The sequence below is a fragment of the Pygocentrus nattereri genome, chromosome 1 (assembly GCF_015220715.1).
Source record: "Pygocentrus nattereri isolate fPygNat1 chromosome 1, fPygNat1.pri, whole genome shotgun sequence".
In the NCBI taxonomy this organism is placed as follows: Eukaryota; Metazoa; Chordata; class Actinopteri; order Characiformes; family Serrasalmidae; genus Pygocentrus; species Pygocentrus nattereri.
In genome coordinates, this window is record NC_051211.1 from 41631124 (window position 1) to 41703212 (window position 72089).

A 72089-nucleotide genomic window follows, 5' to 3' on the forward strand; every position below is an offset into this window, starting at 1 on the left:
CTTACATTAAAAGTATAGTAGGTTTTTTCCTTTTCTTGTAAAGTTACCATTTTGGAGATGCAAGGCTTTCTTAATAAAAATATACCAAATGAAAAATGATATGAAAATGAGCTGCTTATATAGATAAACAGTTTTTCCTTCTTCTGTTAAGTTGCCACATTGGAGTGCAAGACTTTATGAAAAGAATATGTAGATGCCCTTGGCTGGCTTCATGCAGTCATACTGTACATGTCTCTGTTTCTGTTTCTCGCTCTCCCCCTGAGCAGACCCATACTGCCTTTACCGTGAATGTGCAGGCCAGTGATGGACTGTATAATATGACATATCTTTGTGATTTTACTGAAATGTCAACAGGGCTGCACAGACAGCACATGGGTCAGCCTTTTGATCTCTGCTTCCTCTTTTCAGAACCTGTTAGCCATCCATTTCTTTACCTCATCTCACATGGACTGCTATGGCTTTTCTGCCTTCTGCCCAGCTTTCTGCCAAAGCCAGAACTGTTTTTTTTCTATGTAAGTATGTTATTAGTTGCTTATCAAGTAGGCCCTGAGCGGACAACATTCCTTTTGTTCAGAGAGATACATATTTATAAACTCAAAACAAGTCAGCATGGACATTTGCTACTGATTATACGTGCATATTTCAGTCATTCCACAGTTGCCTCCAGATGTGTGGGAAAGCACAAGGAAATCGCTCTACTGCTTCTTTTCTCTCCTCCTTTCTCAGCCCTTCACAAGGAGAATGGCACTTGTTTCCATTTCCATCAGCAATTACAGCAATTTGTGCATGACATGAGGCCATTTAAGATGAGTTTACAGTATTTAGCCATGCCATATTCACTCAAACCTGATAACGTCACTTGACATGTCAAGCCTGAGCCTTTGTCTTGTAGCAGTGCGGTGTAGAAAAGATTGAACCCATTGATCAGAGACCATGCTAAAAACGTGTAAAAATAACCTCAACACCATTAATCATACAGGTCACCAGGGCTGTCCAGCTTTCACGCTTCGCTTAGGGGGGTGCGGGCCTTGCTCTCGGCTTCAAAGTCAGACTTATTAAGTTCTTCTCATTCAGCCGAGACTTTGGCCAGCTTTCTTTGAAGGCTTGATCAGTTACTGATGTGCATTGTGGCTGTACCACGGTTCAAAGTGACACCTTTATTTCGCCGGCCATTAAAGTTGAGATGAGGAACGAATCGGTAAGTTTCCCATTTTTATTCCAATCACAGAGCCGAAGAATAAGCTCATTAGCGCTAATTACAGGTTTCCTATTCCGCTGCTTTTTCTTCTGGCCCGTTTGGTGTGAAATTTTAATTCCATAACAAAAACCAAATGGTAAGAACACAGAGAGAGCGAGACTCTGTGCTCCACAAGGGGCCCCCTGCTCCTCTTTGTGAGCTCCAGGTTTAAAGCCTCCACCCCTGCCTGCCTGCTTTGGAGCAATTTGTTCTCCTCTTTGAATAGCCATACCATAACAGCCATAATTAAGAGCTCGAATTTTGACTGTGAAAACCAATCCAGGGGTTGGAGAAAAAAGCCATGGAAAAAAGCCACCTGGCACAAAAAAGAGGTGGCCACATCAGTAGATGTACTAGGTGTGAATTAGACTGGATTAGATCTATTCATGGTGTAACTGTGTGACATTATTGGAGTGACCTAATGAAATGCTAGCTTTTACACTTAGCATGAATCAGAAATCATGATATGTCTTCCATGACTTGATGTACTTACAAGTGAAATATAGAACTGTGGGTCTCTGAGCTAGCTGCACTCAGTAATCCAGTCATTATCAGATTTCTGCAGTTATCTAATTATTCAAAAGGTCATGTAAACAGCATGCTCGATTCCTTAGTTTGGAGTAAGGTCTAGAAATCTGATTAAGAAATGTGCTAAAGAGAGTTGGATTTTAGGTTAGTAATCAGATTGTCTGCGCATGTTTGAAAACAGACAGCGGTACCGGAAATAAGCAAGCAGCGATGCAGTGACATGGCATCAAAACACTTTTGAAGTGATGCTGAAAACAAATACATGCTTGATGAAATTAAGGATTTAAATATTATTCATCTTCTAGTTGATATATGTTCATAGTTTTGGGTAAAGTACAACCCCAATTCCAATGGAGTTGGGACATTGTGTAAAACATAAATAAAAACAGAATACAATGATTTGCAAATCCTTTTCAACATATATTCAATTGAATACACTACAAAGACAAGATGTTTAATGTTCAAACTGATAAACTTTATTGTTTTTTGCAAATATTCACTCATTTTGGATTTGATGCCTGCAACACATTCCAAAGAAGTTGGGACAGGGGCAACAAAAGACTGGGAAAGTTGAGGAATGCTCAAAAAACACCTGTTTGGAACATTCCACAGGTGAACAGGTTAATTGGAAACAGGTGAGTGTCATGACTGAATATAAAGGGAGCATCCCTGAAAGGTTCACTCATTCACAAGCAAGGATCACGACTTTGTGAACAACTGCGTGACCAAATAGTCCAAAAGTTTAAGAACAACATTCCTCACTGTGCAATTGCAAGGAATTTAGGGATTTCATTATCTACAGTCCATAATATCATCAAAAGATTCAGAGAATCTGGAGAAATCTCTGCAAGTAAGCGGCAAGGCAGAAAGCCAACATTGAATGCCCGTGACCTTCGATCCCTCAGGTGGCACTGCATTAAAAACCGACATCATTCTGTAACGGATATTACCACATGGGCTCAGGAACACTTCAGAAAACCATTGTCAGTGAACACAGTTCGTTGCTCCATCTACAAGTGCAAGTTAACACTCTGCCATGCAAAGCGAAAGCCATATATCAACAACACCCAGAAACGCCGCCGGCTTCTCTGGGCCTGAGCTCATCTCAGATGGACTGACGCAAAGTGGAAAATTGTCCTGTGGTCTGACGAGTCCACATTTCAAATTGTTTTTGGAAATCATGGACGTCGTGTCCTCCAGGCCAAAGAGGAAAAGGACTGTCTGGATTGTTGTCAGCACAAAGTTCAAAAGCCAGCATCTCTGTGTCACGATTGGCCCCTCCCAGTCCATGTGTTCATGTTTTGGTTTAGCCCATGTGCGTTTTTGTTTTAGTTTAGTCCAGCCCCTTGTTTTGTAACTCCTCTCCTGATTGTCTCCACCTGTTTTCCACCTGTCCCTTGTTAGCCCTGTTGTATTTAAGTCCCGTGTTTGCACATTGTTTTTGCTGGTTTTTGTATCGGTTGTTGTTCGATGTGTATCTGTCTTTGTTGGATGTCTTGGTCTTTGTAGTTGTATGTACTGATGTTTGAATCCCTGTCTTTGTTTAAGTTGGATTCTGGTTTATATCATGTCTACCCCATGTTCTCTATGTATTGGCTCGTTATGACCCTGATTCTGGATTTGCCCTCAATAAACGTTGCTTACCTCCGCACATGCATCCGCTACCTCGCTACGCATCACACTCTGATGGCATAGGCGTGTGTTAGTGCCCATGGCATGGGTAACTTGCACATCTGTGAAGGCACCATTAATGCTGAAAGGTACCTACAGGTTTTGGAGCAACATATGCTGCCATCCAAGCAACGTCGTTTTCAGGAACGTCCCTGCTTATTTCAGCAAGACAATGTCAAGCCACATTCTGCACGTGTTACAACAGTGTGGCTTCGTAGTAAAAGAGTGCGGGTACTAGACTGGCCTGCCTGCAGTCCAGACCTGTCTCCCATTGAAATGCACCAGTGTGGTGCATTATGAAGTGCAAAATATGACAACGGAGACCCCGGACTGTTGAGCAACTGAAGTTGTACATCAAGCAAGAATGGGAAAGAATTCCACCTACAAAGCTTCAACAATTAGTGTCCTCAGTTCCCAAACGCCTTTTGAGTGTTGTTAAAAGGAAAGGTGATGTAACACAGTGGTAAACATGCCCCTGTCCCAACATCTTTGGAACATGTTGCAGGCATCAAATTCAAAATGAGTGAATATTTGCAAAAAACAATAAAGTTTATCCGTTTGAACATTAAATATCTTGTCTTTGTAGTGTATTCAATTGAATATAGGTTGAAAAGGATTTGCAAATCATCGTATTCTGTTTTTATTTATGTTTTACGCAACGTCCCAACTTCATTGGAATTGTGGTTGTAGCTTGATTTAAAAAAAAGCCACAGCATGAAGTTTCAGTTTTACATTATGTTTGTCACATCTTCTTCTGTGTGTTTATTGGCTGATCACAAAGCAAAAATCCGATTACTGCCTGACTCATGTAGACCCAAAGTTTCCCCATTATCTGATTACTCAAGTGCATAGAAACACATTACTGACAAAATCTGATTTTCTTCAGTTATAGGATTGTTGAGTGTATGTAAACACACTCAGTGATAGATTGAGGGGAGGGAGGGTGATGTGAAACATTATATTGGTTAAAATTATTTTTACAGTTTAAAATTTTGATTTGATCAAAAATCAGAAGACATTCTTAAAGTGTGTAAAAGTAGTTCCATTTCATCGAGTAAAGATAATAAGGACAAGAATTTTGTCCTTTCCATGCTTAAAACATAATTCTAGAGTAATTTTGCTCAATGTTTTGATATTTTCATGAGACAGTGTGTCAACTGTTAAATTCCAGGGACACAAAGCTCACGGATATGCCATTTACTTGACATGTAAATGCTAATGAAGTTTAAAAGTTTAAACACTAGCATTTAAGAGGCTACATCATATTTTGGAAACATGAAAGGAACACAGAGAATGTCACATACTCTCAGTTATCCTAAACACAGTGTGAGTATCTTTTGGAGATATATCTCATGAATAATTCAATTTCAATGCACAAAGGCCTTAAAAATAAAAATGGCAAAAGGGTTCCTTGGAGTGGTACCATAGAAGATCCGCTATTACATCCCAAAAAGGACTTTTGAAAGACTGGAACCACTTTTGTATATTGAAAAGAACCTTTTTAAAGAATAAAGAACCCAAACATAACATACAAACTCTACTCCAATTGAAGGTTTGTCCTAGAAATGTACTTCCAAGCTGAGATCCATTAACCCTTATGTGTAAGCGTGGTCAGTGTAGACTGAATGAATGAAGTGCGCATTTTTTAAGTGACAGGTGATGTCATCGGCCATGTAGAACATTCCATGCTTGCTGTGATAATTCAAATATTTACGAAATCATGCTAGGTGGCTTTTTGTCAGCAGTGCTGGAGTAGTGACATTCAGTTTTCCCGCATGCACGCACTGTGCACCCCAGTGTTTGGAGGGACGCCACAGCGGAGGATTACCCAGGATGCTCTGGCAACTCCTTCAGCAATCGGGCATGCTGCCAAACAAACACAAGCCAATTGAGACGTTCTCCCCGTGTCTTCTGAGATGCGACAACGACAGATGCACTCGTGACACGTTGCTGACACAACACTGACGCGACTGCCTGACACCGACGCTGCGGCTGCGGCTCCTTTATTCAGGCTCAGAGGCACACGATTTAACACACGATAAATGTTTGTCAGCAGTGTCACTGTGGAATTCACAGCAAATCATCCGAGCACCTTCCCGTGGAAGCGTCACCTAGTGAAATATTCAAATGGGAGCCTTTCATTTACTCGTGTCAAACTGTGCCACTCAAGCAGCTGGGGGGAATCTGATGCCCTTTTGCCTGTGCAGCTGTCTGCTCGCGTGCCACAGACAGAGGTGCTTTTGTGGCAATTTTAAACAGATAACGTTGGAAGCACGGGGTCAGGTTAGAGCCCCTGCTGATGCCGACTTTTACCTCTGGTGCGGGGTCCCAAGAAATATTGGTATCTAAGTAATTACCATCCAAGGGGCATCGAGGCAGAGAGTTATTACCAATCAGTGTGGTAATAGATTCAACACTTCTAAAACGGAGAATGGCGCATTGCTGCAAGATGGATTATGTGGGGTTTGTGAGTTCAACATTGACACAGATTCATCGTAAATCATTATGCCACAGACCTGGAGTGATTTCTGCATTAGGAGCAGAAAATGGAGTTCACTCAGTCAATGAGGAGGGCATATTTCACATCAATCACCCACTTCCATGCTCATGGACCTCACATCCTCACTAAAACTTGCGCTCCAAAATAGTTCACTGCCACAGCCTATGGCCAACTCTGTATGTGAATGCAGAGTTAAAAGTTGTGGGCAGAAAAAGTGAATTTAATACTGAAACAATAGCAAGATTAAAGTGAATGTAGTACTGAAACAGTTGTACTGTATGTGTGTAACATCATAATTAGGGTTGGGATGTAGTGGAATGCATGTATTCGAAATAGGTATTCAGAATACACAACTTAAGTCATGTTTTATACATTTTTAGAACTCTTTTAAAATACCTACCCACTAAATAAAACATATCTTCAAAAGAAACACCATCAATGGTCGTTTAACTGTTTTAAAATCAGTACAAAGCATGCAGCAAACATGTTAACTTCACAAACTCAAAAGAAGACCTCAATTAATGGCTATAACAAACACTGAAGTTCCTGCTAAAGCCTGAGTAGACTGATAAACCTATATGGTGAGTCAGTTATGAATCTCAGTGTTAATAAAATCCTTTGAGGGATGACCAAACTAATAATCTCCTCAGTACTGGTCATAAGTGTAGCATCAGTGTTGTAATGGACACCTGCTTGGGGATTGTGAGGGTAATAGTGGACTGAAGCAGGCCATAGCATGGAAAATGAAACAGGCCATAAACAGGGAAAATTTAATGATAAGCAAATATTCCATAAAACATATTAAGAGAAGAATTACATGAAGAAAACTACCAACCAGCAACTGTGTGAATGAACTCCAAAACACAGCAGAGTTTTTCCCATGTGTCTTTCCAACATGTATTCTAAATGTATTGTAAATACACTTATATATTGTAATGGAAAAATTGTTACAAGACAATACTGAAATATGGCAGCATGACCCACCTGTTTTCTGAAAATGTACAGGGTGGGCCATTTATATGGATACACCCAAATAAAATGGGAATGGTTGGTGATATTAAATTCCGGTTTGTGGCACATTAGTTTATGGGAGGGGGAAAACTTTTCAAGATGGTTGGTGACCATGGTGGCCATTTTGAAGTCAGCCATTTTGGATCGAATTTTAGTTTTTTCAATGGGAAGAGGGTCGTGTGACACATCAAACCTATTGAGAACTTCACAAGAAAAACAATGGTGTGCTTGGTTTTAAAGTAACTTTATTTTTTCATGAGTTATTTACAGGTTTCTGACCACTTATAAAATGTGTTCAAAGTGCTGCCCATTGTGTTGGATTGTCAATCAACCCTCTTCTCCCACTCTTCACACACTGATAGCAACACCACAGAAGAAATGCTAGCACAGGCTTCCAGTATCCATAGTTTCAGGTGCTGCACATCTCGTATCTTCACAGCATAGACAATTGCCTTCAGATGACCCCAAAGATAAAAGTCTAAGGGGGTCAGATCTGGAGACCTTGGGGGCCATTCAACTGGCCCACGATGACCAATCCACTTTGGAAGCTGGCACGTTCCCTGAGTTTTTCCAGCAAGATGGTGCACCACCACATTATGGGTGTCAGGTCTGAGCATTCCTAGATGAACAGTTTCCTGGAAAGTGGATTGGTCGTCGTGGGCCAGTTACGTTAACGTAATGTTAAAGTTACGTTAAAACCAAGCACACCATTGTTTTTCTTGTGAAATTCTCAATAGGTTTGATGTGTCAAATGACCCTCTTCCCATTGAAAAAACTAAAGTTGGATCCAAAATGGCTGACTTCAAAATGGCTGCCATGGTCACCACAAATCTTGAAAAGTTTTCCCCCTCCCATATACTAATGTGCCACAAACAGGAAGTTAATATCACCAACCATTCCCATTTTATTTGGGTGTATCCATATAAATGGCCCACCCTGAATTTTTATTGATGTGACAATTTTGACCTTAGTACTGGCTGAGTACTACATACACTGGGTTAGGGTTAGGGTTACAGTCACACTGAGATTAATAACTGATCCTCACACATGTATCAGTCTAGTTAGGCTTTAGTAGAGCTCAGTAACACTGAGATTAATAACTGATCATCATAATGGTTTATCAGTCTACTAAGGCTTTAGTAGAGCTCAGTAACACTCAGATTAATAATTCATCATCACATTGGTGTATCAGTCTACTCAGATGTTAGCAGACCTCATTAACACTAAGATTAATAACTGATCATCACTCTGGTTTATCAGTCTACTCAGATGTTAGCAGACCTCATTAACACTGAGATTAATAACTGATCATCACTCTGGTTTATCAGTCTACTCAGATGTTAGCAGACCTCATTAACACTGAGATTAATAACTGATCATCACACTGGTTTATCAGTTGACTCAGGCTTTAGCAGAGCTCAGTAACAGTGAGATTAATAACTGATCGTCTCACTGGTGTATCAGTCGACTCAGGCTTTAGCAGAGCTCAGTAACACTGAGATTAATAACTGATCATCTCACTGGTGTATCAGTCTACTCAGACTTTAGCAGAGCTCAGTAACACTGAGATTAATAACTGATCATCACTCTGGTGTATCAGTCTACTCAGACTTTAGCAGAGCTCAGTAATACTGAGATCAATAATTGATCATCACAGTGGTTTTATAGTCTACTCAGGCATTAATAGAGATCAGTAACACTGAGGTCAATAACTGATCATCACACTGGTTTATCAGTCTACTCAGGTTTTAGCAGAGCTCAGTGACACTGAGATTAATACCTGATCATCAGACTGATTTATCAGTCTACTCAGGTTTTAGCAGAGCTCAGTGACACTGAGATTAATAACTGATCATCAGACTGATTTATCAGTCTACTCAGGCTTTAGCAGAGCTCAGTGACACTGAGGTTAATAACACACTATCTGAGAACTGTGTGGATGTGGCTAATAATCATCTTGATTGCTCTCAGTCTTACATTCCTAGCCTGCTTTGCCTTTCATACAGAACTAAAACCATTATTCAGCTTTCATGCTACAGTAAGTGGATGAAAAATGTTACAGACCAAAATATGTGCAGAAGGAAATATAAGCAAACAAATGGAGCAAGCACTTGGATGACAATGTGCAAAGAAGCAAAGTGCAAAGGAACAGACAAACAGACATGTGGATGAACAAACGGATGGATAAAACAACGTGCAAATGAAGGAACGGATGAATGATGTTCACGTTTAAATAAACAAATGAAGGAGTGACAGGCAGCTACAGAGGTGGTCCAGCTTGCTAGCGTTTTGCTGGATTAGCGTTAGTTTGCTAACTTTCTCTAACTCTGAAATTGTTTTGTGTGGGCGGAGCAAAAGATGTCAGCCTTGTGATTGGTCAGGGGAATGCTTACAGATGCCTCATCCAAGATTAGGACTGCCCAGTTTACATCAAGTGGTGATAAATATGGTGAATTATACCGGTCAGTTATTGGTCACTGGAACATTATTCAGAGGGCATACTGAGTACATGTTTACTGTTTGCCTGCAAGAACAAGATTAACCTAATTAGAAAAAAAAACAAAAAAAAAAGACACAGATTTGGGTTCTCTTTAACTGCTTAATTATGCAGAAATGTTTGTGGAATTCCCCTTTAAGAGGATGCAGCAGTGGATGGGAAAAATACCAGCATGTTTCAGACTAAATATAAACAGGATGTCACTGAAAGTGGGTGGCTTTGGTTTGATTGAGTGACCTTTTACCTGAATTCACAGCATTTAGCTGACAAACTGTAACAGTCCTGAACACTGAATGTAAAGGTTGAACTCACCCACCAGGTAGATAAATCACATATAGTTTTTTCTCATTCACTTTTACATATCAAAAATAATTCTTTTTACACTGGGTGGCACGGTGGCGTGGTGGTAGCGCTGTCGCCTCACAGTGGCCTCACAGCGGCCTGGGTTCGAGTCCCCGGCCAGGTGACTGGGGTCCTCTCTGTGTGGAGTTTGTGTGGGTTTCCTCAGGGTTCTCTGGTTTCCTCCCACAGTCCAAAGACATGCAGTCAGGTCAGTAGGGCTTGCTACATTGCCCCTAGTGCGATATGTCTGTCTGTCTGTCTGTCTGCCCTGCGATGGACTGGCGACCTGTCCGGGGTGTATCCTGCCTTCCACCCGATGACCTGTGCTGGGACACACTGAGGGAGAAGAGGCTTAGAAAATGGACGGATGTTGTCACTATTCCGACACAGTAACTCAACATTTTTGACAAAATAAGTCATCATTTTAAGATACTAAGTCATAATTTTGCCCTACTGCTGACAGACACAGAAAAGCAGTAAGAACACGAGTCAGTAGTTTTTCTCCTCTGGTCTCCTCTGGCTCTCTATGGTGGGAATGGGCTTCTGTCATAATTCCACACTAGACAGTTCTTTAACACACATAAACATAAACATTTTAAACAAAAGCGCATAAATTTCGACCCAAAAATGATGAAAAGGCGAGCTGGCCCGTCCTGCACGTGTGCGAGGGTGCTACAGGAATCCGGATGTGATGAAAAATGTTTCAGTTCAACTTTCTCTCGCGCAGCTGCAGCGGACGGTGCTGTGACACAGCAACACTGACTGGACTTACTTTTCTTTTTAAACCAGTTCTCCCCCCGACATTTTCCAGGAAAGCTGTGTGAAACTTTGTGTATCTGTTGTTTGGCGCTGTGTGTGAAACTCGTAACAGGACGCGGTTGTGTTGGGGAGGAAGGATGGAGGGAAATCACACTTGAAGTCTTCTGGAGAAGCTGACATGTTTGATAGGTAACGACTCTGTCCGTCCGTCTGCGGGCTACTTTTCAATGCTGTCTGTGGCGTTTTAGCCGAAAGACGCAAACGTGACTTGTCACCATGTCACTGAGTTAGAAGTAGGTCTTTGTGAGTGAGTTGGTTGCATTTTAGGGAGGAGGGGAGAAGAAAACTTTCCACTAAGTTTTAACGACATTTTGTAGGCTGACGTCACTTTTCTCCTCAGAGGAGAAGTAGTAAAGTTAGCGCACTGAAACTGCTCCGTGCTCTCGGTGCAATGCTGGATCCGCAGACCCTTCACAGTTTGCGCTTTTCTGACAGGGTCGACGGCTGAGTGAAAAGGGGGGGAGGCTGTGTTTTCCCCTCTTCTCGGGTGTGTACAGTATCTCGACAAGAAGGCTGGCTCATGTCCGCGGAGACAGACTTGCCTCCGGAGGGGCCTGTAGGGCCGGAGAAGGAGCTGCAGCAGGAGACGAGTCTGCTTCTGGCTAACTCCCAAGGTGAGAGAGGTTTATTGGCTTTCCAAAAGCTTTAGTTTACACTTTGACGAAGTTTACATCAGGCCTGAGATGTCATGCTTCATTTCACTGCACATTAACTGCAAACCGTATAAGCAGGCCTGCTTTGCATGTAGGTTATGGTGTAAGCTTATTAGTATCTTATATTACATATTAATACAGTTTTGATGAATATGTACTTTCCTGAGTATTTTGGGAGTGTGACGTCTAGGATAAGTGCCCTACCTTTTGCTCAGTTACATCTTAGTAACTAACATTGAGTTGATCATGCTTTTTTCCTGCCTATGTCTGTGTTGTACTGGTGACAGCATCTGTACTGCTTTGCAACTGGTGTCATTAGTTTTAGACCAGAAGCAAAGCAGTAAAGACACTATCACCTGTATGAGATCTACTTAAACAGACAAAAAGCTGATCATGTTTTTTTATTTTAAAAGTATGTGACAGCATGTGTAAACGCCTGAGATCGCATCTGTACTGCTTTGCAATTGGTGTAATCAGTGTGTTTTAGAGTAAAAGAGCATAGAAATAGAAAAATATCGCTACGGAGAGCATATCAATATCATTGGGTATAGGTACTGAGCCAGTATTAGCAGAAAGGGAAGTAAGGAATAAATCCAATCCAAACCTGCCACAAGTTAGCAGGTAGCTGTGCATTTTGTCTGGTGGGGTAGGGTAGAGCATTTGAGCAGTCTGAGCACGATAGGCTACTTTTAGATACTCATCTGAAGTGAAGTGCGTCCATTAAAATAGTTCATTTTAAGGCTTAATAGTTTTTAAAAGAAATAATTATCTTGGTTTTGGCCTAACAAACTTCAGTTTCCACGCTGATGAATGTTGGATGTACTAGAGTTTCTCTGCAGTTCTGTAAGTTAAACTGTACTTTTGAATATTGTTTGCCTTGCTACTCTTAAACTTTGTTTTTTTTTGGAAAGAAGCTTTCACTTGAGTCATTGTTGCACAGAAGTAAAAAACCATCACCTGATTATAGGTTTAGGCAACACAACCCACCTCTGATTGATTATAGCTCCATTCATGGTATATAATTTGCTTTTAAAGCATGTATGTAAATTAGAGAGAGACATCTCTGGAAATTGTCAGTAACCAACTGAATATCAGCCTGCAAACTGATTTCATCAAAGCATGTTTGGGTGGTTGCCATTAGGGGTGATGACGTTTTCATTATTTCCCAGTAAGGATTGAGGGAGGCTTTGGTGACTATTAGCAGGAACCACTGCCAATTATAGTTTTTAATTAAGTTTCTAGTTGCTTGTGAGATTATCATATATAAAATAAGCTTGGCCTTTTTTTTAAAGCGCTGAACCGTTAACCATCCTATTTATACCAAGCATCATTACAGTACTGTCAAAAAATAGCAAAGTAGGACAAAGTAAGCAATCACAGGCATGGCTGGCAAATGGATTTTCGCAGGACCTTCAAAGCCCTGCAGTTAAGACTGGATTTCCCTCTCTGGGGACTGTATGTGCAGAGAATAGACCAATTTATTTCAAACTGTAATCACTAAATACTGTGATGCATCACAAGCCGCCTGTACTGTAAGTGTGCATCGATTCAGGGAGTCACAGTCTGAATAAAGGCTTTCCATAAATCAGCTCTGGGCTCTTATAAAGCCATATCCATCTCGGAAGCTAAAGCAACTGTAGCATGTCAGTCTTTTCACTTTGTCTTGTGTAATGAGCAATGCTCTGGGAAACACAAAACTAAAACAAATGCTGCCAGGAAAGAAGACATGTGCTGGTGCTGACTCATAGATACTTCATTCGCCTCACTGTGGATGTACGCAGCTGACCCAAAAACATGGCATGAGGAGAAACAAGACTGTATTCACAACATTGTACAATCGAAAGCCTATCATGGCATTTAAGTATGAGGAAGCATAAACACAGCAAATTCTGCCATGATGTGGTGAATGCTGTGCAAGTGTGTAATTTACAGGACTTACAACATCAATGACTAAGAGGTGTCCTTAATTACCTGTTAACTACAAGTGCAGGTTGAATGCTCATTAATGCTTGAAACGGATTTATGAACATCCTATTATGATTTTAATGATAAACCAAGCATGTATAAACTTTATGTATTCAGTTTGTGCTGAATAGGCTGCTTTTAAAACAATAGCAATAGGCTGCTTTAAAAGCAATAGGCTGATTTTAAAACAACAGGGTCATCATTGTAGGAATTTCAGATGTTTATCAAAGTTTAACATGTGTATACAGTGTATATTGTTTCAATGCTGACTTTGTGTCCTAACACTCTTGAAACTTGGTGTTTAAAAGTTGTGTTGTCCTTCTGTATGGCTTTCAGGCAGGTTTTGCCTACATACTTTTTCCAATTTAGATGAATGCTGTCTTATGGTTGTAAAAATGTTGGCAGGTATTTCGCAGCCGGGAGGAGATTTGAGAAAATGAGATCCAGAATTTTGGCCTGAGCTTCACCTGATCAGCCCACGCTGTTGTGCAGTAACTCGCCAAAGGAATCTGTTTTATCTGGCAAATTAAAGTTGCTCTTTCTGTTCTTAATGCTGAAGCAAGCCAGTCTTTAACCTGACCTCTTTGTTTTTGATTGCTTGGCTACCTTAAGTAAATGAGAACATTCTGTATGGTTAAATGATTGTGTTTGGCAAACGCATTTGGTGGTTTAGTTGAATTTGATCCATTTTAAAAAATTTTTTCACAGGCCCGTGTCAGAATGATGCCGATGAACCGCCCGACACCACAGAGACGAACAGACCTCCATCTTCCAGAGAACCCTCCACTGATGAACAGGAGGACATTTTGAGGGAAAACCACACTGATGGCGACCTTGTAAAAAGTTAGTGTTGTTTTGCAAATAAAATGTGCTTTTTTTTGCCTCTTCCAAGTGGAAATCTTTGGAAATCTATGGAAATCATCAGTTGTGAAAGTTTCCACTGACATCACACTGTGTTGCTCATAACATGATTAAAAATTGAAGTGACAAACCTAAAATCTTGAAATGAGTAACTACCTACTTTCCCTCATATGTCCTTCTTGTGCAAACTTCCCCGTGTTTCACTCTTCATCATTTCAAGACCTTGTAGTTGTTGAGACTGTGTTGTGAGTTTTGCTTCTACTCACTTAACACACACAAGGACACAACCTTATAATGCATTCATGCCTTGAACTACTTTGATGGAAAGTTGCAGCCGTTAGCAAATTTATAGTTGTGGTAAACTGTGGTTGAAGATCCAGGCTGTCAAAATGTGTGGAGAGATAAAGATTTTATCAGTCAAATACATTGCATATAAGAAGCAGATTCTGTATGATTCTGTCCGTTGTTAGAGATACTGTGCCCATAAACTACAAAGCATGCAAATTTTCTTGATCAGATCTTGCAGGGGTTTATCAGCATGGATATGCAAGTTTGTCAGCATCTTTGACGATGCTTATGCTTCTGGGAACTGGCACTAACGTTTTTTTTTGGTCAGGAAAACATATTGAATTAGTTTTAATCTTTACACTGTTTGCTGGTAATTGATTTTCAAACTTTTTAAACATCTATTTACTGATATTCTTTCCCTCAGGGTATATCTCTCTCAAGCGCAGAGTTTGATTATGCAAATTGTGGATATAAGCTCTGCACTCTGTATTCTTCTTTTGCGAGATAATTTTAAAGGCTACAAATAGTGTTGTCTGTTTTCTTTGATGAAGGCCTTAAGGAACCGAACTTGACTTTAACCTGTCTCTTCATTCTCCTGTTAAGTTGGATAATAGTTGACATTTCTCCACATGGTTACCCTGCCAAAGCCTCAGTTCAGAGAGCTGTGTGAGTAAGGATATCCCATTGTGGTTTGGCCTCAGCTGGCCTGTATATGCGAATCACAGTTGAAAACCTGCCGAATTGGAAAGCCTCTTACCTGGTAAAACGCTGCCTGCTTTGGGGGCTTGAACAGAGTGTAAACTGAATGACAGATTGCAGTGGGTCACCAAAGTTTTTGTGGTTGTAGCCGAGCCGTGTTAAGTTCATGTTAGGCTGGTTGTGGTGTTTTACAGATTTGCAATGTTTTTTGCTCATGTTTCATGCAAGTCAGTAAGCACAGATGGAAAAGATTTCTCATTCTTAAGTTGTAGTAGGAAATAATTAGGAAAACAAAGATTTGAGAGAAAAGTTGAGATTGGAAATTTCTCACCACTTGTTTTTGGAGGGGAAAATTATTGACACACCCTCTTCCCACAGTTCCTTTGTGTGGAGTGCAGCTTAGTGCAAGACGCCCATTCCATGCAGGATGCATTGCCAGACATTATCTCTCTCCGTCCGTCTCTCTTGTTTGTCTCTCACACACAGACTCGGCACTGACAAAATCTGACATCACCCTTATACACAGATGTGCTATGTATTTCACTGATAAAAAAACATAGCTGTCCACAGGCCACTGCTAAATCCCTGTAGCACTACTGATAGATCTTGCTATATACGGTCTTCACTTTTGTACAGAGAAAATCCCCTGACCTCCTTCTAAGTGAAACTTGAGAAGAGTTTTCCTTTATATAATTCCTCTGTTTTCTCAGAGGCATTTGGGCTGTCTAGTACCGCTAATAGCAACTGATTGCTTCCATCCATGTCGATGTTGCTGGATTGCTTGCATCTGACACAACAGCTCTTTGTTTCTAAGTTGTTAAACTTTCCAGCTTACTCCACTCCTTTTGCTCGTTTTCTCATATCTGTCTTCTTATTACGTTCACATGGTTGGTTGTTTATTCGTGGAACCAAAACAGAGTGATTCCTGTAGAGAATAACACATTTTAGAGACGTTCTCTTAAACAAATTCCTTTTTTATATCAACAGCAGGTGCTTTACTGCAGTGACCTGCCGCTGGATTTGTCTTGCATGTCAAGATGGGTTTCTGGGTTTCTGCTTTAATCTGTGCTGTGATTGATCACATTCCATTGCAGATTGCACTGCCAGTGCATAAGACTGGGAAAGGTGGTAGTCCTTTGGGAATGTCACTGGACTACTTTTGAGACTCTTCATATAATGATGATAGCAGCCAAATGTCTGCATTGAAGATGTGCTCCAGCATATGTGTCAGGTTGTAAAACGTAAAAGGGGCTGTCAGCAAATTGATGATGATGGAAAGGGCTTTAGCTTTGTCTGACAGCGTGCCTGAGGTATGGAGAGTGAGAGAGCTGGAATGGCAGGCACTGCAGTGATTGGTGTGGGAAGTTCACCAATCAGACTGTACGATGTGATAATTAGAATTCTCATGTCTCGCAGTAGAACAGGAAATCAATAGGAAATCACTTGACTGACCACTTTATAGTAGTTTATCTTATTTCCATTTTAATTTCCTACTGGATGGGATTCTCTCCCATTCTCTGCATGGGGTGGATGACTCACTTGTTCAGGATGTGTCTTCTTTTGGGTGATGGAGATCACCACACCTTATTTATCTCATTTTGGATTTTTGTTTCAGACTGATGGCTCATAAATGTGGGTAGACCTTTTTCTCTACTCTCTAAATACTCTGAGTTATAGAGTGTTTCCTTATTGAATAGTATGCAAACACTTTCAGAAAACTAGCAAAACAGTGATTTAATACATGAAATATCACCAGTTTTTTCACTGATAATTCACTGCTGTACTAGATGCTTACTTCTTGCATTCTGTCAAGTATGATAATATCCACTTCCAGCATCATACAATGCTTACTACATGTCAGAAAATAAAGTACTGTGCTTTTTAATGGATCATATTCTCCCTACAAACCTGGTTCATAATTTTTAACAATTATTTTAAATACATTTTCTTGAGACCACATTCATTTCTCACCTTTCTCTGTCAGCAGTGGTGTTTTGTGTTGTATTGTCTGTCCTGTGATTGTGTTTCCATGAATTTTGTATGTGATAATTAGTGATTGTTAATGCAGCCATGTCTGAAAAAGGTTAGCAGCCTTGTAAGGCATCAGGGATACGATTGTGACTTTTACTTTTTGAGACCTGTGGTCGCTCAGTAAGAAAGTCCTAGGGTCAGTTAAAGAGACATAGTCTTCTGAAAGGTATTTTTACTGTCCAGGTGTTTGTGTTGGGTGGAATCCCAGCGAGATGTCATAATTTGTTGAGCTGTTAGCCTAGCAGGTGAACTGCAGCAGGTTGCATATGATGTGTCCCAAGCAATTCTGAAATGGCTATGTTTTTGTTTGATATCTCTAGTTTCTATGACCATTTAGGGGAGTGTGTTCAATGGTAGTTTAGACATAGTCATTCTGGATTTTTTGGTAAGGGCACAGTGATGTTTTTCTTGGCCAGTTTCGTTTGGAAAAATTTTAAGGTAGGAATAGAATCTATTAAACTTTTCATGGTAAGTTAGAGTGGACAGGTCTAATGCAGATCAGACCCTGTTATTTACAAAATTGTTCCGAAAGCTGACCCACATTTTCCTTATTAATTTCAGGATTTTTTTTTTTTTTTGCATTTTTGATTTCTTTATTACAGCAAGCAAAGGATTTTGTAATTGTAGCCCTTTTAATGTCCAAACATGTAATCAAAACTGAGCAAATTTATTGTGGAAAAAATTTATTAAAATACAGAAAGACTATAAAAGCAAAGTAAGAGGGAAGCAGTTTTTCCTGTGTATTTTGATCACTTTAATCTTAAAGAATGGCTTCATTCTTGTTACACAAGATTCTAATTTTATGTCTGATCATGTGTCTCCAAAGCAAGAGCCCATTAGAACAGAGGGCTAATTTTCAAGTGATTACTTCTCAGTGGGTCATGGAATCAGAAACGGTATAAATAGGGTGAAATGCTAGCTCAGGGGTTGATTAAAATGGCCATTGTGGTTCTACCTCTGTGGTAATTATTTTCTCATTGTCTTGGATTCATATGGAAAATTTTCAAGCATTTTAATTAGCTTTTTTACTAGCGCTAGGGCCTTTTCAAGGAATTTCCGTATTGTTCAGTTATCTCACACCTGTGTCCATGAACATTTTGGAACATTGGGCTTTTCTCAAAAATTGCCCAATAATATGTAACCCCATTGCCTGTGGTGATCAGACTGAATTTGATTTTATTCCTTTTAATCAAGTCAAGCACATTGTAAAGAAACATGTACATTGGAGTCTATGGAGAGCCAGTACTCTGGCAATCTTAATGCCACTCTTTAGCTTTACAGCATCAGACCTAGCCCAGCTTTACTAGCATCCCAAATCCTCTCCACACAACATAGTGGGATGGTGCCTTTCACTGAGGGGAAAAAAAGAAAAAACACTTCAAATGAGAGTAGAGCAGGGGGGATTACTGGCCTTCTAACAGGGTTTTGGCTTCAACATTAAGGTTAAACCCCTTTTCTATTACCAGGATCTCTGGTGATGTGGCCCCCTCTGGCCCTGTGTGTTTGCAGGTTCACTGCCTCTCCGCTAGGTCATTCAGTCAGCCCTCTGATCACTGGGGGGTGACCAGGGAGCCGAAGACTGACTCCATTCAGCTCCAGCGCAGACGGCGCTCCCCGCCATGGCTAAAAATCGATACGGCCGTCTCCCGTTAAAAAGCCACTCAGAGGCAGACGAGCACCTCTGTCCTTTAGCCTGATTTTCAGGCTTAAGGTCTTGATTGGCACACCAAAGCCAGAGCTCACTGACCCACAGCTGTCACATTAGTGCTGTTAATGTTAGAGATTGATACTGAGCAAATAAAGGAACCATGTCTATAGATATTTTTTATGAACTCTTCAGGCCCTAGTGGATTGGAGAGCAGTACTTCTTCCACAGTTCTCCTGCTTTTTTTTTTTTTTTTTTTTTTTTTTTTTGCTTCTGACACAAGACACATTATGCTCGGTTTTGATTGTGAGGCCTGCAGGAGATGCATGGCACAGTTGGATTTTTCAGCCCAGTTTGTTTTTTTGCGAGATCTCAATTCTGTATGAAATTTTTGGCGGAATCTGTGAGTCATCTGTGTAACTGAAACTGAAAATACATCCCTCCTCCCGCTCCTCCCTGCCTCACGTCTGTGTTGCTGGGTTTTGTTTTGAGTCGTTCAGGAGGCAGGGTGGAGCACACTCGGCGCATGCAGCCTGGCAGCTGCCCCAGGCCTGGTCTGAGTCACGTCATAATTGATCTTTTGAGAAAATGTGGTAGCTGTGTAAAAAGTCTAAATCTGTACAAGATGTGCATTTTATAACTGCAATCATGAAGAAGTTTTGCATTTACTGCATTCCTCTGTTCCCCCAGGCATAGAAATGCATTGGAAGAAAGGGGACTGAAATTGGACTTGTGAAGAATTAAGGTGAAGGAAAAACCCTAAGTACCAAGCTGATAATCTCAACTTTTTCTCCCGGTGTGTTCTTGGGGCCTCTTCAATTAGCATTGTGATGATGATGGCACAACAAAAAAGAGACTTCAGAGCCTGGATTCTGGCTCTTGAAAACCGAAAGTGATTTCTCTCATACGAATGTCATTTGCTGCAAATTCTCTCTCATTGAATGAGGTAATGATTTCTATAGCAGTTAGACATGTTAATCACAGTAAATACAGTTTGGAAATCAAAGAATGATTGATGATTGCCTCCACTTCCCCTGAAGCGGCAAAAGATTTCTTCCGCAAGAATCTTTGCTCTTGTCTTTCAAGTTGCTTTCTCCACTGTAAAATGTAATTAAGCAGAACAAGGTCCGAAGGGGTTATTTTTTTCCACTCAATCAGCAGCCAAATTACCAAATTTGAAATTAGTAAATCCCAGGCGCCTGGCTCTCCTTGTCATTGTTAAAGGAGGAGAGAGAGGCAGACAAGCGCTGAATGAGTGTGAATGAGGCTGACTTGGAATATCAAACATTTTCTAAAGTGTCAGGCCTCTACAGCAGGTTTCATTTGGAGGACCACATTTAAATGATTTTCACAGAAAATTAAAAGTATTATGTGGCACAAAACAGCTGAGTAATACTGACAGCCTCATCTGGTAGAAGTGGGAGTGGAATAAGATGTGAAGGAGTGTTTCTCAGAAATGAGATATTGTGTGTGGTGCTGAAAAGAGGTGCTGTATTGGACTCATCACAACTTTGTTGTATGATATGTCCATTCATCTGACTTCAGTGACAGTGAAGGAAATGCACTTGAATCAAAGAAACACAGGAAGATATTAAACGATGTGATATACGTACAGCTTAAGGAGTAAATTCTTAGTTCTCATAGCTGCTTGGAACAGTAAGCAATGTGTACAATCCTTTTATGTCATTGCTGTCATAGCAAACCTTGCATCTCTCAGATGGTAACTGTGTAAGGTTTTTTTAATTGGAAGATGTAGCGTTACTCAGGACAACAACAAAAAAAATCATGCTAAAATATGGTGTCTGTGCTGCTGCGAGTCACCCTGTAAAGCTTGGAGTAATTAACTGAAAAATAGAGGTGTTGGTCAGATTATTTGAGTTTTTGGACCACGCCATATGGCTTTATGTGTCAATGTCACATACACAGGATCAGAAAGAAAGTCTGGTTTGATATTTAGGTCTCATATGCAAGATTACACTGATGAAGAAATGATGACAATAGTAGATAATTCACTCATGTCATGATCTTTGCCAAGGTTTGACCGAGTTCTCTTTGAATACACTTTCATTGAATTCATCTCCTCGGGGTGGGGAGCCCACGTTACAAAATGTTCTTCCGCATGTCGCGTGCACATTTCCACGCTACACATACCCACCAGAGAGGTCGCCAAATCACCAAAACTTACATAGTGTAGCTTTTAAGTTTAATTGTAAATGTGTTCACCTATTATAAAGTTCACAAATGTAGGACAAAGGGGCATCTGACATCGGTGTAAACTAACTAAAAATAGGCTTAGGAGGTCTTCACATGACAGTGAGGATATGTGACCATTTTATTGTGTGTTTTTGAGAATGTCAGTGTGTCATGGCAGAAATAGATAGCTTTCTTTCTCCTCTAAACCCACTGCTCAATAAAGGAAGTCCTTGCCACAGAGTTGGAAGGTCGACCCATAAATGAGCTTTGATGTGCCGAAGGAAATTTTCAATCAGACTCGCATGTAATAATATTCATTCTACATTTTCTGCACCATAATTCCCCCTAGTTTTGTTACTATAAATATAAGAGGAGATATATAGTTTCTAATGAAAATGCATATCCCTTTGGATTGAAAGGTGTGAGCATGCCATAGTTGTTTATTTGGAGGAGAAATGCCACCCCAGGCTGTTTTTGTAGAAGACGGAAAGCTCTGCTGGTAGGTCACTGCACATTTACAAATTAGCATTTCAATCAGGGAGCCAGGCCCACAGGAGCATTAATGAAGTATTTATATTATGGCAATATTATGAAACACGTCACCAAAGGAGGACATTGAAATCCCATTCTTCAATCTAGAACTTCCCTCAGACTTTTCAGGCAAAGAAATAAATTGTTTTGAAGTGCCTGTATAGTAAAGCTAAATTAAGAGTATGTATTTGCACGTTAATGCATCAATTTGAAGGTCACTTCTTTGAAGATTGCTGTGGCACCACGCAACAGTAGAAATAGTCACACAAGTAAGACCTTTTTGTCTTATTTTTTGTGATGGATGTTGCAATAACCTCCAATAAATACAAAAGCATGGTGTGATTCAGTAGTAATTATTTCCATCTTGTAGCTCATTCAAACAAATGTGAATTCTGCATTTCATTTGCTATGATGTTTAACAACTTTGAAGAAAGAATGCATTTGAGGAAAAATGATTGTATACAGTATGTATAGTGAATTTTGTCACTATATTCTATGAGATAAGCTCCAGGCCTGTTATTTTGGTAGAGAAGGTCAGCATGTCCAGCATATGCTGCTAGTTACCATTACCAGGTACCAGTTAATCATGCTTGTCTTGGAAAATTGGCTGCTTTTGGCCTGACTCATCTACAGGCATTTCACAAGCTTCATGTTAAATTTTACCGCTTATGTCATTGTGACAATGTTATTGATAATAATGGTAATATCTGAACCTTGTATGTTATATATATATTTTATATCAAAATTGCGATTTCTATATAAAAACAGTATTTTTGCCACTTTTGTGTCAATTCTTGACATCTAAACAAGGAGAAAAAGTTCAGTTGTACACCCTTGCATGTAAGTGATGAAATGAAAATCTGAAATTTGTTTTCATTGAAACCTGCACATAAAGTTTTAGATTTTTAAAAATTCTGACAAACAAAAGTTATGACAAGTACAATGAAGTATAAATTTCCAAGATTCTGCACAAAGTCATTATTCAAATTTAAACGGATTTTTGCCATTTTTATCCAAAAAGGTCATATTTTTAGTCTCATCTTCCATTAAAGCTCCTGCTGCACAAATTCAGTGTGCTTATCAAAGGCTTTTGCAGGAACTTGTGGAATCCATGCCAGCTCGAGTGCACACTGCCAATAAATTCTGAAAGTCATGTAAGCACTTTATATAACATATAGTATATGTTACTATAATAGTAGAATCTTTCATTTGTAATTAAAAAAAATTACATTACACCAGACACAACACACCCACTGTATGTAATTATGTAATTTGGACAGTATATCTCTTGACTTAAGTTAATACAAGGTTTTATTTACAGACTTTGGGACTGAAACACCCCCAGCTACTCTGGATTTGACTACACTTTTCAAATAGTCTGCTTTGGTCTGTTATTTTAGTTGTGTACTGTCATACATGGTGTTTCTTTGTTCCTAGTTAAGGTTTTGAACTATTAAGCTATGATGATATGAAGAGGTCACAAGCAAATTACTGGATGGTCCACCTTAATGAGCAGTCTGATTCCTTCAGCAAACAAATCCATGAACACAATATAATATCATGTAGATGCCAAAATACAGGGACCATCCCCCTAGTGCGACTCTCTTTTTACTCTAGACTTGCCACTAAGACTAGTGCAAATGAATGTGTGTACCTGCCTTGTCTCACCTCCTACATCCTCCCACCTGACCGTTTTTTTTTTTTTTTTTTTTTTTTTAACACAGCCTTGTTTATGCTGCTCCTGGCCGTTGATGTTCATACATATTCGTTCTTGGGAGGTCTGCGACGCTCTCCCTCTGTGTCTTTGGGGTACAATTTTGAATTCTTCCAGCGGAGCTATTTTCTGTGACACAAAAGCGAGGGGTGTTTATCCACAGTTTTACATAGAGAGCGGTGCAGCCGCACTGGCGGCTCTCTCCAGGCGCCTCGCTGCACGGTCCCTGTGTGGGGTATCCGCCGAACACACGGTGACAAATGGCAATTATATTTGTGTGTTCTTCATGAATCCATCAAACACTGGCCTTTTAAAAATGCTCCCAGGATATTTCAGCCTGTCAGATACAGGGGACCAAATTGGGATGCTGCTTAGACAGTCAAGAAGCACTCACCCCCAGTTTGCCTGTGATGTGTTTGACAGAGTGTGTAGAGGAATACCATGTATTATTCAACTACAAATGTACACTCTCAACAGTTGTTGATGTGTTGGAAACAGAGCGGTTAGAAGTCCAATTTGAGCTGTTTTTCCCTGTCCTTCTACTTCCTCCACCATAACATGGTGTTTTAATGCAACCTGTCAACTTGTATACAATCACAGTTTTGAGGATGCTACATGTTTTTCTGGTTAGCTGCATCTCTTCAATTTTAATCACCTATTATACTTTAAAACCTAAGGCATTATTCATGTTTTATCTAGGTGAAGCTTGTTTCATGCCTTGCCCTTCTTATATTGCTTCTGGGTGTCACATACACAGGGTTATATTGATATGCACTAGACACTGTTCCTGTTCTTGTACTGTGTAGTTTTGTTATACTTACTCCGGCTAGTTATTTGTTCGCAGGCTGTGTCTCTGTGCACATGTGCATGTATGTAACCTGTTCTTTGGCTGAGACAGTTCACAGACTTGTACTTTTTAGGTCATCCAGGGAATTGGAAACTTGAACTGCCACTTACGCTCTGGGTTTTTTTATGTGGTGGTTTCCTAATAACTATTTATGTCTTGTAAATTGAAAGCTTGACTTTTTTAAAAGCAGGAGGAAATTCTCTGTTGGATGCTGTTAGACTGATCATATTTGGATTGGTGTGTGGCCTGGTTGTGGATTACGTGGACAGATCAGAGGGGCTAGTGTGTTAAATATGCGTGTGGTGTACGTCTGTCCATAAAGCCCTTTTCATAAATTGCTGGAGCTGGCACAACTGCTAAATCATGGCACTAAGGCAGAATGATTTGGGGAAATATTTCATTATCATTGTGACAACAATTTAAATTGCAATTATTTTCTATTAATTAAAGGCCCAGGCCTGTTTTTTTTTTTTTTTTTTGGCCAAGAAGATCATAAAATCCACTTTTTCAGGGTTGAGGCTTGATAGCTAAACTTAGTGTAGCAGACTGCTAGTTAGTTTTAGTTGTGATGCCACAGCTAATGGGTGTTCGATGCAACATGTTTGCCATGCTCTCTTGGTGCTATTTGAGCCATTCCTAATTGTGCTTTGTTAGTATCAGTGTAGGTAAGAATTGGCAGTGACCCAAACACAACAGTGTTGAATATTTGTGTCAAGTCCTCCATCTGTCTAAATTACATACACAAGCAAAGTTAGAACTGATTCTTTTCTAGCTTCGTCAAGAGTTTGAAGTCAATTTAAAACACGAATAACTGAACTGCATAGAATATTAGACAGGAGCTCATTGAACACGCTGTCTGTTGGATGTTCCCAGCTTGTAGATGGATACAGAAGGTTGGCCCCAAACGTCTATATTTGTTTGGGAGAGCACGCATGTAGATTGGCCGCAGGATGAAGAGCCAGGCACTGCCTGTGTTTAATTGCATTGTTTTACATTTACATTCCTGTCAGAGATCTCCCTCGGTGATGTGTTGTTAAAAAGCAGTGGGCTGGATTTTTCCCCTCTTGTTAACAATAATTGCACTTGTTGGTGTTCTCACAAAAAAAAAAAAAAAAAAAAAAAAAAAATCAAGAAAAAAGGGGAAAAAAAACTGAACTGACTGTTCATGTCTCCTCTGAAAAGTTCAGGTGTTTTGCAAATTAACGCTTTGCTACAAGCTGTCACAAAAGTTGGTCTGTGATTACTCTCGCGTGGGTTGCTACCTTATACAAGTACGCAAGGCAAATCGCAGAGTTTGAGGAAAGAAAAACAGTGAAACCTAGAAATGTACAGAAAAAAAGCAAAAAAATGAATAATTCAAAGGAGCTCAATAAGTGAGTGTGGGGCGGCTCGTTCTCTGATGCAGATGGAGAGGGAGACAGTGCTCCCAGTAGAGCTGAATTCGCAGGAGCTCTCACTGCTGAAAATGCCACCGCTCCTGTTTCATCAGATAGGGCGGCCCATTCCAGCACCTCCTCACGCCTGTCACACGTGTGAAGACTGCAAGAGCCAGAGCAGAAAGGCGGCATGGGCTTTATGATGAGGAAAGACAGGGAGGAAGACTGAGTCACACCTCCAAAATGGGCTGACCTCTCTGATAATGGATCATAGCCAACATATCCTTTCTTTCAGCTCCTGGTTTCTCAACTCCAGTCCTGGGCACTAGAACTGAGCCGTATGGACAGATTTCCGTATTGCTACTTATTGCGATTGAGGCTGGGTAGTTTAAGCAACTTCATGATGTGCTACACATCGCCATACATGCATCACAATCTGATGTCATACAATGACAAAACACGTCAGATATACAACACACATTGCTGGTTAGTGTTTACTTTAAAATCTGTTTTGAGACAGTAATAATGAATAAATCGGTAAATACATTACATAAATAAATACTGTTGAGGAGAATTAATGAATGAACGGGAGATTCAAAGTCCTTACTAATAGATCACACATTTTATTATGAGTTGTAAATGCTGATCCCTCACACAAGTACAGTATCCTGTGAAAATATCCCAAATTCGTAAATATCAATACAGCCATCACTGTTCCGATGCATGCATTGCTACGTTTGTCCACAACATATTGCTGTATGAAATATGTAGTTGGTGAATCAGCTCTGTCATCAGGCAGTTTTTAAAGGTTAAAGTTTAAAGCTGTTATGTCATGATCCCAATCAGAAAAATAGTTCTTTGATTCAGAAGAGACTCTGATGTCACAACAATCTCACCCCACCCACACTCTCTCTCTCTCTCTGTCCAGCCCAACCTAAGCCGCTGCCTCACCCAGCAGCATGTCTACAGCAGCCCACTGAGGGAGACGCTGCCAGGCTGCACAATGGCCTTCATGCAGGGCTGAGTAATGGTCACAGAATGCCCCGTGGGGGCACACAGCCTGCAACTGCTGGCGGCGCCGCCACCGCTTCTCTATGTGAGTGCAGAAAACACCCGTCTCCTGTCTCTCAGCGCATGCAGAACAAGCTCCGCTCCAGCCTGTCCGTCAACAGCGACAGCAGCAGAAGGAGTAAAGGCAGTTCCACGGGTTCACACAAACCTGGATCCACTCCAGAGGGTAAATAATACCACACACACATATGTACTTGCACGTTCCTTGCATGTATTTCTCTCCAAGCCTGACTAAAACAAGCTTAATCAACAATTTAATGCATTTACCAGTGACATTTCTTAATTTACTTCACAAGCACCATCATAGGAAATTGTTATTTATATGGCCACATTTTTTGCCCACGAAGAAAAAGGTAAAACCGCATAAGATCATCCAAAAAGTAGCTAGCACATTGTCAGAAATGATGATAAGGTGAATGCTGTAATGAAGGAGCTCACAAGTGCATTAGTAATGGTCACCAAGGTGTGACCTTTTAACAAGGCTGTGGAGAGTGGGGGGCCTGCCATGTGTCAACCCCACCTCTGCATGGGCCCTCGCTTTCCTATCTGAAAGTGTCCCCTCATTAAGAGCTGCTCTGTGGCTCTGCAGCCCACACCTCTGCCTATTCCAGCCTGTCCTCCTCAGTTCACACATACACCACGCTGTCTATCTGCACTCCCTTTCGCTCAGCTTTCTTCAATACTGTCTTTTATACTAATGCTTCTTATACTCATAGAGCATGTGTCCAGGCTGTAATTATATATGTCAGCCTTTAATTTCACCTCTCTTATACTAAAAGAGCATTTGTCCAGTTTTGTCCACTATTGTGAATTTCATATTGTGCGTCACATGTTTAAATTGAGAAATGAGATTTAATCACTGCAGGTTGCTGCAGGCTTTTACTATAACAGTTAGATGATGCTAAAAAAAGAATGTTGTATGCATATCATGTCCCCACTGATTTGACAGAAGTGTGCCTCTTTCAATAGAATCATACTTTTAACTTCTTAATTGGTGTGGAAGGTTGAAAAAAAAAACAGTTCAATAAATCTGCCTCATTACTGCTTTTGTTTCTGTTATTTGTTGAATAGTATTCTAAATCAATATGTTCTCTCTCAAGCATTTATTTCCCCCTGGAAAACAGCAAGCTGTTGTGTTTTAATGTTTACATGGATTACCATAATCTGTTTGCCTGTGAAATTAGCTTCTAAACAGCCTGCAAAGTAGAAGAATAAAGCATTACAAGAACTCCGCTTGGGGTTTTCTGCTTTTTGTGTTCTTGGCTCACGTCTCTGGCACTAATACTCGACTGTGATAACAGCAGCGCTGCTGGAAAGTCATCTAATTGAGAGATCTTTTGTTCTGTGGGTAGGTTAGGACCTTGAGTGTGTTTGTGATGTAAACATGTGCTTATTTCTGTACTCTGACAAATTTAATGAAGGCAACAAAATCCACTGAAAAGCTTCTGTGGTTATTAGTCAGTATTTTGCGTTAGTGTATCCCCCCCAAATCCAACCAAACGTCTCTTGCAGCTTTAACTAGGGCTGCACAGCATCTCACTTCTGAATTGTTAGAACTGTTTTGGGCTTTATGCAATGATACCACAAAGGCTGAAAATGGAAATACAGTTGAATCTCAAAAATTGCCTTGTGTGCTTAATGAGCATGCTGAGTAATATTAGATGTTTAGAATCAGTCTTCTGTGTAGGGGTGGGCAGTATAAAGCTATCTGTCAATATCGTTGATACTTGAACACTAATCAACTGTTTGTTTCACCAAATTTTTGATAGTTGTTTTTTTTATGTGGCACAGCTGGCTCTTTTTGTCTGTCCCAATTATCAAATCTCAGAAAAAGTAAATATTGCAATGCATGTTGTGTAGCAAGAAAATGTCTTGTATTGATCCATATTTTTGATATACAGTCCACGTCTATGAATCACATGCATAGTGTGGCCTATCATTTGTAGTGATTATGCATCTCTGTCTATGTTACATGCAGTTATTGAGCGTCTGTCAATGTTTAGTCCTATTCAAGCATAATACTTTATGCATATTGTACAGCTCTAGCTTTTACCTACTTATTGACTACACATTAAGCACCACCCTAATGCATCCCCCCTCTCGCTCTCCATCCCTCACTCTCCTTCCCTCTCGCTGTCTGTCTCATTTGGTCTCTGAGGCAGCAGTCAGTCTTTCTTCATTTGAATGTTTTTGCACAGCTCACTGGTCTGTGCCTATTCCAGCTTGTTTTATGTCATGCTGCTCCTCTTTTTGATGTTGGCCTTTGGGCTTTTCCAGATGTCTTAAACTATTTCCTCTGAGTTTTTTGGCCCTCTCAGATTCTGGGCATCCTCTACGATGGCTGACATTAAGCATGGACACTCTCCTAGAGGTGATGTCAGTTTTGCGGTGGAGACGAGTCTGCCTGTCTCCTGTGTACATTACCCAGCCGCACATTTTTTAAGATTCTTAGTAATCGCTGCTGATAAATTATACATCTAAGGGAATGCATAAAACACTCTATAAATCTGTATCTAGAAATTATTTGTAAGAAAAAAGCTGTCAGTAAAAAGGTTCTTCTGGACAAATGTAACTGCTTGGATTTGGTTAAAGGAAACATTTAGTAATCTGTAAACAATGAGCACATGTGATTCGCTTGTGCATAGCAAGAATGTGCTAATTGTTTCAGTAGTTAAGACATGGTTAAGGGCAAAGCTCCATGCCTGCTATGCTGTCAAAACGTAATGCTAGATTTCACATTTCAGTCCGAGTTTGAATCTTCAAACTGATGCTGCATTTTAGCCTACAGTAGATCTGCATGCCAACACGTTTTAAAGTTCAAACAGTGTCCAGGCCGGATCGCTGCACTGCTGGTCAGCTCTGCCGCCTACAAAGACCCACTTTGATTAAACAAACATGAGCATTCAGCAGTCTTCAGGCTGAGCTTTCCTCTCTAAGCAGCTCCAGTCAGACTGAGGACTCTCCCTGACAGCTCACCGTGAACTGATGAAAGCCATGCAAATTTACTGTTTGGAATGATAGTAATGCATATCAAGCCCATTCCCCCCAAAAATCCATTCATTTGGCTCACAGTTAATTGCAGTTGTAAAGTGTAGGCTGTGTCCAGGCTGGCAGGGTGTTCTGCTAGTCTCTTAGATACTAGTTTTAGCACGCTGTGAGATGTGCCTCTGATGAAATGGTTTAGGAGTCATCATCTTTTTTTAATCTCTGTTCAGGAAAAACAAACCTGCACTTTTTTTAACTGCATAGCTGGCATACTCTTCCTTTACAACTCCAGTATATTATTTTTAATAAGCTACTAATTTTTTGTGCATCCAACAAAAAAAAGCATATACGGCAACTACTGATACTACTTTGATGTCTGCTGTGGGGACCTTTCATCAAATCTCATTTAACTATACATTTTCACGCTTAAGTCTGCTGCACATAATGTTAAGAACACAGTGCTGATTTTAACATGCATTAGAAAGCAACGTGTCTAATTGGAGTACTTTTTGCCGATCATGTGTTTAATGCCTTCTTCAAACTGGAAACAGAATAAAAGCCAGGTACGAGTAAATTTTGCAGAAAAGCTGAGTACAACAGTAATTTATAGTCATGTGCAACAACCCTATAAGAGGTTGTGAAAAAGGTTAAATGTTAATCAGGATTGAGAGAAATAGCAGCATTAGTGCAGCAATTTGCCAGTGAAAATCTTGGACACTGTTAATCAGCTTTGTGTGATCAAGCCTGTGCTTTTGCATGATGATGACCCCATTATTCACAAAGCTGCTAATCAACCCAAAAGTGGAATTCATTCTTTTGAATTTCTCAGATTCCTCCCATCTATTCTCCCTGCTTAGCTGCTCCCCTCCCTGCTCTCACACATGCCCACCCGCCCATACAGTTATGTTGTGATTGTTAAGTGATCTAATATGGCCAGTAATGCTAAGGAAATCTACATTTTTCTTAACTGGATTATTTGGGAATGTGGATGAAATTTCTCTGACGACCTTCAGGTCTGTTCCTTTCTGGCTGAGTCTTGCGTAAAGCTCTTGATTGCTGATGGGTTTTAAACCTTAGAATTTATGGTTCCAGTGATAAAAATGCATTTGTAATTTTGTGTCAACGATTTCTCAAACAGAACTCATTGAAACAAACAGCGAAATTCTTTTTAGATTTTAAATGTCCAGTAGATACTTGACAACATTATGCATTAATAAATCAGTATTGATTTTGATATTAACTTTTGACATTGAGACAACTGGAAAAAAGTAGAAAGGACAGACTTGAGTGGAATTACAGAATATAAATCAAAGGTAATATTTAATAAACAATATATAAATATAAGTATTATGCAATGTAATTTAAAAAGTATAACAAATCGACAGTAACAAATGTAGATTTCTAAGACTTCTTAGTCTCTTTTTGTATGAATGGAGCTTTTTTGTTTAGATGTTGAATGTTTTGTATGTTCCTGCTGGAGCAGACTGCTGTGTTCACTGCATCCTGGCCTGCCTGTTCTGCGAGTTCCTCACTTTGTGCAACATGGTGGTGGCTCAGGCATCCTGCGGCACCTGCACCTCTGAGGTCTGCTGCTGCTGCTGCTGCGCAGACGACCTAGGAGATGACTGCAACTGCCCCTGTGACATGGACTGTGGCATCATGGATGCTTGCTGCGAGTCATCTGACTGCCTGGAGATCTGTATGGAGTGCTGCGGTATCTGCTTCCCTACATAAGGCCCCAATCATCTTTTGCCAGAGCAGGCAGGGAGAGAAAGGGAGAGAGAGAAAGTGTCTGGATGTGAAATTATGCATACCTGTGCGTGTGTGTGTGCGTGTGTGTGAGCGCGTGTGTGTTAATCCACTCTCTCCAATGAAAAACGAGTCTCTGGCCTCAATGTGCTGGTCAAGCAGATGCTTTCCAAACTAAAAAGGACAAAATACATTACATATTCATGTAGAGGGAAATGTAAAAGACATTTATTGTTCTGTGTTGTCATGACTGTCAAATATGCTATTAACTCTTTTACTTTGAATAGTATTATTGGAGTCTGTCCTTTAACTATCATTTTATAGATATTATTTCCATAATTTCAGCCTTTTTTGCAGAGGTCTTTATGTCTTACTCGATCTAGGTTTTAAAAGTGATTTGCGGAATGCAGATGTTTAAGGAATACGAGAGCAGGCTTCAAATGACTTTGGCCTGCTCTGAACAACACTGTAATTTCCACAGAGACATGGCTCTTTCACACTGTCACACATTAAGGCTTTGTGGGTGTTATATGGGAGTCTTATTTTGGACTTTTTTTTTTTTCCTTTTTTTTTTTTTTTTGAAAACTGACGGCCTCTTTAAGGCTTTTTTTAAGCATTGTCTACTGTAGCTTGCTTTATTACAGGTCCATAAAGCCATAAAGTAACCTCTCCATAAAATTGAAGTTGGAAAATTGAAGTTATGACAACCAAAAGATCATCCAGGTCCTTCAGCAAGGTCATTCAGCTCTGGTCCTGCAGGTCTGGGGTCCATTGTCGTTTAATGATTTTCCTACTCAAACACTGTAGTCTGGAAAATCACAAAACTGTGCTGGACGCCAGCCTTCCAGGACCGGCGCTGAATTCCCCTGTGCTACAGAATGTTGTACTTTGGTGCAGTTCTTTTGTTCAAGTTTAACAAGACCTACTCCCATTAACATTCCATTCATCTCTCTGAAACATTACATTTATTACTGTATTTTCTTCATCTTCGTTAGACAGACCCTTGAATTTTCTTACACACTGTCTGTATTTTAATTACTATATAAGCTTGCCTGTTTAACTTCTGTTGATGCAACACCAAAGCACCTTCTTGTCTTCCCTAAAGTGCATATACTGGATTTATTATTCCAAAAAAAAGCCTTGAACAAGCATTTGAGGTTTTACTAGTCTAGATTAAATAATATAAATACGTTGTGATGCTGATAAACATTATGCTTTTTATATAGATACTTTTGGTACTGCATTTGTGTTTGTGAAATTTTCTGACTCATCTCTGCCATCGTGTTTATATGAATACTTGCTAAACTGCACTCCTCACAGAGGGATAAGATTGGAATCAGAACATGACAACTTTATTTGACCTCAAGCTTTTCAGAGCACAATTACAACTCAACTAAACTGTCCTGTTTCAGCTCTGAGCCAATGCAGGGTAAAACTCAGTGGTTGTTTGGACCAGATGCTGATTTCATAACCATTTTGTATTCTCTAGATACTCATTGTATCATCATCTGGTGCTTATTGTGTAGTCCTTTCAGTTTACTGTATCATTAGTAACCCTAATGGTTCCCAGTTTATTATGCACTTGAAAAGATGCACCTTTTTAAAACAAGACGAGTATAGCAAATCTGACGAATGAAAAATGTCACTCAAACTGGATGCAAGTGCCATAAACATGAAAATTTGCAAGAAATGTGAAATAATACTTTTCTTAGCTTTTGCATATTTATCCTTTTGGCCTTTTGTACTCTTTGCACAAACTGGGCTCAGTTTTCTGATGTGTCATAATGTTATTAAAGTGTATTGAAGTGATATTTGGCAGTATTTCACAGTAATTTACATTAACACATTCAGAAACCCCCTGTCCTCTTTTTGTTCATCCTTACAAAGACTTGTGTAACTTTTTGGAATATATGAGGCTTTGCTTTCTGTTTGTCCAGCAACACTATGATTTTTTTTCCCCAGAATAAACCAATATATGTGAAACCAAACCCTTTGTACTTGCTGGTTATGGAAACATTATGGAAGTATTTTATTTCAAGAAAGTACATATGATTGAAATGTATGAAGCTGTGAATTGGGTATCTTGGAGGGATGCCAGTTCTTTACTTATGAAAGCCTAAAGTGTGGAATTGGCATTTGAGATTGGTATAGATGGGTATACGGTATAAGATTCAGGTATAATACATGGCTGTAATATGTTTGCCAATATGAAAATATTGTGACTGATATTTGATTTTACAGAGCTAAACATTCTGACATTATTAGCTGGAAGAATTGATATGCTGAAAAATGAAGCATCCTCATGTACTCGCAGGTAAACAGTGCTTTACAGAATATTTGTCTTATTGTCAAGTAACAAATGACTCAGTTCTCAGTTGTTAGCTTTCTTTACCTCAAATAAACCGCAGAAATTCAAAAAAGTAGAAATAACATTACACATTTTGTTATTTTAATCATGATGCTGTTTTAGTAACTCACCTGCCTTCCTTCCTGTAATAGAAGCAATTCGGTGATGACTGCAAGTAGTAGCGGGCAGAATTATAACAAACTATTTGAATCACACAAAAAAAATTCTGATGGTTTCACTATCATGGGTTATATGATGTGTTTTCAAATAAAACAATTTTAGATGCTAAAGTAAACCTTTTTTCGTAGACTTAACATTGGCTTATTATTTTCCTTATATAAAAAATATAAATCTGTCAGTATTTTTTATGCCAAAAATTGTTGCAAGCCTTAATTTATACAAGGCTACAGTTGAATTGGATCCTTCCTGGGCATGTTTTTGAATATGGCGCCTGTACAGGCCCCCTGAATGTAACTGCTGCTCCATCTAAGGTGGAACAGGTCATTTGAATAAGGAGCCGACTTCAGCTTTGTCGAAAAATGTAAATCTTGCACCACGTGCATCCCATACACTTGTGCCTATGACCATCAGACACGTTTCAGTTACCAGCTGGTCCATGGCTTGTTTTGCACACAAGACCCGACCGTGGTGTCGTCTGATGCAGCTGATCGAGTTAGGCAGCTCCTCATGCTGTACGAGAGGAAACAGAAGTGTAGCAATTTCTTTGGTGGCTGTTTAATGCTAAGGCTAACCTCAAAAGACTAGCCATTCCACTGCCTCGTCAACATGACACAGATGCAGTGGACTAGGCGATCGATGGTTTGCTAGGATTTCACCTTTATTTGAAACAGAAGTTGTGCCACAGATTAGATCTCTTTGGCTGTCTTTATCAGTTTCCACTAAAGAGTGGGAGACTTGAGCTTATCACACAACAGTGAGGACACTCTTTGGGCCCACTTTATATTGTCTCAAATAACTGTAGTTACATGTGAACAACATGTGCAACAGCAATGTAACTACTAATGATTTAGTCACTGTTACAGATAGAATACACAAGTACACATTATGTAATTAAACGTGTATTAACTTCAGTTTTGCCTCCTGTAATTACACAAGTGTATCTTAATAGTTGTAACAACTTTCATTAAGACATTACGAACACTGTATCTGCCAGCTTCCCTAACATCCATCCATTTTCTAAGCCGCTTCTCCCTCAGGGTCGCTGGGAATGCTGGAGCCCATCCCAGCGGTCATCGGGCGGAAGGCAGGATATACCCTGGACAGGTCGCCAGTCCATTCCCTAACATTCAACTAGCATTTATATTACTTGTGCTGTGATACTGTAACAAGTTTCAGCTGTAACCGTCCAGCAGACGTCCCCTTATGTTAAAATATAACTTTTATGACATAAGCAACGTCTCTATTACCACTCTATTATTACACAGTAACTACACAGAAGCTGTCCACTTACTTTAGTGTTACTTGTTATTCATGTGTAACTACACAGTTATTAGAGACACTTAATATAAAGTGGGACACACTCTTCTTTCTTTTCAGGTCTGCATTAAAATGAGCCCTGCAACATGACCACCAACTCTGCTGTGGCAGTGAGTCCACATTCTCCATGCTGGATGGTAGCCGTTTTTGACCTTTGCCAGACATTTCCCCCTTGTAACCTCTCAATTAACCCCAACACTGCCCCACTTACGCTACCTTTTGCCAACAGCTGGCACTCATCTTCTCTTCTGTTATCATTTTCTGCTCTGACACATCCGGCCAGGAGATTACCATCTTATTTCACTAATGGCATCTGTGAAAATATTGACAGTCTCTAATCAGGAGAATTTTCCCTCTATTCTTTCTTTTTTGTTCTTTTTTTTTCTTCTCCAGAAAGGTAGAGAGGTGGAGAGTGAAAAGTCCAGGTAAGTGTGCACTGACCTTTTCACAAAGTCACCCACCTCTCTTCCTTTTAATCAGTCCCCCTCTGTTCCTCTCTGTGCCGCTGCTTGTAATGTCACAATTAAGGTGGTCTTATTGTTTCTGGTTTTTACATTTTTTTTATTATTTTTTTTCTTTCGGTTGGAGAGAAGGCGGCACTCTTCGGACCTCGGGTCATTTCCTTTACACTATTAAATAGGTCATTAGAGGGCTATGGCGACTCCCACCCTGCTCTGCTCTCTCTCTCTCTCTCTCTCTCTCCTCAGTAGAAGATGAATGTCACTCACTGCCCTCAGCCACCAGACACAAATTACAGCTTTTTTTTTTCTTTAACTATGGCATATTCAAGGAGCTTGGTTTCACCATGCTTGCATCACAGACAGAAATTTGCATGAGTGTGTTGTAGATATCAGTTAACATTTTGTCCCTGGTTGTATAATGTGGCAATTAAGCTCCTAATACAGTGATGTACAGTCCACAAGAACCAGGAAATAATGACCTTACTTTCCCCCCTTTGCTACTAATCAAGATCGAGACCCTCTATGCATGTATCATGTGTGAAAAGAGAAGATAATCCACTGTGATGCTTCATTTTACAAGGTCATTTTCAAGGACCTGTGAGCACAAACATGAGGTTACAGCGAACGGTGTTGCCGTTACATGCGCAGACAGCGCTTTCAGTGTGGTGAGCATCGGTTCCTCATTCATTCTTTCTAAATCTAGGCTTAACTTTACAAAGGAAGGAAGTACTCAGCCTACATCCAATGCATAATGTATCACTACGTCCTCTCCCACTTGTCAAAGTTTGAAGGACTTCCGATGTGCAGGTCTGTAGTGTGGTATTAGAATAATAGTGCTAGATCCATCAGTAGGGTGAACAAAATACAGGGAAGAAGGACGAGGAAGGAGGGGGAAAAAATAAGAGTTCAAGTAATGTCACTCTCAATTAATCTCCCCAGGTCCTGTCCCCGTTAATGCTTGCACGCGTGGGGACGCTTTACAATGCAAATGGGGTCATTACCTGGGGAGCTTAATTGACTGTGACACAGGCCATGGGTGTTTTTTACTTCGTATTTATTTTCTTGTAATTCATCTCCAAAATCCGAGTTGGAGGCTTTAACCATAAACCTCCAATTTGCTGTACAAAATTAGCGTTTAGCGAAATGTCAGTGAAGAGGTAGAGATGACACTGTTTATTTCCTCATTGTTCAGATTCAAAAACTCAGCATGGATCCTGCAGTTTCACCCAGAAATAAGCCTGTGTGAGAACCTTACTTGTGTAGGGTCCCTGACAATACTCCCACCAGACGAATTATGGCAAACAACTATACTATTTGCTCATGCATTTTTTCGCTGTAGGGAGAAATTTCAGAATTTCTGATTTTAGAAAGCGTATTAACTGTGAAACAAACAGAGCAAATAAAACGCAAACGATTTCCAGGTTGCGGATTTGTATTGTGTTTTCTCAGTCATGAGTTGCTGTACTCTCTCCTTAAATATTTAAAGACCTACTCTACAAAAAAATCTTTGCTGCTTTACAAGTGCACAGCAAACTGTTTAAACTCGCTTCAACAAGCGGCATCGAGGAGATGAAATGATGGTACATGTATGGTACATAAGATCTGGAAATGAGCCCAAAAAAGTCTCAGAAAGGGCACGAAGTGGTTCAAAGTTTCAACTGTTTGCCTCTTTTGCATTTTGAGCTGTGACAACACCTGCCTGAGAAAAAGACTGATGTGTTGAAAAATATTTTGAACGTTTCTTGTATTCTTGCTTGAAGGCATTCTGTGTAGGGAAGAGTAATACTGGGAGAAAAGCCGCATGTAAAATTTGTCAAATACAACATGTAGTTCTGTTCTGAAAAGCTATGTTACTGCAGAATGTCAGAGCTTGGAGATACTGTAGGACCTGGAGACCTGCACTGTTAGTAATAAAGGTACCGTGCAGATACATTTTTTGTTCATCAAGGTACAGACAATCTCAACTTTAGTCGTGACCACAGCCAAGCTTGGGCACAAGAACGACTTTTTGATGGTTTAAATGCCTCTTTTAAAAATAATTCTTTTTGCAATGCTTTTGACTGGAAGTGAGTTTCTTTTGAGTGAGGAGATTTTTACCATATTGCCACAAGGGCGCTGGCACACTCGACCAGCCTCGGAAACAATAGAAGTTGAATTAAAGCAATAGTTCTGTATTCTTGCTAGCACAATGCAACAGTTCAAATCTGCTTTTTCTCACTAAAGTGAGATGTATAAAGCGCCATATTATGGTTATGATTGCCATATGCCTTGCATTTAGTGTCAAATAATAACATGTTAATGACACTTATTTTTTTGTGGTGCATATTTCTAATCTGACCCTTCAAACCATCCCTGAAGCCCAGCTGCAGCGTGCTGTGTTACTATGATTGAATCTGCAATTGTGGCCCTCTAGTATAAATTGAACTTTGAAAATTGCCTTTAAAGCATTACCTTGGGTGCTTTTGGCAGATTACACTGGACAATGCTTACAGGAGACCAATGGATAACAAAAAGCAATTGCAATTTGGGAAGCTGCCCCCCGAAACAAAACATAATTTAGCGAAATGAAAGTGAGAGGGACTTGGAATATATTAAAAAACATTAATAAGAGTCTGGGTAAAAAAATTAGGCTGCATTATTAAAGTTCTTCAGGTGTGTTAAATCACAGTGATACTAAAATATTTGACCATAGTTAAGCACTTTCAACAACTACTACTTTTTCTTCTCCTTCAACTCATTGGACCGTAGGAGAGGTAAATTGAAAAGGACGTGTGGAGCGGAAGTGCCTGTTTATTTGCTTGTACATGGTCCTTGAGCTATAAATTAGATGTCACCTTCACTCCTTGTCATGCTCTGATATGGATGTGTTGTGGATTCCAAAGCAGTAGTTTGATTGTTTGCTTTTAACATCACTTAAATGAAGGACTTGGATGGCCTGGAGTCATTCTGAAAGGATTGACAGTTTTGTTTTGTGCTCAGCGTAGACTGGGGCTGTGTACTGTAATCAAGTCACTGCCATACCCCAAAGCTTTGGACAGCAGCTATTAAAAATTGATGGACGGCATTTGATGTTCTATACAATGTAGTTTTGAACTCTAAGTGCACTTCCATGATAAGCTAGTTTGTTCCCAGAGGGATTTAGAGCACAGAGTTCAAACACGTACTGTGTTTTGGCCATTTACTGCAATTGATTCTGAAGGAATTCACATTAATGGAAGCCGCAACTTGTGGAAATGTGACGTTCTGTTAACCATCTGAATATGAAGTCCAGTTGGATTAGATGGTTGTTTAACAATACGATGTCACTGACAATAACAGAAAGCATGACACAATCTTATATTTTTCTAAGCCTTCAATTGATGCTACAATTGCAAGTGGAAGAGCTCATACGTTATTATAATTTCAGTTTTGTCATTGTGCATAAAACCTTGTTTTTGTGGAAATAAAAAAATTTCTTTTTTTTCTCCTCATTTTTTGACACTGAAACAAATGGAAAAGTGCAAACGTGATTAGTCAGTGCAGAATACAAATCAAATATGTAATTCATTATGTAATTGCCTATGTAATTAATTCTGTATTTATGTTTATGTTTAAATACCACACTAATACCACACTCCTTCTCTGCATGGAGTACCCTCATCTTCATAATTTTCTCTTTGACCACATTAGCCCACAAAGCCAGACATTCTTAGAGGAAAATAGCAATGAGAACAGAAAGACTCAGTGGTCAAAACATTGTCTGTGCTAAACTGAATATTAAAGACCTTCTAAAGATCAAACCTTGTATCTTTTGAAATTGTTACATAATAACAGAGTGAGATTTTGTCTTGAAAGTAATTTTGGATCATTTCTATTGATTCATTCATCTTGTATCGTGTAAAGGGCAGCTAGTGTTTTTAAATGGAGAAGTGAACAAGTACATACAAGGCTGATAAATTGAGAAGGTAGCCGCTGCAGAAATCTACGGAGACCTGCTGGTGATGTCCTAAAAATAATGTGTGGCCACATCTTATTAATGCATGGGAACGAAATCCTCAAGCATGGCCACAACTTAGTAAGGCATGGAAATGCAATAATTAAGTCCTGGTCACGACTTAGTAAGGTGTGAAAAAGAAATCATGTCTTATTAAGTTGTGGCCACGATTTAGAATCTTGTTCCCACCCCTTACTAAGTTGTGGCCACACATTAGGATCTTGTTACAACTAGTTGGGGCCATGACTTAATTATCTTGTTCCCACACCTTACTGTGTCATGGTCATGCATAATTTGTTTATTTATACAGGGTGTCACCAGCAGGGCTCCGTAGAAATCAGTGTGCTTGTGTTTTCTGACTTGGATATGTCTTCTGTTTCGTAAGATAGACTCTGAGTTTAATTCACTTTTGCATAGCATGTGCTAGTCTTAAGGCTGTCTTGGTGAACCTAGTGCTTCATTCCAGGTTTCAGCTTAGCTAAAGATGTGAGTTATAGGCCATCAGGCTGCAACAGATCCAGAATGCAGCAGCATGGCTTATCTTCAACCTTCTCAAGTTCTCTCACGTGACCCCACTGCTGGCTTCCCTTCACTGGCGTCCTTTAGCTGCCTGCATTGGATTTAAAACCCTGATGCTTGCCTTCAAAGCCAGAAATGGATCAGTCCCTCCCTACCTAATGGCAATGGTCAAACTTGATCCATGTCCTGAGCCCTTCGAGTTTCAAGTACAGCTTGGCTGAACTTGCCATGCTCTCTATCCTGGCACCCAGGTGGTGGAACGAACTTCCAGTCCCTTGCTGTCTTCAAACGCTGAATGAAGAGACATTTGAAGTGCTGGATTAGTGTGCATATAAGTGCTTCACAAAGAGATGTGTCTTTGTTTTGCACTTACGTCTTCATTCTGTATTTTGTGTCTTTATTTCTAGGTATCAACCCAGTGTCTTAGCTCAAGGGCACTTAGGCTGTTTGTACTAGCTAGGATACATTTTCTGAGTGGACAATGAAGCACTTTCGAAAGTCGCTTTGGATGAGAGTGTCTGGCAAATGCTGTAAATGTAAATATGTAAAAGATAAACATTCCTGTGATGGATGAACCCAGTGTGTGCTTCGGGGAAAGAGGGAGATCGAAAATAAATTAGAAAAGATTACAGACTGATGCACATCTAGAAAAAGAAGTAGGTAGTTTTCATATTACAATGACAGTACACTTTGGGTTAACTGTTATGTATATGGTCTGATTCCACATGTATTTTAAGCCTTTCAGACGTTTTCAAACATGCCTTTATTCTTTTACCAGAAAGCTCCAATGAAATAAAAAGGAAATAAAGAAAAACATAATTTACCTGTTGCAATTACTGCTGTAATTATAATGTAACACGTCCTCTTAATTTGTTTATAACCTTGTCAAGCGTTTCTCTACAGACAATAGACTTGTCTGTGTGAGTGTCTCTGTTAGGTTCGTTCTTGTTTACCCACCATTCAAAGGCAGCCTGTTGTACTGACAGGTACGATGCATCCTGTAGGCAGCCTAGTGTTTATGTTTAGGGCTAAGCATTGCCTCAGTGCGCCACGTAAGGGGAATACGTGAGAAACTTCACAGGTGTTGAGGAGAGGCACCTGCAGCGTTCTCTCCCAGGAATAAGCGCATGTGTCCTGATACCTTAAGAGTACGGCTCATGTGAGCTATGTGCTAACTTTGCTTTCTTTCAAAACAAGTGGTGTTTCAGTGAATGACAGAAACAGGCTAAATCATTTGGTATGAGCAGATGATGTTATTGGCCTAACTCCATAGTTTTGAGAGGTCATGCTGGAGAAGGGAACACAGGCAAAAGTGAAGTGATACTTTTTTTTTTTTTTAATCCCACAAACAGTGAAATTCCACCTCTGCATTTAACCCATCCGTGAAGTGAAACACCACATATACACTAGTGAATACACACACACTAAGGGGCAATGAGCACACTTGCCCGGAGCGGTGGGCAGCCCTATCCATGGCGCCCGGGGAGCAATTGGGGGTTAGGTGTCTTGCTCAAGGACACCTCAGTCATGTGCTGTTGGCACCGGGGATTGAACCGTCGACCTTCTGGTCACAGGGCCAAAAGTATGGACTATCCTGGAATCTCCTTGTATTCTATCTGTCTAATAGCGTGTAGCAATTCACAAAATGTGCAGTTTGGTTTTAGATAAACTGATGTTGTATCAATGGAATACATTTTTAGAATACAGCAAAAATAAGTTTCTGAAAATCTGTCTGATGTTCTGTTAATGTTTCTGTTTTCAGATTTGTATAGTATTCAGTATTTTAGCATTATAAAAGTACAATGTTTGAGACTTTGGTGGGGAGTGTAGAGTGTAGCGTGATCTCATAAAAGCTTAGAAAATATGAAATAATTCTAGCCACGATACAGCAATACAATACAATATGTCCAGTATGTTATTTTGTGACACCACTATAATCACTATCTACATTGTCAATCAATCTGATTACAGTACTGTGAAAAACTCAAGCTATTCTGGAAACTGGAGAAGAATAAAGATATAGAGAAAATGGGACTCCCAACATCCGTGCAGATAAGGAGAAAATCAAGCTCCAATCTTACTTCAGATCTGAAAACATCCACAGGTGTTTCTGTCCATCCTTCTACCGTGAGAAGACATCTCAACACTATGAGTCTGAAAGGATGTGTAGCTGAAAGAAGAACATTTGCAAATCAAGCAAATATGATTCTAGTGTTCTCAGAACAATAGACTGGCCAGCCCAGAGCCCATCAACATTTTTGAATGTTTGGTGTTACTTTGAATGTGAGAAGCAAAAATGGAACCAACTTTTAATACTGAACTTTAGAGGTGTGGAAAAATATCTCTACAGATTTCTTCAAAAAAAAAATTTGTGGCAAAGGAGGACTGACTACTAATGCTAAAAAAATCTATATTATATTCAGTTGTTGAGGCTTCATGATTCTGCTTTTGTTCCTGATACTGAAATATGAATGATATTATGAAATTGCAATGCAAACCTGCAACGCTCTATGTATCTGGGTACCTATCTCTCTTTCTGTCTCTCTGTCTGTCTGTCCGTCTACATCTGAGGACATCGACAACCACATTGTACTGTGCTAAGACTGTTCTATTATAATTCGCATTCTTTCCAGATAAAAGACAGTCTATCTATTAGAGTGTAACCAGTGGTGTAACTACAAAGGGGTGCAGAGAGCAGTTGCATTGGGACTCCTTAAAATCTTTATTGGGTCTTTTTTATAGATACTGACACAAGTGTACCTCAGAAACTCATAGAAAAAGTCAATTTTTTAACACTGTACCTCACCAGTTAGCTTCCATCAACGCTACACAGACAGAACTATCTGTTTATCTCCCTCTTATTTATAATGCACCTCATTCATGGAACAGATCCTTTACAACCTGCAACATGATATATTCACTGTGTATCATTTTAAAAGAAATCTTCCATAGGTAGTCTGATGGTAGTCTTCACCTTTTAGATGAACAGGCTACTGAGTGAAGCTGCATTCACTGGGAGCATTCTTAGTTTAAGACACAATAACAGAGTAAACAAGCAAATTGCATTGCCTTTTTTAGATCCTACACTCCTTAAAAATGATTCTTCAAGGGTTCTCTAGTAAAGAAAGCAGTCCTATGTAGAACAGGAACACTTTGTGCGATCAAAGCGTTCTTAGCATTGTGAAATGATTCTTCAGATTGATGAGAAATGTGCTGTAGATGGTTCTGTATAGCACCCGAAAGGGTTCTTCTATTATTACAAACTTGACCTTTTCACAACTTTTTCACAATGCAAAGAATCCTTTGATCATGCAAAGTGTTCTTGGTTCTGTATAGAACCATTTTCTTTACAAAAGAACCTTTGAAGAACCATCTTTTTTAATAGTGTAGCTATGGTAACATGTTGGTGTCTTTGTGTAGTTACTTTTTAAATACTGCAAAAATAAGTTCCCTTATTTTTAATAAGTTTTGAACAGAAAGGTAGAATATTGATCCATTCAGACATCACAGATTCACTACACAATAGCTGCCTTGTGGTGCCCTGATCTAACATGGTAGCCATAAGCTGACACGGTAGCCCTAAGCCAGGGCGCTAGCCATGATACAGCGATACCATAAGTTGTATTGCCACAATCCTATTTGTCTGTCTGTGTTTGTGTGTCACTCCCCTTACTAGTGCTGCAACAAATGACTAATTTGATAGTCGAATAATCGATCCATTGCTGAAGCGAATAATCGATTATTCGAATTGTGAATCACTACATTACCAAATGACTTTTATGTAGCTATTAGCTTTTAAATTTAGCTTGAGGTTGTTTCATGCATTTGCTAACTAATCATTTAGAATAATTTGCTAACTTTTAATTTAGAATTATATAAAGATGAATAACATTTCTAGAATTCACTATATTAATACTTTCCTGCTAAAACAAAAGATAAATAAATAAAACTCCAATATGTTTTCCTGTCAAAATTTATAACCAAGGACATGCAATAAAATATAGCAAAACTAAATATTTTTCTCTTTAATAGAGTAAACAGACAAATCTATCTGAATTTAAAGGTTAAATGTAAACAGTGCATTCTGCTGTCTGTCTACACTTTACTGCAGCTGAATTCTACAGTCACTGGTCTTCAGTGAATCGGAGGAAAGTCAGCGCCTCTCTGCGCCCTTGTGAGAGTCTCGCTGTCCTCTGAGAGCAGATACTCACCACAGCAGAGAGGACGCGCTCTGATGGCGGAGGGGAAAGTGGCAAACGCGTTCTCTATGAACAGTTAAATGAACGGTTTTGCCCTTTCCTTTTTCCAGCTACCTAAACTGTTTGCGAGTGGTGGAAAGCGTTCGCGGAAAACAGAAAACTGTTTGGAAACGATCTCCTGGGTTCGCCGAATCTGACCGCACCGATAAAGAGTTTAAAAGCGTAAACTTCATGTGAAAAGTGAACAGTGTCGCTGTGAATAATAGTCGCTTCTCTGTTCCAACTCCATTATCCATTTAAGAGAACCTGAATTTCGAAATAGAACATGTTACAGTTCAGCTCGTAACATGAAGCAGGGCGGAATTTAACAATAGCATTAGCTAACTAGCTCACAACAACTATCGCCGCGTCCCAAACCACACACTTCTGTACTTCACATACGACACTAACGAGTGCACTTCTAATGGTATGTGCGCTATCTCTACACACTAATTAGTGTGCTAGTACGCGGTTTGGGATGGGGCGTATTTTACTGAGATGAATCTGTTTCATCCAGCGAGCCGACACGTTTCCTCTTCAGACCCTCCAACGTGGAGGATGTAAGCTAGCTAATGTCGGCTTTACAAATAGTACAACTGACAACCTTTTTCTGAGTTTAGCTCTCACACGTTTGAGGATTTTGTGGATTCGCGCTGTTGTTCACTCTCTGTTGAGCGGTAATGTCAAAACGTTCCTAGTGAGCGCGAGAAAGACGCGTCGTGACGTCACTAACCAATCGACTACTAAATTAGTTGCCAACTAATGTGGTCGTCGATTTTAGTCGACTAAGTCTAAGAATCGTCGCACCCCTACTCCTTACCATGCTGTCTGGTTTACATCTAAGGACATCTACAGTCATATACTAATGCTGTTTTCTTATTTACATTCTTCCAGGTCAAAGACGTATGTATACAGTGAATTTTAATGTACAGGCTTGATATCACAGTTCCCTTAACTTGGGTATTGAAGAAAAGGTTGTATAAGGAAGTGCTATTTGCCCTTACAGAATATGTGCCCTGCAGGATTGCGCAGTAGTTGTGCCTTTTTTCCCCACCTCTCTCTCTCTTACGAATCAAAAGTGACTAACAAAGAGGAATACTCCGCTGCCTGAGGAATATTCATGATCTTACTTCCAGGTTAAAAATGTATATGCAAATTTACTACATTAGAGCATGCACAGGTTGTTAATAAATTAACACGTGGCAGAAATAATTCAGCTTAGCGGGATGATTCTCTGTGCAAGCTGTCAGCTGTCGCATTGTTCTGGATAGAAAGTGACGCTGAGACGGCAACACAGGCAGTGAACTGTGATGTCTCAGTGTACTGGCTCTCAAATCTCAGGGCACTGGCACAAATCTTCTCTTTTGTGTGTGGGTGTGGGTGTATGCATGCAGAATACATTAAAGGTTTAACCTACCATATTAAACAAATTGACATTGTTTTTCACATATTTGCAATGCAGAAGCTTGATTCAAATGAAGCACATGGAGGTTTTTGGTGTTGTTTTTGTCATGCTTGGGCTTGTAACAGTCATTTGTGATGGTGACAAAGATCAAAATCAATTTAACTGTAATTTAATTTAACAACGTCGCATCGTAAGACGGACACAGTGCGAAAACATTGTTGACCAGGTTTGTCTCAAAGTTCATTCTGACAAAGGGGAAATGGAAAACTTGGAGATCTGATGTAGATTTTGTAAAACAATAATAAAAACAATAACACTATGACATTACATAACTTGACACAAATTAAACGCTTTGTGCCTAATGCAGTGTTTGAACTGAATCTATACTGCAAGTCCAAATGTTTAGGTTTTTAAGTACTTTGAAGTACTTTTTAGTACTTTAGCAATTGCAATGTAAACAAAGATCTTCAGAGTGGTTTGAAGTGAAATGGTGCATTGCAGAGAAGCTTACAGGCTCAGATTGTTTGGGTTGCCATGCCTATAATGGAAATATAACCACATTGTTTACAATCCAAAAAGGCCAGTGATCCAGTAAATCTACATGTGTCTTCTGAGTTTTTATATGCAATGTTGTAGATGGTAAAGTAGTAGTTAATCAGAAAAACATGTTTTCTTTAGGGACTGTTTTGCCTTACAGCACCCTGCATGTCCGCCATGAATTCATTACCTGGACTAAAAATGAGTCATCTTGCATGTTTAAGGTGGTACTAACTTCAGACTCCTGCACACCGTGTTGTATGAGAATGATTGGGTTACAAACCTGCAGAGTGCGCGACGGGATTCATAGATTGAGAAGAGGCGGTACAGTGCACTGAATGCCTTATTCGATGTGTGGAAAATTGGTCACAAAGCAGATGTTAATGATTGTCAAAAAAGAATGATTATATTTGGGTGTGTCAAAGGCCTTATTGTGAGAAAAGTTTTTGCAGATGCTGGCCGTCGTGTTCATCGTAGACCTCAGGAAGCAACGAGGACTGTGTGCAAGGTGTGGTTCAAGCTGGAGGAACTCTGTGATGTGCTGGGCTGTTTTAATGGAAATGGGTTCTTTGGTTGAGGTGACAGTACATTTGAACCCCAGTGCCTACATTGAGCTGCGGAACAACCCGATTTTGCTTTTGCTCACCATCTTACCAAGAAACATAACATTCCTATCCCTGTATTCCATGTAATCCCTGTATACCCCTGTATCTGGACTAGCCTGCAAAATCCCCAGATTTGAATCCTTTTGAAAATGTGTAGGACTCCCTGAAACAATGAGTAAAACGCCAGGTAAGGCATCCATGAAACCTGGCCAACCTCTGCGATTCTTTGATGCAAGAGTGGCTGAACACTGATGTCACCTACATCCAGAAACCTGTCCAGTCCATGTCAAATCAAATCGCAGCTGTTATTCATGGTCGTGGAGGTACTGCACATTATTAGGTACGTTTCAGTCACAGGTGACTAATTTTTTCTCCGATGAGCTTTTAGACCAAAACCTTCTCTTTTACTATCGTGAAACAATGTCTGAGGTATCAAGCAGCTTATCTGTAATCATGTCATGCAATAGTTTCCTGTGAGGCAGCTTTCAGAGGCACTAAATGCGTCAAACATCTGCACCTATGTACATTTTCCTGCAATGGCATTTTGCATCAAAAAGCTCTGAATGACTTTGAGTTTACATCTTAATGATTGAATTATGGTGAAATTCCCCTTTAATGCTGCTGTTTATTTGATGTTGCAAAATAGCTTACACAGGTTTCTTCTGAATACATTTGTTCTGAGCTAACACATAAAAACAAACTAATCAGTTTTCAGCGCAGCCTTCTGAAATGTGTCACTGAAAATGACTGGCTGAAAAAAATGCAGCTTTAAGCAAGATTGACTAATACTGGTTTTTCCATCTGCCACAGAAGGAAAGATGCCTTCCTTCTGCTGTTTAAACTCTTCTTGTGTTGCTAGAGAGCAGAGAGGGCTTATGTGTATTATGTCTCTGTAGGATTATGGGCATCTTTCTGATACTATAAAAGTAAAGTTTAATCCATGGATTATGTGTTTGCATGTTTATTATGAAGTTTAGAAGTGTATCATAAGATTTGTTATGATAAGCATTTAAGCCTGTGACACTGAATAATGACTGCTCTACTTAAATGAATTAGTGGAATTGTGTGTATGTGTGTGTGTGTGTGTGTGTGTGTGTGTGTGTGTGCATGTTGACTTCAGTTCCTGTGGTAGCTAAGCCTGTGATTCTGCCAGCGTTTACGTCCTGTGGTGGCAGCTGGTGACGTGTGGCACTTCTCCATGCTGTCTCACTAAGATTAGCGTGGATGGATCGAGGGACTGCCGCTGCCTGACAATCTGTTTGTGTAGCTCTAGGTGCAGCTATGTTAGATGTCAAGTGACTCACAGTAAGTTTTAATAAGCACCATTTGTTCAATCTCCTGTTTAAACACTCTGCCTTAGCATATCCTTAAAGATTGTGCCCTATCTTTTAATTAACTCCTGGGCTAATTTGGCACTTAATTGACTAATCAGGAGATTTTGTTTTCTCTAATTTAGTGGAAAAACCAGCAGCGCTTAAGCTTTTTAATATGAGCGTGAGCGGAATAGGACAGCTGCTACAGCTAGTGCGTTAAATGTCACCACTGGGGGGAGAAAAAGAGGACACCATGTCCTTCAGGAATATTAGCAATATGTTTGTTTCAAGTTCCATAAGTTTTTATTCTGTTCCTTTTTTTCTGGCCAAGGTCTAGTGCAGGTCGGTAATGATACAATTCAATATTGTCATATTTTCAAAGTGTATCATGTTTATCACAGTATCAGATAACATTTGTTTTATTACTAGTTTGTATTAATACATTTAATGAACTCATACTTCCTGTGTTCTGCTACTCTATGCTATATCTTACAAACCTGACTGTTTTGATTTGAACTGTTTTGCTTCTCTTACAGGGCCTATATCATGAAGAAACCATCATTTTTGTCACCAAGAAGCGTTTGATGTAGTTAGCAAATATATTATTTACTCACTATTCCATATATGGATACTCTTTAATAGCCTATTTTAAAAAATTGTTTTTGTGATGTCAGACAAACACTGCATTTACAAATATCCACCTACAGAAGTTTAGTCTTACCTCTTTAGTTACCACAGTTATTTCAGACCAAGTTTTATATATATATATATACTTCTAAAAGTGTTAAGTCGGTAGACCATGTAAAATGACAGAGCAGGGTCAGCGGATGCTGAGGCGCATATCGCGCAGAGGTCTTGAACTTTTTGCAGAGTCAATCGCTACAGACCTCCAAACTTCATGTGGCCTTCAGATTAGCTCAAGAACAGCGTAGAGAGCTTCATGGAATGGGTTTCCATGGCTGAGCAGCTGCATCCAAGCCTTACATCACCAAGCGCAATACAAAGCGTCGAATGCAGTTTTGTAAAGCGCCGCCACTGGACTCTATAGCAATGGAGACGTGTTCTCTGGAGTGACGAATCACGCTTCTCCGTCTAGCAATCCGATGGACGAGTCTGGGTTTAACGGTTGCCAGGACAACAGTAGTTGTCTGACTGCATTGTGCCAAGTGAACAGTTTGGTGGAGGGGGTATTATGTTGTGGGGTTGTTTTTCAGGAGTTGGGCTTGGCCCCTTAGTTCCAGTGAAAGGAACTCTTCATGCTTCAGCACCAAGAGATTTTGGACAATTTCATGCTCCCAACTTTGTGGGAACAGTTTGGGGATGGCCCCTTCCTGTTCCAGCATGACTGGGGTAGGATTAGGGCCAAGGTTAGGGTTAGGTTTTGGGTAAGATTGGGTAAGGTTAGGTTTTGTGTAATGGAAATGACATATTTACAATACATCTACTTAATGTAATGTATTATCAGAATATGCATGTGTTCATTATTTACAAGAATGTTTTTGCCTTCTGTAAAGTTTATTTGTTTTTCTCTGGAATGTGACAATATATCAGTTTTAAAAGCACAGTAGCAAAAACAGCTTGTTTAATTTTAAGGCATAAGGAGAGTTTGGTAAATGGTCATATACAGATATATACCTAAAGCACACAAATGTCAGAAGTGGAAAAATAATAAACAAAAGAAAGACACAAAAATGTATGATATAGTCTTTTTAAAGCCAGAAACCAGATTTCCAGAATGAAAACTTACTGGTTTCACTTTTAATGCATTTTGAACTGCTCACAACATTCTGAAGCACCCTGGAAATTTCATTCAGTTCAGTTATTGGTTTGTAATCGGTATCACTAAAACTAAAAATCAGGCTTGTTACTGGTATAGCGGTATAGACAATATATCACCCAGCACAACCGAAGATGTAACAGCAGCAGTATAATGCATGGTGTGGCATAACTTTATTAGTAACTGTGAATGTATAGATGTGTTAAAACCTTTGAGATTGTAGAAGTAGCCGAAGAACACTGCTATAGTAGGAGAAACAAAAGGCTAATTGAAGAGTAACTTTTTCCAGCATCAGTGCCAGATTGTGGGAGAACACTCTGTTTGCCTTTCTTAGGGAGGTGTGTATGGCATGGAGAATTATTTGATATATGAAGTTGTTGATAGGGCTGTAAAATGGCTTGTCCGGAACAGCCTCTGACATTCATGTGGTGTGAAATTTCCTGCCCGGCGATGGATGTTTGTGGCTTATTGCAGCTCCAAAGCAAATGTTCTGTTTGTTTTGCTCCCGCTTTGATTTCATAAGAAGAAAATTTGATTTCTTGAAAGTCAGAGTCGAGGCGTATGCCGAGAAGTGTACGTTGAGCTGAGAGCGTGCTGAGCTGCCACATGTTCGCATTGTGATTGAATGGAAAAGTGGCGTCAGAGGGGCCTGATCGGACAGCTGAGTGCAAGGGCCTGTAAACAATGAGTCATCAGTGTGTGTGGTGGGAGAGAAGGGAAGGAAGGCAGATCTCCTGTCTGAGCTGCTCACAGGAAAACAACTCAGCCTGGCCACAGGCACACTGAAGCCTCCTGCACACAATAACCTCCAATTCTTCGCTTTGAAATTTCAGAATAAATTCTTAAGACTATGTGTATGAATATTGTACCAATTTCTCAAAGTAGAATTTCTTATTAAATTATCCAATAAGAGTGTCCCTGGCCTCTCTGTTTATTGGACATTGCCTTAGGTCTTAAAGTGATAGGAAAGCATGAAATCAGCAACTTTTCCTTACCCCAAATGTATTTTTTAAAGTTATTTATCCCAGTTTAGTCATAGCCAGCTCCACTTGCTGTGTAGGTCTACCCCATCACATGACTACCAACACTTTAGGTTTCACTACATCTTTTCAAACTGCCCCTAATGTAGGATCATTGGACAGTTCAGTGCACTTAGAAGAGAACCCTAACCTTCAATTCTGTTGCGTCACCTTGCAGATGCCATGTTGGCTACTATCATGCTAAGAATGTGGGAGACGGAGCAGCAGCTCCCACAGCTAAGGTGGCATCAGCCCTAGAGAATCTCTATTTCTGCCTCTATTTATTTTCCAACTATACAGTTATTAACTGTACCAGAAGCAACATGACACGGTTTGCAAAGCCAGTCATTTCCACAGTGCTGCTTTCGTGAATGAGAAACGCTGGGAGAGTGTTTTGTGGCAAGCGGCTCATGTGAAGCACGATAAAGCAACCACAAAAAGCACTCCCTGCAACCAGACTAAGCCCTATGGTTTAGCTTTGTTAACTTAAAATATTGTATTCTTAAATAAGTATCAGATCTAAACTGTATGTAATAAATAAAATATCTCAGCTGTACATTTAAATTGAAAGCTCTTCTAGCCAGAGCTTCAATGCAGCCAGATCAGAGGGCATTGAAACAGTTTTTGAGATGTTCATTTACATAACATCTTGTTTTAAGTGAAAAGTTACTAAGAAATGCTATAAATTCTATAAATAACTTGCATTATTTTCCTTTAATGCTATAAAGGTGTTACTTCAAAGTCATATTACCTCACGTCACAACATCAATTACACTATCCGGTCCACCTGCTGTAATGCTTTCCATATATTTTTGACTTCCGCTGCAACAAGGATGGGAGTGAAAAGTCTGTTTTATTTTTGGTCTTCTGGCCATGGTTGGCTGTAGCACTGCTTAGGATTAGGCTTGGAACCTCTTGATCATAACTTTTAGTGTCACTACTCGGGTGTAAGACATGTTTGATGTCTGAAGTTTGTTTCTTTAGTTTTGCACTAGAACTATGAGGCTAATGTATCCAACAAGAAACTAGTTTATACCCAGCCAGTTAACATTGTGCAAGCTCATGCCTAAATTATTGCACACTTGCTTCAAATCTTACAGAGTTGTTAAGTAATATCAAATAGAATAGCTTATGTAGTGTCAGATACTATACGAATTGTTGTTAAGTGCAAAAATGGACAAAAGCATGGGCAAAGGCTTCAAGACGGCTGCTGCTACTGTTTTTTATAGATTTTTAAGATAACAGTATGTCTTGCAAAATCAGAAAACACATAGGCAAGTCGGTTGGAGATTATTTTGAGGCAAATGTAGTTTGTGTGATGATTTAAGCATGCAGTTTGCACAATACCAATTGGTAGATGTACCTTTCCATCATTTAGCCACATTAGTCCCATAGCTCCAGTGCAAAAGCTATGTTTTGAGGTGAGCATCAAATTATGTATATTAACTAAATACATTAAGTTGTCTGGCTAACTCACTTGGTAAAGTCTCCCCCAGGGTGCATAGCCTTGTTCCTTGTAATGCTGTTTCTGAGTTTACCTTCATGGCACAAGCCAAAATATAGCTGCACTCAAATGTGTTGTTCGTGTAAATTGTCTGGCCTGCTGTCTAGTGACGAACAATAATAGCAAACAAATGGCACAGACAAATATCTACACTGGCACATATTCACGCATTTAAACATACATACACACTTTAGAGTACCTACTCAATTACGCATACATCCAGTACAAACATCAAACAAAAACATACAGACGGGGAAAAATGTGAGATAAATAATTAAACCTCCTGTGGCGAACTGCGGAGTTACTGTGATACATTAATTGGGCAAAATTAGCATGAATTAAAGCAAATAAGTGTAACATGTAATTTATTACTTATCAAGCATAGTTTAGCAGTGGAAGGCTCCGATTTCCCACAAGATTGCTTTAACAGCTATAATGCATTTCTTAATTTACTCTGTGGAAAATCAATTTTTTTCAGAGTTCATTAGGCATCAATATGTTACAATGCAGCTCCCCAGAGCACACAGCTACAAAAAACATTATGCAAATTGGTGCCAGTGCATTCTCAGTATGTAAATAGATACTAACACCAGTGTCAAGTCTCAGCGGAAAGCTTTGTTAGTGAAACCTTTTGTTTCATTGCTTTCTGTGACATTGAAGATGAAAATAGGCATATTTCTTAATGCATCCTGTATTTATTTATTTTTAAGGCAAGCTAACTGAAGCAGGCTGATTCATGTTTGTCCATTTTTAGACCAGTTTAGTCTGAAGTGAAGCTCTTGTTTGTGACAGTATTGAATAGTGTAATTTTCCAGTTTAGATGGACTGCTTGAAGTGAGGCCTGCACAATAAGTTGTTTGTTAATCATTATGAATGCTGCTGTTGCATGCACACCGCAGAAGGCTGCGCTGCCCAAATGCCCTCTAACCAATAACTATTTTTTTATATTGTGTGCTGTGAGCATCCTGACCAACCTCAGATGACCCATGTGAGTTTTTGCTGCTGTTTGGAGGCATGAGGTGCTTTCACATGATCCACATCAGTAATGCATGCAGATTTATTAACCGTTTGATGCCGAGACAAAAGAGCTTGATGTTGTGGTCACATTTATTTGAGTATGTTAAGAACAGGCTCTGATATTTTATTTTGTGTCACAAACTCTGATTTTGAGTAAACAAGCAAATGAATAGGACACTGATGCAAAATCAGGGACCTAATATTACTGATAACATTTCTATGGCTGCAAATATCAGATATTTTCATTATCAAATATTCTATCCAATATCTTGAATATTGAATATTCAATAACAGTAAGAAAAACATTTATCTGTTTTGAGTTTTAATAAAATTTAATTGAAATACTATAATGTTATGCAAAAACATCACAAGTATATACTAATTTCATAGCAAGTTACCTTAAAAAATGACCCGTCTGGCAAACCTGATCGGGCTCTATAAAACAGCACTGAGGGGCACTGGGGAGCAGAAACAGCATCTTTTTAACAGTTGTCTAAAAATGTTTTGCTCAACAGGCCAGTGATGGAAGTTTTTAAACCGAAGCACACACTAAACTCAGCTGTGGCATCTTTATTGTCCAGTGCAGTCTGAATCATCTTCCTACAGCTCTGGACAGCTAGCAAACCGGCATGCTGTCGTTTATTCTCAGGAGTAGACACAACAGGGAGCCTGCGGAGACATAGGAAAATAATTTGGACTTCACCTGGAGTTAAACCCAATACTTTCAAGCTCTCCCAGATCACAATGAGTTTACATTGAATATGATGTACAAAGCAGGGGCTGCATGCTGCTGCTGAGAAACTGGCATTAGGTTTGACAAGCATTTGTTTCCTAACATTTGTATCATAAAAATAGTGAATATGTGTGATTATTCATCAAATGGCTTTTCCATTTTTAAATATTTTAATTATCAAATTTGTAGTAGTCCTAAATATTTCTGAGATTGTACTTCCAAACAAATCTCCCCACCCAATGATACTGTGCAGCCATTGCAAGCTAAACAGGCTGGCTGTTGGAGTGGATACAAGTGGAGTTTTGTCAGTATACATCAGCGCTTACCTTTTAACATTAATTAAACCTATAGAAGTTTGTTTTCTCATTTGATTATAGTCAGTAATGGCGAAATGAAAGAAATGTTTACCTCCCTTGCCTGTATGTAAACAAATGCAATTGTTTTCAAAAATTTCAACAGTGTTTATGGTATTATGATCATTTGTTGACTTGTGCCACAACAGTAATTGATAGTTCTTTTTTATTTCTGTTTACCATGACATGTATCACTATTGAGGCATTTTGCTAAAATATTTATGGCAAAATGCAAATCAGACAAAGTGGGCATCTAAATCTGTTGCCTCCTAATGTTCCACCCCACCCCTCAAAACAAACAAAGCCATTACAAGGCTTTACCTATCTGAAATATGTTCTAAATTTGTGTGTGTTTGCTCTGAATCAGTCATAGTGCACCCAACAGTAAAGGCAGTATGGAGCTTCTTTTATGCAGTGACAGAAAACAGCAGCTCAAAAAAGCTCCACTTCCACACTCAGATCCATTATGCTATTACCAGTGTGAACATACACACATCATAGTTTCTATCAGAGTTTCTATCATAATTTTTATCAGAGTGTATAGGCAAGCTTGAAGCATTCTGGTTTGAATGTAGTGCTGCTTCATGGTCTTCTCGTTAAAATACATGAGGACTGCCATCCATGGTGTTTGCCCACTACAGCCAAACCCAGTTGAGAAACCCCTACTCTGTAAGAGACTAATATTCATGTAGTGAAGTGGTAATGGAAGCCGCAGAAGGAACCCACAGAGCTTTGAGCTTATCGTCAGTTTACTCTCAAATATGCTCTTTTCCATTCTAAAGCCATAATGTTTATGCACTCATGAGGCAGTTCCATACCCAAACCCACAGCTCTCGCTCGCTCTCTCTCTCACCCTGTCTCTCTACTTCTACTTCTTTCTTTTTCTCTGTCTCTCTCTCTCTCTCTCTCTCTCTCTCTCTCTCTTATACATTCTCACCCACTCTCAACCTGTCTCTCTCCTTCTACTTCTTTCTTTATCTCTCTCTCTCTCTCTCTCTCTCTCTGTCTCTCTCTCTTTCTCTCTCTCATACACTCTCACCCACTCTCAACCTGTCTCTCTCCTTCTACTTCTTTCTTTATCTCTCTCTCTCTCTCTCTCTCTCTCTCTCTCTCTCTCTCTCTCTCTCTCTCTCATACACTCTCACCCACTCTCAACTTGACTCTCTTTCTACTTCTTTTTATCTGCCTCTCTCTCTCTCACACATACACTCTCACCCACTCTCCACCTGTCTCTCTGCTTCTACTTCTTTTTTTTGTCTGTCTCTCCCTCTTCTCTCTCTCATTCTCTGTCTTTTTCTCTCTCTCTTTCAATCTCTTTCACTCTTTCTTTCTGCCTCTCTCTTGCTGTCATTTCTCTCTCTCATTCTCTCTTACACTCTTACCCTCTCTATCTGTCTTTCTTTCTCTACTTCTTTCTTTTTCTCTGTATCTCCCTCTCGCTGTCTCTTTCACCCTTTCTTTCAGCCTCTGCCTCTCTCTCTCTCTCCCCTGCCCACTAGCACAGCATTCATTTCTCTCTGCTGAAGAATGAGCTGAATCTTCAGCTCACCGCTGTTTCACAACAGCCCTGTTGTGCAGTTCTGGGTCTGCTGATGGCGGTTTTAAGGGAAGTGGAGTGGAATCTCGAGGAGTTTCTCCACAGTCGATAACCAACCACAGTATTTCATTGTGTGAAATGATACACTCAGCAAGAGCCCTCAGTGCTGGATCTCATCAGTGGTGGTCTGTGTGGTCCTGTACAGCAGAGCAGTCCCCTTAACTATGAGCCCACCATTAATGCCATTTGTTCCTGTCTCAAAATAAGTCACAAGAACCATCAGCTCTTATCTGATGATACTGCTTTGTAGGATGTCATGTTTTACTCAAGACTTTTTCATATTTTACAACAAATGACACCACTGTTGATGCCCTGTTTTGAGCATCGGCCCTGTGTCAGTCCCTCTGGAGCTCTTAAACACGTTGCTTACTGCTTGACCACTTCTGTCCTCCCCACCATCTGGGTATACACTCCATAACCCTCGGAAGACTCTGCTATTTCTGGCAATGCCAACAACCTGGTGTAGTTTCATTTTTATTATATCTCACATGTAACTCATTGAAGCAAGCTACAGTTGAATTCTAAACTTACATACGTTTGCTGTTTGTGAGTAGATGCGGAGATATTTTATTGTGATTTAAATGTGATTAAAAGTTATTAGCAAGGTTTCCATCAAGCCACCAAATACAATTCAAGCGACTAACTAAAATGACGCAAAATATTAATGTGAACAGGCCTATGCTTTCCGTCGACTCTGTACAAAAGACTAGAACTCTGTATGCCACGTTTGTAAAAACATGTCTGAGAAATTTGGAAGGAGGCTACAGAAAAATCTTCAGTGTTGAGCAGCTTCTCATTGCTGTTTTGTTTAACTTTATGGCTGAATTTTGCATTTCACATCTTAAGAGCATAAACACAGTAGCTCAGGAAATGTCCATTAATCAATTTTTTTCCATTCACTTTTATGTTAAGTTGTTATGTAAGTCTCTGTGCATTTATTTTTATTGGCAAAAACTATTGATCTCAAATAAATGTTCAAACTTTTATGCAAATATTGTCTAAACTATATTTCCAAAAGTATTTGCTCATCTGCCTTCACACGCATATGGACTTGAGTGACATCCCATTCTTAATCCATAGGGTTTAATATGATGTTGGCCCACCCTTTGCAACTATAACAACCTTAACCTTTCTGGGAAGACTTTCCACAAGGTTTAGGAGTGTGTTTATGGGAATTTTTGACCATTTTTCCAGAAGCGCATTTGTGAGGTCAGACACTGATGCTGGACGAGAAGGCCTGACTCGCAGTCTCCACTCTATTTCATCCCAAAGGTGTTCTATCGGATTGAGGTCAGGACTCTGTGCAGGCCAGTCAAGTTCTTCCACACCAAACTCGCTCATCCATGTCTTTATGGACCTTACTTTGTGCACTGGTGCACAGTCACGTTAGAACAGGAAGGGGCTATCTCCAAACTGTTCCCACAAAGTTGGGAGCATGAAATTGTCCAAAATCTCTTGGTGCTGAAGCATCAGGAGTTCCTTTCACTGGAACTAAGGGGCCAAGCCCAACTCCTGAAAAGCAACCCCACACCATAATCCCTCCTCCACCAAACTTTACACTTGGCATAATGCAATCAGACAAGCATCATTCTCCTGGCAACCACCAAACCCAGACTCGTCCATCTGATTGCCAGATGGAGAAGCATGATTAGTCGCTCCAGAGAACACATCTCCACTGCTCTAGAATCCAGTGGCGGCACTTTACACCACTGCATTCGATGCTATGCATTGCGCTTGGCGATGTAAGGCTTAGATGCAGCCGCTCGGCCATGGAAATTCATTCCATGAAGCTGTCTACGCTGTTCTTGAGCTCATCTGAAGGCCACATGAAGTTTGGAGGTCTGTAGCGATTGACTCTGCAGAAAGTTGCCTCAGCATCCACTGACCCTGCTCTGTCATTTTACGTTGTCTACCACATCGTAGCTGAGTTTCTGTCGTTCCCAATCTGGTCCCCAATTTGGATGGGTGAGTGAATACTTTTGGCAATATAGTGTATTTTATTCAGAAATTGCCTTTTTTAATTAATCCAGTTGTTTGCAAATGTTTTGGCATTTTGCACACTTATTGTCTATTTGCAGGATTTAACACATTGAGGAAAAAACTGGTCATATAATTTGGTCTGTGCAAATGTTAAGCATATTTTATATTTTACATTTGTTTTACAATATGTTATATATATAGAAATTGTGCTCTAAAATTTGTTGAAAAATGTTGTGTCAAGGATGCGTGAAAGCATTAAAAAAAAAGTCTACAGCAACTACAGTAAGTAAGTGTAACTGTAATGTCAGATTTAATATTACAAAATAACTCTTTCAAAGCTAAAGGAAGAGACTACATTCTGCATTCTTACATGCAGTTGTCCCAAAAACAGCCTTTTACATTCACAGTTTGATGTGATGTGTTTATTTTAGACAGTATCTATTAAACACTTTAGAACTTTATTTTAAACTGTATCACTTGTAGCTACCAATGAAGTGTGTTTTTAGCATGGATATACGAAATGTTCCCAGGTCGAGATGGCACTATCCAAAAAGATGGCAGTGATCCTCTGAGAAAAAGCCATTTGTTGTGGATTGATATTGAGGAAGCAAGGTTGACGTTAGGGAAGCAAGAGCGGCATGCGCTTGCTTGCACTGGGCGCAGGAAAGAGGAAACCATGTGATCCTCCTTCAGTGTGTGTGTGTGTGTGTGTGTGTGTGTGTGTGTGTGTGTGAGAGAATACCAGAACTGCTGCATTGCTTGTTCTTCCTTTGACTTCCACTTGTAGAAACAGGAAAAGCAGTTATGCTTGGAGCTTCACTGCCTGTTTTTTTCCTTGCAAAGATTTACCAGCTCCATGTGATATAGCCTTTGCACTTCACATTATTATTAGAGGCAAAAGAGAAACGTAAATCAAAATCTAACATTTTTCAACCTAATTATCATCATTTTTGCTTCAGAATCAACAGAGAGTGAAAACCTCAGTTAATTATTTTGAACAGATTAGGCCTCAATGTTATTTGAATATTGATTCATATTTATTAACTCCAAAAACTCCAAAAAGTGAGTACTGTTGCAGGATCCTACTACTATTTAGCGATTATAAACTTCATTTACGACAGTGTGATAGCTAGCGGTACACTTTAACTGTAGGAAAGAAAGCTTACATTAGCTTTCTTATTACATTAGGTGACCCAACACTAAGGTTCACAGTGTATCCCCATAGTTGTACTTTACAAGAGTGAAGCACAATAAGGCAGATGAGTAGTTTCTCTACTGTGTCCACAAATGTGACCATGCTGACTCATAATTGCAGCTTGTGTGACCTCATTTTAAGATGCACAGCCCAGCATTTAGCTTGCTAGCTAGCTATAGATAATGGAACATTGTTGCTGAGTGTTAAAATAACAGACATGATGTGCCTGTGATATACCGATTATGAAGTGGAAGCCTGAGTTCTTGACATTAGCTGCAAAATGTAAGTAGATCTCTAACATGATCATCCTATAGCTTATTCTCTGTTTTGTACTATTTGTTCACCATTTAGCGAGCAGTCGAGAAGTGCGAAGTTGTCTATTTTCCCATAGTGCAGAGGCTCAAATGTAGGCCTGAACCACATGTCATGTTTGTTTACATTGCCTGGGAGACGCCACTCGCAATCATTGTGCATGCTAACACCCCCACACAGCTATGAGCAGGGAGCAGCTCAGAGCTTGGAGCCTTTATCTATAATTGTATTTGTAATTGTATTAATTTACACAAAATTAACAGAAAAATTGAAACATTTGAAATCGTGTCAACAGGGCCTTCAAAAATCCAGCCATCCATCCATCCATTTTCTAAGGAGAACCCGGAGGAAACCCACGCAGACACGGGGAGAACATGCAAACTCCACACAGAGAGGACCCTGGTTGCCCGGCCGGGGAATCGAACCCAGGCCCTCTTTGCTGCGAGGTGACAGCGCTACCCACCACGCCACCATGCCGCCTGTAGCCTTCAAAAATGCAGCAATAAATCTATGACATAAGGTTAAACACTGGCCTACATTATTTTGACTACTGTATGTGGATTAAGTGAATACCCACACACCCACAGAAACACTTGCCTGGAACTGTCATTGGTGAGAATGCTCTTAAACATTGTGATTTAATAGAGGACTCATTTGCATATCGGAGCTTTCTGTGATATCAGTATCGCAAAGTCCAGTATCGCGATAATGATTAGCAAACGATATATTATGCAGTCCTATATTCTGCTCACACTAATCACTGTTCTCACTCTGCTTGCTTCTGTGCTATAAACCACAGCTCTGCCATGAGCCCTCCTGAGTTAGGATCACTCATAATAGATGTCAGATAGACCCACCAGGCTGGGATAAGCAGCAGCAAGGTTAGACGTGTAGGAGAACTCTACTGCCATCGTCACTGCATGCCCCATTAAAAACATTTCTGGTGTATGTGTGTGTGTGTGTGTGTGTGTATGTGTGTGTGTGCCGGACCCCAGCTGTTAGCTGAGTAGCACAATTGCCTCTCCGCTGACAGGTAGTCACGTGTCCAGAGGTGAAGCTTTGCTAGTGTGAGATGTGTTTAAGCCCCAAGGCTAAAGCCACTCAACCCAATGGGAGATCACACGAGTCGCCAGCACTACCAGCCAGGCAATGGCGCATCAGTCTGCTACTGTGCTTAGTGGCAGTTGTCCACATCAATAAAACATACAAACGCATTGGAAAATGGTGCCAAGACCAATGGCATGACAATCGACAGTGCAGGCGGGGCAATCACACCGGGGCGTATCGAAGTGGGAGGCCCATAGTGACCCACTGGCAGGGCTTGATTCAAGGGTGTTTGCAAAAAACAGAGACAAACTTACTCCACTGGTAAAAGTCCTACCCCTCTTTCATTCCCTTTGAATTAAATTTATTACGTAATATCAATGAAGATGTCCGTTATCAATATTATAATTCCAAATTTGAGTAGAAAGTTTGTAGTTTGTGTGAAGAAAAACTTGAGAGTTTATAGAAACCTCATGACCTTGGCTTACCTAATACCTAAAATACTCTGCTGTACAGGCAGTTTAGTCATAGTACGGCAATCTGAAAAGTTTTTTACTTGGACTTAAAAAGTAAAAAAAAAATGGAAGCATAGTTGAGGTTCATATTCTTACTTAAAATCTTGGTGGCACTTTATTTGGAGGGTCCCCTGTAGATGCTCTACAGATACCTACATCACTAACAAACCTGATGATATTTAGTTGATTATCAACAACAGTATGGTGATGGTTAGGGTTAGGATTAGGAGAAGGTTTTGCCTTGAGGTTAAGGTTAGGGCTAGGTTTAGGGTTAGGAATAGATTTAATACAATCTTTCATACTGAACTTGAAGTTCAGTATGAAAACTAGATATTTAGTTGAATTATGCTTAAAGGTTGCTTTTAGAGTCATTAAACGGTTCCTATCACCACCTCTGTAAACTTTCTTGACTGTGTAAGTTTGTCTAGAATGGAGCATTTCCCATCCAACCACCCTGGATGACTTTTTACATCTTTCCTATTGAGAAATTTTAAAATACTCCTTTAATAATACTTCAACCATCAGTGAGTAAACAAGCTATTTTTCATTATTCCTTGAGCTAATTTCCATATGATGGGCCTATTAATGGTTTAGCACTAGCCATTGACAATATGCTGTCACCATAAAAGTGACCAAAGAAAGACACAACTACTCAAGCCTACTCCAGTGGTTTGCTAATACAAAGCACCCATCCTTCATGCAAATGGACACAGCAGTTCTCCAGTCCCCCGAGCTGTAAAAATAACACGGGTCCCAGCGGATCTATTTTTTAACTTGGTTTTTATGTGGATTTCTGTTTACTGCTGTCAACTTTTGTCGCTTTTGTTTGAATAAGAAACATTCCCATGTATTTCCAGAGGGACATTTAGAGATGTTGCCTGTCATGCTTGTTTGAGTAATTTAACTTCAAATGAGGGTGGTTTATTTCTCTAGGTGGTCTTTCCACCGTTTTCTCACATACGACAGCTTGGCGCTTTGATGGATTCACCTGAGAGATTTGCCTAAATGTGTAAATGTGTCTTTTTTCCCCTCAAGTCTTTCCTCTTTGGGGTTGTTTACCCACAAATGTTTGCAATTTTCCCCTTAGCAACAGTGTGTTGTTTTTTTTTTTTCTTTCTCCTGTTCTCTTTTTTTCTTCAAGTGACTTGGCTCATTTTCAGCTTGTAAAGTTAAAATTTGATTAAATTAGGGAACAGAGAGCCACATTTCTTTCCTTCTCTTTGTCTCACTTCTCTCTCTCTCTCTCTCTCTCTCTCTCTCTCTAACTTATACCCACTGTCCTTTGGAATATGGAAATACTGCTTCTTCCTCCTTGTCCCTGGCCCCTGTGCTCTAGCTGTCTGCTTTGCCTAATTGCACTAGCAGTAGCCCGCATGCTAATTGCGCAGGGCCCCCTGTCGTCACATCATTTACATGGCCTGCTTGATTCTGAATTTAATCTGCTTGAAGGGTTTGTATTTCATGCTTGCTTTAAATTCAAACACCCTGTGAGATTTAATAAAGCATGCGACAAAGACAAGGGGGGGAAAGTGTATTATGATGGTAAATATATTTTGTTTATGTTTTGCATGCATAATTTGTTTAGTGTGCTTAGTTTTCCTGTAACGCCACCATTATATGGCCCGATTGTGGATTTGTTGGAGTGTAAGAATGGAGCTACAGTGAGGTTATTTTGAAGGCTACAGGCAGTCAGCTCAAAGGCGTTTTCATGCCACTTCACTTTTGCCCTGTGGTGAAATATCAAAGAGTAGAATAGATGAGCTGGTTGTTCTGGCTCTCAGTGTTAGCTTGTAGAAAGCAGGAGAGTTTGTGGTTCACTTGGTGCGTAGGCTGCTCATGATGGCCTTTTTGATCTGACGGTAAAGGAATGCAATGATACAGTGTGATATCAATCCACACTGTGAATCGCAATCAAAAGCAGACAGCTATTTCAGATTCAGCCAACTTCAGCTGATCCTACAGCAATAGAACTTCGGAGGCTACACACCGGTGTATTTCTGAAATGACAGCTATGTCTGCCTGTTCAACCGAAGCGGTTGTTTCAGAGGGAGAAAAAAAGAAAAAGTGGCTCATGCTATAGTTTTCAGTCATTCCTGCAATCTGAAATACGCTGTTTTTTTCTGTTCTGTAATGATTTGCTGTTTATAGAACATTCGGATGCCATGCAATAAAACCTTTGAGGACTCAACAGACAAATGGAGTTGAATATGTTGTAGTTTGTTTTTTTTTCTTTATTTCAAAGTGTTCTGTCTGATCTGTTTGTCTGTCTGTGTATGTCTTTCTCTTTTCCCTCCTTTCTTTTTCTTTTCATGACTATCTCCCTCTATTTTTGGTTTCTTTCACTTTCTTTCTTCTTTACCGTCTCTTGTTAATTTCCGCTCTCTATCTATCTATCTATCTATCTATCTATCTATCTATCTATCTATCTATCTATCTATCTATCTATCTATCCGGCCGGCCGGCCGGCCGTCCGAACGTCCCTCTGTCTACCTATCTATCTTCTCCCTCATTCCGTATCTTTCTTTTATTCTGTCCTCCCTTCTGTTTATTTCTTCTTTCTTTTTTCTCTCCCTTTCTTATTGTTTTGTTTTCGCTCTGTCTTTCTCGCTCTGTCTCTTTCTCCATCTCCCTCCTTTTTCTCTCATTTTCTCTCATTTTCCCTCTCTCTCTCTCTCTCTCTCTTTCTCTCTCTCTCTCTCTGTCTGCTGACTTGTAGAAGTAGACAGGGTGGCTGACAGCTGTTCACAGTGAATATGTGTGTGCAGCTCCCAGCAGGCCGAGCAGCAGCAGAATAATGAAGCCATTGTGGCCTTGTCCAAATTCCTCACCCTGTGCCCCCCCTACAGAAAAATGGTGCCCACTGTTTAGAGCCTTTCTCTGCTCCCGTGTTCAGAGAGGGCTGTGAACTCTTATAGTGAGCTGGATGTTGATGTGTTGATGTTGGATGGCTCTGAGGAGGTTGAATAGAGGGGAAAGTTAGGGAGTTGCCCTTGTCAGGCTCTATATAGCTTACCTTTGGGCCAGTGTACAACACACTCCATCTGGATAAAACCTGTGTGCATAGTGTGGCCGCCATTATATGCTATACTGAGCCTCAGCATGCTTCAGTATGCCTAAGTGACATGTTCCCAGCTAACAGTAGGCAATATGGCAAAAATACAACATTGTAATACTTAACATTACTTCATACTTGGCACAGTTTTTTGTGATACGTTACGTTTTATGACTTTTCTATCTAAGAACAAGTTAGAATGGTTAAAATCCGTGGCAGTAGTAAGAACCGTGGCAGTAGTAAGAAAAGACTAGCAAACAGAAATAATAATAAAAAAAACATGTATTTGCTCAAAAACTGCCAACATTAAAATGAATACAAATAAGCTGGTAAACATTACATTGTGTATTAACTCAACCATTTCCATACCACTCATCAAAGGAGTCTAGATGTCTAGAAGCATTGACAGTTACCATCCAATACTTGTTTAAGCTAATTCGTCCTTCGTTCTGCCTAAAATTCGTATTTAACATTAAATTATACAGAAGACTTAACAACCATAATATAGTTTTTCAGTGTTTAGTGTATCCACCCTGGTTACAGCTTCCATTCTCGAAGACCTGCTTTCAGTTTTTCGAACTGGGGTATTTTTCTACACCTCCAAAGTTCAGTCTTAGAAGTTGATACCATTTTCTGCTTCTGACGATTCAAATAATCCAATGAATAATTCAGTAAACCATGTTCAGTGATATTGAGGGTTCTGCTATACTTACATTGTCAAGCTTATAACAGTGAAGAACCATTTTTGGTGCTTTATAGAACCATATATACGCAATCTTATATTAACGCAATCTTCATTAAAAATGACTATTTCCATATATATATATATATATATATATATATATATATACCATGTAAAGAACCAGTTAAGCATGAAATGTTTCTATATGTAAAATCATTGTCTTATATAGAACCATTCCCTTTGCTGTTTCTTTGGATACCAGTCCTGATGCGTGCTCCTGCCTACTGTGTGAAGTAGTCCGAGGCAAAAATGAAGTGCAGGGTTATGATCTTGAAGAAGTCTGTGTGATTTTCAGTTTTGGCACATCAGCTTGAGCATTGAAGATGGTAATGAAGACCTGTTTGTATACCATAAGAGTACAGGATCTGTGAAAGAGACTCTCAATGGATGCTGTTGAATACTTTCTTGAAGTCAGTAAAGTCGATGGCCAGCAATTGCTGGTACTTGATGCGCTGTTCTATAATGTTCCCAGAGGATGAAGATTTGTTCACTGCAGGATCTTCTAACATGAAATCTGGTTTGTTCCTCCCTCAGGCATTGATCAAGAAGAATGATGTCATGAATGATGTCACACCAGTCAGTACATTCAGAAATGTTGCCTTTCTTTGAAATCTTGACTATTGCACCTCTTTGCCAATCTTCTAAGATTTCTACATTCTGCCAACAGTTGTTACACAGCTCCATCAGCTCTTCGGCTATGACCTGGCCACTGCACTTCAGGTACTTCATACAGGCTGGAAGCCTGTTCTTGAGACCTTTGTTTGCTATTTCTACGTCTTTGATGGTGATCTTATTGGTGCCCACATGAGCTCTTCTTGGTCTTCATTTGTCATAGGAAGTGGCTGGGCCTGACAGATTAAATGTTTCCCAGAAGTGTTCAATCCACCATTGGTTGTGCTCATCAAAGATTTCCCATTCTTGTCCTTGATTGGGACATTGGAGTTGTTTCTTGTGCTGCATCAGTTTGTTTACAATGCAGTTGGCACTCACAGTTTCTAGTTTGTCTGGGTCTTTGTCCTGGTTCCACATTTCCTTCCACCATCCTTAATGTCTTCTGGTGTTGTCCTGGGCACACTCCCTGATATTGTCTTTGTCCTAGTACTATCGAGTGTATTCACTGCTCTTCTTCCAAGGATCAGGCCAACACAATGTTTGTGTCTTTTTGTGTCTAAAAAAACAGGAGAACCTTGCCGTTGCTGGTGATTTGGCCATTCTCAATGTACCGGACCTCACTAACCCCTTAAATATCCAGTTAGTAATCGTCAAAGGTTAACTTGGGCTAGTAGTCCATTTTGGTATAGCATCCATACATTCCACATTCTTGCACGGAAGTTTGCAACTGATTTCAGGTGCGAAAGAAGAAGAGAAAAAAGTAACAAAAGTTACTTAAAAGTTGAGTTAAGGCAATAAAATAATGGCATACTGGGTTTTCATTCATTAGCAGTGCAGTTTACTATACAATTGGCATTCTTTAGTGACTATAGTATTTTTTGTTATATGGAGTTGTTCAGTATTCTATTACTTATTGTAATGTTATTTATCATTATAACAATAACATCTTCATACTGTCCACCCCTATTCCCAGTCAACATTCCAAACCATTCTGGCTTCTTTAGCATTCTCAGGAACATTTGGATATCCGGTTCTAGACCCCCTCCTCTCCTTAACCCCCCTTTTCTCTTCCTCTGTCACCTCCTATTATGCAAGTGCTGGAGAGCTCCCGTTGACTTCCCCCTGAACCCATGGAGCGCTGCACAAGTCCGCCGAGGACAGCGCCACACGTCAACACTGACAGCTCCAAACTGAAATAGCTCCACTCATTAACTCCTGGAGAAAAAAAAAACGTGGCAGTGCTCCTCAAAAGCTGGGCTTATTTATCGCAGCCCTGTGCCATCTGCATGCCATATTGTGCTCCAACATTTTTTTTTTTTTTTTTTTTACAGTGCTGTCTCTCTGTCTCTCTTAGTTCAATAGATGCGCTTGGCAACAGTGGGCTGCTGATATCAACCCAATTATAAATATTTATAATCTGCACATTTAAAAAAAAAAAAAAACTGTCAATCACCAAGACAAGGCCAGATAAGCTCTGAGTATATCCAGGATGCAATTTGCATGCCACAGAACTTGTGATCCATTTTGTTTTTCAGTGCTTTTTGCATGCAAGCTACTCTTTTTCTCCCAGATTAAATATAGAAGTTTTGTTCTCAGAGAGGCCGACTTATTTTCCCCTTCTCTGAATGTTGATGCTTCGCTGCCGCTGATTCATTATTGAACGGCAAAAATCATCTTAACATGGCGCAAGTTTGTTATGTACGCTTTGTTCTTGTCATCCATTTTGTATGGCTTCGTTGTCAATCAGTGCTGTGAAATGGCTCTTGTGTTTGTTGGAGTAAAGTGTCCTCTCATGAGGGTGTGTGTTTTTGCGTGGAGGCGCTGGAAGAGGGAATGGTGATTAGATTTCAGGCAGCTAGATCATAGAATGGCATGAATACTGGATCAGTGAGTTTGGTTTGTAGCGTATAAGTTTGGTCAGACTTCCTCTTATAGCTGCGTTCTGAACTTAGAGCTTCTTCTTCTTCTCGGCTTGACTTTACTGTAGAGTTACTGTCAGAGTTACAGACACTTGCATCAAACTTGCAGCAGCTATTGGCCTGATATCGTTCTTTGAAGTACAACCCCATTTTCAAAACAGTTGGGACACTGTAAATAAAAACTAAATGCATTGATGTGCAAATCATTTAAACCCTATATTTCATTGAAGATACTTCAAAGATAACATATCAAATGTTGAAAAATGTTTTGAAAAATATTTGCCCATTTTGAATTTGATGCCAGCAACACATTCCAAAAAAGTTGGGACAGGTAACAAAAGACTTATAAAGTTGTGTAATGCTTAATAAACACCTGGTGGTTAATTGGCAACAGGTCAGTAATTGGGTACAAAAGGAGCATCTCAGAGAGGCTGAGTCTTTCAGAAATAAAGATGGGGAGGGGTTCACCACTCTCTGAAAGACTGTGTAATAGTAGAACAATTAATGTATAACATTTCTCAACATAAAATAGCAAAGAACTTTTGCTTTTCATCATCTACGGTACATAATAACAAAATATTTTCAGTGCATCTGACCAGTGGAAATTTCTAAAGACTGACCCATCACATTGAACACACTTCATTTTTCCATCAGTCATCTTGGACATAGACACGAGTGATGTGTAAAAGGTTTGCAGCCGCTGAAATCGCTGCGGCAGTTTTGGAAAATAGTGTTAAGGAGAACATATATATACAATCTTAGATATTGAAGCGTGATTTATCATTCCAGAGAACACATTTCCACTGCTCCAGAGTGATCTTAGTATTGTGTGCAGCCATGACTGGGCAACCATTCCGGCAGATTACAGTTATACTGATATCAGTCATAATCATTACTGGACTACATTTCTCTAAAGACCATATTCTAAATTTTCTTGCATTGTATTTTCCCTCAGGCCCAAAGTTTGTTTGATTATATGTACCATTTATACATCATACGTTATACGTTATATGTTACCGTGCCTTTAAGACTGATATATCTAAATTACATTTGTTCTGATTGGCTGTCCTGTATTATTGCACATTCAAAAGCAATCTCAGTAGAAATACACCTTATGCCTTAAATGTGAATGGGTGAGGCTAAACTCCACATAGTGGATATATATGTAAAAACATTAGGTTTTTTTTTGGCATTACAAAGATGATTGAAAACAAGCTATTTTTGCAGCCTGATTTACTTCTATACATGATGTTAACTGGGGAGTGTACATACTACGTCAAGGTCAGGAAAAGAGATAATTAGATTTTCCAAGATATAGATCCTTTAAATAATCTACCCAACACTGTTTAGCAGCCTGTAGTAACTGATTCTTGTGCTAGAAAAAAAAAATTGATCTACTGGTGACTTGCGTTGTTCATAACTAGTGGTAGCTCTTGAATTACATCAGCTACATTGTAGACAAACTTGAGCGGTTAAGATGCATTTAGATGCTGTGATGTGAGTGCGAAGGCAGAAGTAGCTTTGTTGTTTGGCGTTATCCTCTGATTTCACGCTTTACTGATGGAAAATTAGGCCCCTGCGTATCGCTGAATGAAGATGGTGGTGTTGGATGGGGGCTGTTATTGCCTCAGGACACTCCACCCCAACAACAAGAAAACTAGAGCGAGGGAAGCTGAGTTGCTGCCTGCTAATGCACTCTAAACAAGCTGATGAAGTGCATGGAATCCCCACGTGTGAGCTTCTGCCAGCTTCAAAAATATCTGCAGAGTTTCCCCCCCTTTCTTTCCCTCTTTCTCTCTGTCTTCTTACTGCTCTTATGGAGTGTTGTAAACCACAGTTATGTGTCTGGCCTTTTAAACAGCCTCCAAACGTGTCCCAAGCCTCTGAGGTGATTTGACTGGCATGTCATTTGCATTCTCTTTGGCCAATGAAGCACTAAGGATAAAGTACTTAAAATACTTGAGGCGCTTCTGCTGAATTGTTTAGATGTTATGGGTATGTGTGTGTGTGTGTGTGTGTGTGTGTGTGTGTGTGTCAGAAGGGGTTATGTAGTTAAAATGGGTATGTGTCTTGGTATTTGACTGAAAGTGATTGATTTATATTTCATAGATAAACCAGGAGAGATGCCCTGTGTGCTGTGTTTATATGTGCTGTGATATTATTGGATGGTTTTTGTATGCTGGCATTAATCTTAGTGATTGTTCACTATACACTCTTAAAAATAAAGCATCCTGAACAGGGAAGAGGGAAAGTGTTTTCAGGTTTGAATTTTTTAGCAGCACATATGTGACAAACATTGTGACTTCATACGAAATACTATGTGTTTTTCTCCCTTTTCCATTTCACTTGTTTTGATAGATACAACAAGACATAGTTATACACCCATTACTGACATAGTAACCACAACTGAGGCACTTCCTGCTGTCTTTGCTCTTACGTAGTGGATAAACTTTATGCAAATGAGCTGAATGTTGACCAGTCGAATTGTTGATTCAGGACACCACTTGTATCATGTTCATGGTCAAGCTACGCAATCACATCTAGCAGGAAATTGTTGTGATGGTTTAAAAATGGAGAGAAGTGGGAGATACAGTGGTATGCAAAAGTTTGAAGTTTGAATTAGTGCACATGGCCAGAGTAACTTGCACATTCTGCACACATTACAACAGCATGGCTCCATGGAAAAAGAGTCTAGGTGGTAAACTGGCCTGCCCATTATCACCCATGAGATACAACAAAGGAGACCCTAAACTGTTGAGCAGCTGAAATCCTATATCAAGCAAGACAGGGAAAACATTTCACTTTCAAAACTACAGTAACTGGTCTGTTCAGTTCCCGTTAAAATAAGTCATGATGCAACACAGTGGTAAACTTGCCCCTATCGCTTTATATATCTCACAAAAGTGAGTACACCCCTCACATTTCTGCAAATATTTTATTATATCTTTTCATGGGACGACACTATATAAATGAAACTTGGATATAACTTAAAGTAGTCAGTGTACAGCTCGTACAGTATAGATTTACTGTCCTCTAAAAATAACTCAACATACAGCCATTAATGTCTAAATTGCTGGCAACACAAGTTAGTACACTTCACAGTGAACATGTCCAAATTGTGCCCAACTGTGTCATTGTCCCTCCCTGGTGTCACGTGACTCGTTAAAGTTACAAGGTTCCAGGTGTGAATGGGGAGCAGGGCTGTTAAATTTGGTGTTTTGGGTACAGTTCTCTCATCCTGGCTATTCAACATGGTACCTTATGGCAAAGAACTCTCTGAGGATGTGAGAAATAGAATTGTTGCTCTCCACAAAGATGGCCTAGGCTATAAGAAGATTGCTAACACCCTGAAACTGAGCTATAGCATGGTGGCCTAAGACAGGTTCCACTCAGAATAGGCCTCGCCAGGGTCGGCCAAAGAAGTGAGGTGGACTCTCTTGTGTTGCCAGCTATTTAGACATTAATGGATGTGTGTTGAGTTATTTTCAGAGGACAGTAAATCTATACTGTACAACCCTCTACACTGACTACTTTAAGTTATATCCAAGTTTCATTTCCATAGTGTTGTCCCATGAATAGATGTGAGGGGTGTACTCACTTTTGTGAGACTTTGTCTGTGTATATACACTGCTCAAAAAAATAAAGGGAACACTTAAGCAACACAATATAACTCCAAGTAAATCAAACTTCTGTGAAATCAAACTGTCCATTTAGGAAGCAACACTGATTTTCACATGCTGTTGTGCAAATGGAATAGATAACAGGTGGAAATTATTGGCAATTAGCAAGACACACTCAATAAAAGGAGTGGCTCTGCAGGTGGGGACCACAGCCCACTTCTCAGTACCTTTTGCTTTCTGGCTGATGTTTTGGTCACTTTTGAATGTTGGTGGTGCTTTCACACTCATGGTAGCGCAAGACGGACTCTACAACCCACACAAGTGGCTCAGGTAGTGCAGCTCATCCAGGATGGCACATCAATGCGAGCTGTGGCAAGAAGGTTTGCTGTGTCTGTCAGCGTAGTGTCCAGAGGCTGGAGGCGCTACCAGGAGACAGACCAGTACACCAGGAGACATGGAAGAGGCTGTAGGAGGGCAACAGCCCAGCAGCAGGACCGCTACCTCCGCCTTTGTGCAAGGAGGAACAGGAGGAGCACTGCCAGAGCCCTGCAAAATGACCTCCAGCAGGCCACAAATGTGCATGTGTCTGCACAAACGGTTCGAATCCAACTCCATGAGGATGGTATGAGGGCCCGACGTCCACAGATGGGGGTTGTGCTCACAGCCCAACACCGTGCAGGACGCTTGGCATTTGCCAGAGAACACCAGGATTGGCAAATTCGCCACTGGCGCCCTGTGCTCTTCACAGATGAAAGCAGGTTCACACTGAGCTCATGTGACAGACGTGACAGAGTCAGGAGATGCCGTGGAGAGCAATCTGCTGCCTGCAACATCCTTCAGCATGACCAGTTTGGCAGTGGGTCAGTAATGGTGTGGGGTGGCATTTCTTTGGAGGGCCGCACAGCCCTCCATGTGCTCGCCAGAGGTAGCCTGACTGCCATTAGGTACCGAGATAAGTTCCTTAGATCCCTTGTGAGACCATATGCTGGT

General features: G+C 39.9%; 1 protein-coding gene across 1 annotated transcript; it reads left to right on the top strand.

Moving 5' to 3' along the window:
* The first annotated feature begins 10504 nt into the window (after positions 1-10504).
* mdfic (MyoD family inhibitor domain containing) lies at positions 10505-33201 on the top strand. The gene is made up of 5 exons (XM_017694023.1): positions 10505-10734; positions 11041-11219; positions 13932-14066; positions 26337-26645; positions 30948-33201. Exons 2-5 carry the CDS (start codon positions 11126-11128, stop codon positions 31196-31198), a joined length of 789 nt encoding a protein of 262 aa, XP_017549512.1. The 5' UTR covers positions 10505-10734; positions 11041-11125; the 3' UTR covers positions 31199-33201.
* Positions 33202-72089: the final 38888 nt, after the last annotated feature.

Coding starts and splice junctions, on each gene's coding strand:
- mdfic (XM_017694023.1), top strand. CDS start 11,126: ATGTCCGCGGAGACAGACTTGCCTCCGGAGGGGCCTGTAGGGCCGGAG. Junction 14,067..26,336: donor TGATGGCGACCTTGTAAAAA/GTTAGTGTTGTT, acceptor CTCTCTGTCCAG/CCCAACCTAAGCCGCTGCCT. Junction 26,646..30,947: donor ACCTGGATCCACTCCAGAGG/GTAAATAATACC, acceptor CTGCTGGAGCAG/ACTGCTGTGTTCACTGCATC.